At 37.0% G+C, this 72,089-nt stretch overlaps 1 long non-coding RNA gene, 1 other non-coding gene and 1 pseudogene across 2 annotated transcripts; 1 reads left to right on the top strand and 2 right to left on the bottom strand.

The window, feature by feature from the left end:
* Positions 1 to 11,651: 11,651 nt before the first annotated feature.
* LOC141640629 (uncharacterized) lies at positions 11,652 to 16,474 on the bottom strand. The gene is made up of 3 exons (XR_012543089.1): positions 16,368 to 16,474; positions 13,567 to 13,636; positions 11,652 to 11,975 (listed from the first exon to the last, which is right to left on the bottom strand). It is a non-coding gene; the product is annotated as an uncharacterized LOC141640629 (long non-coding RNA).
* A 2,448-nt stretch (positions 16,475 to 18,922) lies between these two features.
* LOC141640601 (uncharacterized) lies at positions 18,923 to 23,482 on the top strand (annotated as a pseudogene).
* Positions 23,483 to 28,204: 4,722 nt separating this feature from the next.
* Positions 28,205 to 28,311, bottom strand: LOC141640637 (small nucleolar RNA R71). The gene has a single exon (XR_012543097.1). It is a non-coding gene; the product is annotated as a small nucleolar RNA R71 (small nucleolar RNA).
* Positions 28,312 to 72,089: the final 43,778 nt, after the last annotated feature.

Below are 72,089 nucleotides of genomic sequence, written 5' to 3'. Positions count from 1 at the left end.
GAATTTAAATTAGAATAGCCACGGGTGCAACCCCTTATTACTTGGTATATGGAATGGAAGCGGTTCAACCAGTTGAGCTGGATGTATCGTCCCTAAGGATCCTACTAGAAAGTCAGGTTCCTGAAGCAGATTGGGTTTAAGAAAGATATGATTTAATAGACATGCTCGACGAGCGGCATTTAAATGCATTCTACCATGTCCAACTCTACCAGAAAAGGATAGAGAGAGCTTTCAACAAAAAGGTAAAACCGAGGGGAATTAGTGAGGGAGATCTGGTTCTCAAATCAGTTAGAGCTTTGTAACCAATTGACCCAAGGGGTAAGTTCAAGCCAAATTGGGCAGGCCCTTATTTGGTAAAGAAGATTTTGTCGGGAGGCATTGTTCGATTAACAGATTTGGATGGGAATAACTTCACAAATCCTACGAATTTGGACCAACTGAAGAAATACTATCCTTGACGACCTCATTCTCAAATGTTATAAAATAATTTTTGAATTGCAAATGTTTTTATGATAAGTTGTGAGTTGAACTCCTAGTTAAGAGTACAACCGAAACGTGTAAAACAAAAATGAAATTTTTGATGTAGAAACTGGGGATTTCTAATAAATAATAAAGTTTTTATTTATCCTAAATTCCGGGCGGAGCCCATTACAATATTTTATTCCGGGCGAAGCCCGTCACACACAGCCAAAAAAGGAAAGCACACAAAAAGTAATCGTAATAGTAGATAGTAATGTCGAAGACTACTCTTTGCTACCCTCAGCCGGGCCGCACGTCCCGTCACGATGAGACGAAGTCTCACCCATCATCACTCGGGCTCTTTTCTTTGGAGGAATCATCAAGTCTTCTCGAGGGCCCAGTCTGTCTTTCACACTAGGTCGAGGAACAAGTTTCACTGCAAGTGTCAACCCACTTTCGCTTCTCGGACCTAATATCTTCCATACATCTGAAACCAAAGAGTCAGTCCTAGGAGTCGAGTTAGTCTCTGTTTCGGGCCTAGATGAAATCGGGGTCGTCCCAGTAAAGAATTCTCGGTTCTTCTCCCCTCTCTTGTGGTATTTACAATCAACGACTTCATCCTCGTAAAGTTTTCTCCGAGCCTTGAAAGAAGGTTCAATAGTCCACTGCAAATAAGAGGGTGACACCCAAGTAGAAGCAAATGGCTCAGAAATATGCCAGATAGTCCTACGAGTCCAGGAATCTAACCATACATTGTACATCGCGAGGGTCATGAACTTGGCCGCGAACATGATCAATAGTGGGAATCCGTTGCCGACGACCGACCTGTCAAAGAACACGATCTGGATAGATATGGGTGGACCACTCTATACCTAAAAGATTAAGATGTCTGGTTCTATCGGTTTCAGACAAACCAGTAACTCCAGTAAGGCGAAGCCAGGGTAAAGCCCATGTAACATGTCACCCAACATTGGCAGAAAGCCGCTGCCGCCAGAAAGGCTCCTTCTTCCCAGTTGGAAATTCACAATCACGAGAAGTGAAGCTTCTCACTTCATATGATCCCGGAACCTTTGTTGGATCAACCAACTCTAGTCTCTCACGTAGCAAGATCTGTGAAAAGGACCGAAAGCGAATCAGGCAACAGGAAATGATTTCAAAACCCATTGAAAAGAAAGGACGTGGGCAAAAAGAAAAGAAAAGAAAAAGAAAAGGAAAAAAAAAGACGAAAAAAAAGAAAAAAAGAGGAAAGACGAAAAAAAATAAAAGAAAAAAACGAAAGAAAATAAAAAACGAAAAAGAAAAGACATACCTGTAGAAGACAGGTTGATCCAGTATAAGCAAGGTTCGGGTTGGCCATTCAAGCATCTAACCCAGCAATGATTTCAGCAAGGATGAGCCAAGCCAGGCTCCTACGTTGGTCCATTTGTTCAACAATACGAATGAACTTCGCTTTACCGTAACAAGTTGGTACCTCAATATGCCCTTCAAAAGCATAAAGATGAAGCATAATCAATCCAAAAGCCCTACGACAGAACGCAGCAGGAATCAATGGGTCGTCAGCACGACCAAACTTCTGAGCAAAAGCGAGTAAATTTACTCGTTCCCCATCAACAAAGGCACGGGCCTCATCCCGTGACAAACCAAGGAAATCACAGTACTTGTTAATCCATCCCCTCTGAAAGTCGGGAATGATGGGAGTCACCTCAGTCTTCCAACCTCCTAGAATAGCAATTTCTTCAGGAAAGGAACAAATCTCTCCTTCTGGAAAAGCAAAAACATGATGGGTAGGATCCCAAAGTTGTAAGCATTAATCAAGAAAGACAGTTTCGGGCAAGACCTGCCTTAACGGGACTAATTGTTTCAAACCTGTATCACCAAGTATTTGAGAATCCAATCCTTTCAAATCAGAAGCCTAAGATGACATGGTTTTTCGAAGAGAATTCATGCTTACCAAAAGTTTTGTGAAGAAAAGAAGAGAAGTTATGATTTACCTCCTATCATGATCTCCTTATATAGGAAAAACAAGGAGACAGTTCTAAGGTTTTAGGAAAGTCCTTGCTTGCTACACAAGCTGCTCGGCCGAAGCCTTGGGGCGCGGGCCTCTGGGTTTCCTTACACCTCCTTATTGCTTGTTGCACCAAAGTTCGTTGTCACGGGCTTTACTTATGTTTCGCGGGACAGAATGGCCAATCTACATTTCTTATCCCAAGTGAGTCCATACTCAAATTAAAAAAAAACATGTACAGTTACGGTTTTTTTATGTTTTACGGGTCGATCCCCGAGTCAGAAACTCGAAACATGTTTACTTATCATTTTCCAATGAAAAACCAAATGTCTCGGGTGAAACCCATCTTTAAAATGAAACTTTAGCTCCGGGCGAAGCCCACGTTCAAATTGAAATGATCTCGGGCAAAGCCCATCTTCAAAGTGAAACTCTACGTTTCGGGCAAGGCCCATTTTCAAATGTATGTTGCGGGCAAGGCCCATTTTCAAATGTTGCCGACGAGCCCATTTTCAAACGTATGTTCCGGGTGAAGCTCATTTTCAAAATGAAGTAATGATTCCGGGCGACGTCTTTTTCCACGTTCAAACCGGGTCAGAAACCCAATGTTTTAGTTCGGGCCTTGAGCCCCCCTATGTTTGAGCTATGATTTCCGAAAGTTTGGGATAACATTATATGATTTTTGTTAAGATATATGTCCAAGTTTAAGCAGGTACGCTTAAGTTAAGCACCCTAAAGTCAGAAACTTTAGACTCAATGCAACCGGGGGCTCTGTTCGCTTTCCAAGCTCCAGAGACCACCACAATGATGTACGGGGAAGTCTCCACCAAGTAAAAGTAATCCGTGTTGGGTTACTAAAGACGAAAATATTCCCCAGCGGAATACAACCACCGATTTTACAACAATACTGTTCAAAGTTGGGCACCAGGAATTACAGCTCAAGCAAGCTATGATAATGAAAACGGTTAACTCTAGTGGGTGACAGTATGGGAGAAGTATTTTCAAAGTATGACAGCAACCTCCTTTCGAAAAGTTCTGTTTTCGGTATAGTTAGCGGAATGCATACTAGCAGCATTTGGGTATCGTTAGTAGAACGCATACCAGCAGCATTTGGGTAAAGTTAGCGGAACGCATACCAGCAGTATTTTGGGTATAGTTAGCAGAGTGCCTACCAGCATCATTTGGGGTATAGTTAGCAGAATGCATACCAGCAGTATTTAAGTCGAGACAACAATGTTTGCCGAACTACGATGCGGGTTTGATTCCGTCACAACTGATAGGTAGGCACCTATGGATAACGCTCAATCCACAATATATGCAAGTTTACGGGTCGACAACCAATGATGTTGTAACACCCCCATACACCAAGTGCCTTACCAGGACCACCTAATGCATGGGAATGCTACCATCTCGGTTACCCGAGGCAATGAATATCAAATACACCATAAAGAAACGTACTTTAATAATTAAGTTTAAAGCGATACAAGGTCAAGTCCAAAACTGATAATGTAAAATACAACCATTCTTAAAAATGCTAAACCAAAAGAAATAAACTAGTTCATGACACAGCGGAAGACTATTAAACAGCTCGTGATGACTCAACCCAGCTTTCCCATGCGCATCAGCTCATACCTGCTCAATAACTGCTCACCATCCCCGAATGGATCACCACAGTTTTTAAAACAATTAAACAGGATCAGTACTGATTACACAAAACAAACAGCTACAATAAAACAATACTACAATCCAATCCAATCAACCAAAACTCCATCACATACCACACACCTGACTACACACTTTTAGTGTGTAGTCCTGCCAGAATACTCATTGCAACAAGTATTCCACACCGCCAGTGGGGGACCGCAACCATTACCACCTAAGCCCCGCTCATCTCATCCGAGCGATAAACCCAAGTTCGTAAATGTGCACATCCCTTCTGTGGCGAGTTCCACAGAAGGCGAATCAAGGGCGTGAAGCCACTCCCGCAAGTGATTCCACTCAGCCGAGGACGCACCTCGCAAACCACAGACAATTATAAAACGACCACATTATACTATCAACAATCATCAATTCAAAATCCAATTCAAATATGAAACACAACAACAACAAACAAACACTAATACATTATGTAATCAATAATGAGTAGGGAAACCGTAACTGGAAATAGCAATCACACGAGACCGTCTCAGTAGCTAATCAAAACCTTTCCTCTACGAATCCTCCTCTTATAACATATAATCATATAATTACCATCTAATCATCATAAAACACCCAAAACCCCCAAATCTACCCAATTAGGGTTTCAAACAAACTTACTAAATCACTATAAAAATGATACAAGAAGCTTACCCTTGATACGACGATCACAACGGTATAACAAACGAGACAATCCGGCGATCCTAGCCTTGGGATTTGCTAATAATGCGATAGATGCGATAAACGTAACTCTTGTTCTTACCTTGAAAGGTTTTAGAATGTTAAAGGTTATTAAGCAAAGTGACGGAATCCTTTTTATATTAATCTCGCATTATTAAAAAAAACCCGGCTATTAAACCCGTAAGATACACTTACTCGATCGAGTGCCCCTTACTCGATCGAGTGTCACACTTACTCGATAGAGAACCCATCAGGTCAGCTATTGTTTTGCGTAAAAAGATACTTACTCGACAGAGTAAGTCCCACTCGATAGAGTACCCACAGACATAGAAAACCGTAGTATTACAGATGATGATTTAACGCAACAGAAGCAAGAAGCAATCTCTAACAAAGTTTCAGGTATGATCTCTTCTTATAGCTGGCGAGCTTACATACGCAAGTCTAATGGACACTAAACGACCCGCGGAATCCTCAAGTCGAGAGGGACCTGGGGTATACTTTGACTTTTGCCTTGTCCAAGCCTTAGTCAAAGTGGGGACTCTGTAGATACCCGTATCCGTCGATATTGGGAATTTACAGAAATCCCGACAAAACACCCGATGATGATAGGACACATGTTTACTTACACCGCTCGTTAGAAGATTTTGTTTAGTGATGCGGGATAAGTTTTATATGACGGTTTTATAATTTAAATGAAATTTAATTTATTTTGAAATAAATGAAATATATTTCATCGGTTTTCATATTTCAAGCTTATTTAAAATATAAGATTTTATAATTTATATGAAAAATAAATTATCGTTCAAAGTTTTTATTTAAATTTATTTGAAATGAGATTGTGACGGTTTTTCGTGTTTTTATCGCTTTATTTAATTTGAAAAATTAGATTTTTCAAGCGGTTTTTAACTCGATTTCAAAACGGTTTTTAGCTCGATTTTTGGATGAATTTTGGCACGATTCTAGAGGCTTGCTTTGACCCATCCCCCATCTCCACACGTCTCGGGTTCGTACCATACTACAAACACCCATTCCCTTCCCTTTTTCCCTCCCAAACCCGACACCTTACCCGACCCCTTCCCCTGTTTTTGCCCGAGCCCAACACCATCCAAACACCACCCCAAATACCCACCCTTACCCATCCACCCAACACCATCACTTTACCCATTAATCCAACACTCAACCCAACCCATGCCCTCATCCAAACCCAGCCAAAACCCGCACCCATAACCCATACCCGTACCATGTTTTACCAGGGAAAACAAGGACTCCCCGAATCCCTTTTTGAGCCCTAGCCAAAACCTACTCCCTTCCCTATCTTTCCTGGTTTTTCCCCAAGCAAAGGAATATATTTTCCTTCCCATAACAGCTCACATTATCTCCCATAACCAATCGAAATCTCCCCCGTCTCTATCCTTTCCATAACCGAAAATATCCCCTTCCACCTTCCATATCTCAACCAAATTCCTTTTCCCTTCCACAAGCCAACTCCGTACCAGCTAAACAACCTAAACCTAGCTCCCCTACCCCATTTCCTATATAAACCAAGCCTCACACTCCAAAAAAACAGGACGAAAAAAAGAGAGCCACACACACAGTTTTGAGAGCTCGAAACCGTAAGAAAATCACCATTAACCTCACGTAAAAAGCAACCCCAAACTCTTATCCAACTCAGAAATAAAGCATAAGTTTCATACAAAGGATTAGACGAACATTAGAGCATCGATTTGTCTCTTGTTCGTGTCTTCCTGCGTTTTAGACAGCTAATGTTCTCGACCAATTTTATTTGTTTTAAAACCGTTTTCACTTCCAAGTCTTGCTAAAGTTTGAATATTTGTCCTTCAAGGACTCCAGAACATCTTTCAGATTTAAATTTGAGCAAGAAACGAAGTCACAATCTTCGTTTGAAAATCGTTGTACGAAGTACAACATAAATCGCGTTTTTTTAACTCGTGTGGACAACAGCTGTTTTCGTTCATTTTTAATCATTTAAAAGTGCTTTTTACTTCTATTTGCTAAATTTTGAATCCTTGGAGTTTAAGGGTACCAGAACATCTTTCGGATTCAGATTTGAGTAAGAAATAAAGTCACAATCTTCGTTTGAAAATCATTGCACGAAGTGCCTTTTTACGCGAGAAAGTTAGTTTATTTTTCGAAATTGTTTTCGTTAAATTGTTTCAAAGTTTCTTTTACAATCGTCGAAGACGCGCCTTCTAAGCAAAGCTTGCATACTGGATCCCGAGTTGAGGGTGCAAAAAATCTCGTCTCTCCTTTCTCCTTTACTCGTGTATGTCACGGTTTTTGTGTCAGCTTTTTTTTATCGTTTCATTAGTTAATGTTACATAATTATGATTCTTAATTATGGGTTAATTGCTATTAGAATAATTACATGTTTCATTTATAAAACGAAACAATTTGTTAATTGTATTACGATAACATGTTTTAAATCAATTAAAATAAAATTTTAATTAGTTTAATTCAATATCACATGTTTAATAATTTTTAATTACGAAGTCATTAGTTTTATTCACATGTTTAATGTTTTGGTTTATTTTATTTGAGAAATAGTTAGATTAATTGCATGTTTAGTTGGTTAATGATGCATGCATGTTATTTGTATCATTTATCGATTGTTAAATCTCAACTTGGCCTAATTAATAGAATGCATGTTAATTGAATTAGATATTCAGAGGTCATACATAGGATTTTAAAATGAATTTAATAAATTCATCTTTTCTTATGACGATTTCTCGCTAGTTGAATTGCGTATACTTAGCATCCGATTCATTGCACTTGATGACTAGAATAGTCAATTTTGACCTCCCCTTTGGCCGTGTGATGTCTCGGGCTTCGTGCCACTTTGGTTCGGTTCTTTGTCTTATTTAATTATTGCGGTTTTATTTCAATTGTTATTGTAATTTAAATCGTTATAATTATTGTAATTTATTTCAAAGCAATGTTATTTGTACTTTAAAATGTGGGTCAAGTTAGTCCTTTATTTTGAGTCAAAATGATTTTACAAAACCTTTGTTTTAATTGATTAAATTGAAGTATTTTGTCAATTAAATCGAAGTAAGTGCAACAAACAATGATAAGGCTAAGGACAAAGTCCTATGTGAGCCGTGGCCTCATCATTGGCACGGTTTTCGAGGAACCTGGATAGGCATGCCAAAAGTGAGTCAAGTGTCGTGTTTTAGCAATTGTATTTAGATCGAGTTGTATCTTTAATTCAATTGTTTGCAAATCGAGTCGACGAGAATCGTCTGGGTGTAATAGTTAGTTCTCCAACGGCTCCCCCATCCCATCTAAGCCATGTTTATGAATGCTTGTTAGTATAGTTCAAATCAATCTCACATGCTAAATCACTTGGACAAAGTAGATTAGATGCATTAAAAGATTAGAAACCAAACTCACATGTTAGGATCAAAATAGTGTTTTGCATTCTCTTACAACGAATCATAGTCTTGTCCAATTAGCCATCGTAGTCCTTAGTAGAGGCCGTTATTGTAACGGGCGGGGGTGGGTGGGTGTTTTATTAACGAACTTTCCATCATGTACTTTCCACAACGAACTCAAATCTCATTTATGGTTCCCAAATTTCCTTAATTTGGTGGCGACTCAAAACGATTTTCAAACCCGTGGATAATCCGAATCCCCACATCCACAATATAGTTGTAGAGGAGACGTAAGACGGTTGGGAGACCGTCTTGCGCTTTAGTGACCTCTTGGAGCTTCCCACTCCTAGAGGGATGTGCACATTGAGGACTTGAGTTTGGAGGGACTCGTGTGATTGACACACGGCATTTGCGAGGGGATCTAAGTCGCTCTCGGGCCCGGTACCACGGACGTGTTCCGAGTACCTTGTTGTGGTGCGGTGTCGTGGGCGTATCCCTGGCACCGGAGTGTTGGAGATGGATAATGGAGTTAGGTGTTTCATTGTTGTTACTTCTCAATTGCGTATTCATATAGTTAGTATGGTAGTAAAGAATTCATGAACGTTTGTATTGTTAAAGCTAACCTTAGGTTTTGAAATGTCTGTGGTGAACCATATGGTGATTTCCGCTCATATGCGGAGCAGTGATTTGACAGGTTAGCTTTGCTTAGATACAGAGTCCTGGGAGGGGCCTTCACTTTTGTTGTTATTTTTTTACTATTTAAACTCCACTTTTATTTTCGAAATGGTTGTATTAAATAGGATGGTATTTGCATCCCTTAGCATGTAACTAATTATCTAACTACAACTTATCTATTTAAATTATCGCCTTAAATCTCTCTTTACTTGTTTGTTCGCACTACAAGCTTAGGAAACCAAGTCTTATGGCACTCTCGTGTGTTGGGGTTGCCTTGAGGAAGGATCCCGACTTATGAGGGTGTTACAAATTAGGTGTCTGATTAAAGAGCATGCCAATACGTACCCTCACCTCTTACTCGGAACCTTTAGATAGTGGATGGCCTTCTCTAGGGCGTACGAGAGACATTATAGCGATAGGATGCTAAAAGAGGGACGAGTCCTTATCTTTAGTACTTATGCCAAGCACTGCTTAGTGCTTCGTTTGACCGATGTATGGATTTCGAACGGGTTCCAGATATCCCATAAGTGGTTGGTGGCGACTCCGAACACCTCTGCATCGTTTTCGAGACCATCATCGAGATGAAACCGACCGATCTAAAGCGATCTGGTCGAAAGGATTTCTATGTCCCCGAACGTGGCTTTCGGACTGCTACACGTCCACGGTTTGGCGTGTAGGTGGCCTATGTCCACAACATGGATCCATAAAAATTTCTTAGATTGGGTATGACAAGTCAAGAGGTGTTTGAGTACAAAGAATATGATGACAAGAAGCAGTTCAAGCTAGCAATTCTCAAACTTACAAAATACTGTTCTTTTTGGTATGAGAATTTAAAGAAACAAAGGAAGAAGGAAGGTAAAGAAAAGATTGAATCTTGGATTAAACTAAAGAAGCATCTCATGAAACGATTTTTCCTATGGGATTATGAGCAAGAAAACAATTTAAAGCTATAATCTTTGATGCAAGAATGTCTGTCCGTGACTGATTATATTAAAGAATTCGAGAAGATGTCTATTGTTTACGGTCTTGAGGAAAAGGAGGAGCTTCTGGTTGCAAGATTGTCAAGGGCCTAACACCCGCGCTTGTGACGAACGTTGAGATCCGGAACTATGACGATTTTAACGATGTATGCAGGTTAGCATTAAAATATGAAATGCATGATAAGGCACGAAAACCTTATGCTTATTCCAATGGGACAATTTCGGGAACAAGTTCTTTTTCCACGCCAGCGTGATGTGACTCATATTTGCACACTTTTAGTCCCCGAACAAGCCTCGTTCGTATGCTTTCTTGCATGCATTAGGGCCGTTTCTTATCTTTAGCTTCCTACTTTGCATATTCTTTGAGGTTTTGTGTCCTTGGTAGGAGAGGAATGCTAACCTTGCATATATGGAGCTAAATGGATCGCACCTAACGACCAAGCAACAAAGAGGAGACCAATACTGACGGCCTAGGTTAATAAAACAAGTATTTGGGAAATGATGAAGGACCTCTAAGGCTCCTCAACGATCCCCACGGATCTTGAAGCATCAAATTGAAGAAGAAGCCACACTGGCCTATGAGACGGGCGTCCCTAGCTCAGCCCGAGCGTCCTGATGATCAAGACAGGCGTCCCAAACACATAACCCGAGCATCACACAAGCAGGACGGGCGAAATCCTTACAGAATGGGCGTCCAACAGGGTTAGGTCGAGCGGCTCCTTAGGGACTTGCAAGGCTTTAATCTTCATCTTAGGGACTTAATCATCATTTAATTCCTTAGTTACCCTAATACTTGTACTTAGTATAAATACCCTATTGTATTAGGGGATTAATTGATAAGGTTATTTTAAGTCATTGGCCTATCAAAATAAATCCTAAATTACTACAAACTGGTAGCTAGTGGCAAGAAAGGCCGAATCCATAGGGAGGCGAGTTAATTGTTTTAGTTTGCTAATACTTAAGTTTGTCTTAATGGTAACAATTTTATGGGGTTTGATTGTTTGAGAAATTTATATTTTTGAAAGTCATATGATCGGTCGACTCTAATATGACTTTTTAGATCTTAACTTAACATGCAATCGCTATTATTTTGTCGGTCTAATTCATTTATCGTGGCCTATACTAGTCGTAACCAAGTCGGTGAAAATCCTAGTTTATGCAAGACTAATTAACCAATTCAGATCAGTAATTAATTAACTAGATGTAATACGATAATTAAACAACTAATCAAAAGCGATTTAACAATTAATTCATTAATAACCCCTTTTGTAAAAACCTAGATCCCCTTTCACTCTAGATTAAAGGCTTAGCTACTCATACTAAAGGAAAGAACAACAATAGCAATAATAAGAAACATGATGAGCAACAATAAAAGATGAATAACGATTGAATAATAATTATTGAAGAAAGATTAGAAACAATACCGTAATAATAATGAAGAACAAGCTTAGTTCCGGAAGTAAGAACAATAAACTAAACTAAACTAAACTAAGAGTTTTAGAGAGTTTTCTAGGGTAGCTATGCGTAACTATGTAAAATAAAGCGTCCATAAATTTAGGGTACGAATAGGGTATCATTATATCTATAAAAGAGGAATGATAAAAGGCTGAGGTGGCACCACCTCCTTTAAGAATTAAGGCAATGAAGCCCTCATATTCAACCTCACAAAATCAATTCTTTTTTAGCCAATCACGTTTGCAATATGGCCACATCAGCACAAAAAAAAAAACAAGGGCAATTAAATCTGACGTTTAATTACCAAAAAAAAAATCAAAAGGTCCAATTACATCTCAGTTCAATTCTGACGTTGAATTACCAAAAAAAAAGGTCCAATTAAATCTCACGTTCAATTACCCTAACCCTTTGTCATTCTCTATGCTATCTCACGTTCAATTACCCTAACCCTTTGTCATTCTCTATGCTACTTGAGAATGACAATGAACAATTAGAATTACAAATTCCCAAGAGACTCAATAAATTTTCCGGAACACAAGCCTATATTACTTTACAATTGCAAATGAAAATAGCCCAATTGTCTTCATACTGTCTTCATTTGCTAAACGTATACATCAGTTTTCATCACTTTCCAACCTGTACACAAAGTATAGATCAGTTTTCACCACTTTTCAATAATTTCAAGCAAATTTCTTCTATTTCTCAAATGGCAATTGCACCCCTTACTATTAGTCAACTCAAATATGGAGTAAGGCTTACGGAAATGAATGTTAGAGTGGTGCACAAGTGGTCAAGGCCGGAATTCATCAACAAAAACAAGAGTGAAGATAAGAAGAAAACCGAAGCCATTGAACCTTTGTTTGTTGATTCAAAGGTATGTCTAATTTTTTTTTCTAAGCAAATATTTCACATCAGATAAATACCCTTTATTATTAACTCCATTTGCAGCCAAATAATTCCCACAAACCCTAATTTATGATCCAATTTACTAATATTTGGCACTTGCAACACACTTGAAATTAGATGAATATATTTATGCAAAAAAAAAAAGTTGGCAGAACGATATTTAGTTCAAGTTTAGAAAAGAACGTAACTTTATATGTTAATTCAAAAATAAACAAATACCCAGATTAGAAAATGAGGAGATCTAATCAAATTAGATGAATATATTAATGCAAAAAAAAAGTTGGAAAATCAGTTGGCAGAACGATATTTAAAGTTAATTAAACAGTTTTATGTGTGATAAATATTTTTTTGGCAGAACGAAGTCATCCAAGCTACTGTTAGGAAACAACTAATTTCCTATTTTAGCTCTAAGCTCTCTGTGGGTGAAGTTTACACCATCCGTAACTTAACCGTAGACAACAACACCGGACTAGACAAGGCTACCCCTCATAGTTATCGTTTAAAGTTTGAGTTTTCAAGTAAAGTTCAAGCCACAACTGATTCATCTATTCCGATGCATGGGTTTCGTTTTGCTGATTTTAAGGATGTTATTGATGGTAGAGTTCCCGGTACCCATTACATAGGTATGACTCTTTCACATATCTAATGTTTCGTCACTGGTTAAATTTTTCTTGCAATTTCTTTTACTTAGAATTTTTTAAAATGTTCCACTTTTATGGCTATAAATGTTATTGGAAAAGTTTATGAGATTGGTCCAATCACTGAAACTACACACAAGCATAAGTGTTGTACCATTAAGCTAGAAGACCTTGAGTAAGTGCAAAGCGATTATCAGTTTGTCACTTCTTTCGCCTTTTTAATTGGCAAAACAAAATAAGGTACAATTTTGGGTTTGATGCAGGGGAAATCAACTATGTTGCACCTTATGGGAACCACACACGGTTGAACTCCCTGCTGCTCTATCTAAGCTACCTAATCCAGACCAGTCTAAAGTTATTGTCATACAATGTGTGCAGGCTAAAAGATTTGAGGATACTATTACTTTGTCACCTTATGATGAATTGTTGTTTAATATAAAAAATTAGTTTAAATATAAACTTATAAAATTATATTTTTAGGTGTTTGGCGTGTCCAGACAACTTTTAACGCAACTGTTTTTCATGTCAACCCCGATATACCTCAAGTGAAAGATTTTGAGCCAAGGTATCAATTTGTTTATACTGTTCTTCTTAGTATCATTTTGCACGCCCTATTTAATTATCAATTTTGAACATTCACAATTAAGCGAGAATAAACATAAAAACAAAATTGCACCACTTACCCCTACTTCTTCAATATATGTAGTCTTTCTACTCCGGCACCAAGTAACTCCTTGCAAATTATTGAATTTCCTAACGACGATGATTACATGTCAAGAGAAAATATGAGGAGTATTAGTGACCTAAAAGAGAATGAAAAGGTGATTATTCTTTGCTAAAATGCCTTTTGCTTGGCTACGTCAAAACAATTACAAATACTAAAGCAACTATTAATGCAGGTGGGTTATTTCTAAACATATGGAAAAATTGTTAACCTTGATTGCACGAACGGATGGTACTATGATAGTTGTAAGCTATGCTGGTCTAAGTGCATCAAAAGTAACAAAGGAAAATGGGTTTGTACACGTGAACAGTGTGATGGTTACATAAACCGTGTTACGACAAGTATTCCTAGGTAAAATTATTACACTTTATGCATTTTTTCCAATTGTGCCATATAATTTCATTAACCTTCTTTCCTACAGGTACCAAGTAAAGTTCGAGGTTACAGACCCGTCGGATGATTGCGTCCACTTTGTGGTTTTTGAAACTCAGATCAATCAATTCATCACTCCAACCCGGAGATGCTTGCAAAAATTGAAGAGGTTTTATAATATCTAAAGTTTACCTTTTACAATCAATTTTAAGGAAAATTCCCCCAATATTCAATCATGGTTAAAAATTACCGCCTTTAATATTCTATTTTATGTGTCATTTTTTTTGTCATAGCTTGATGGTGATAAAGAAGATATACCTCGCGAATTGGATGCGTTCATTGACAAGTCATTTCTTTTCAAGGTCTATGTACATGAAAAGTTTAACGTGAGTCAAGGCTCAACTTCATAAACGGTCTCCACTTTGTCTGACGACATAGACCTTGCTAACAAATGGCTTTCCAAGTACACTGAAATGTTCAAGGTCGGTTACAATTTTCTTTGTTTTCATACTTCCCTCTTAATGTGAGAATTAAACATATCTTCTTCTTGAGAATATTGTAACCGACCTTTCCTTTTCCAATTACAGGAGGAGTTTCGTTGTTTTAAATCGAGGACTAAGCCTTTGCTTATAAAGGAAAGTTCGAAGGCCTTAATTGACATCATTAACGCTGAGGTAAATAATCTGGGTAAAACAATAACTTTACCCAAATCGTGCCCCAAAAATAGTTTCTTATACTAACAACTTTTAAAACTTTAAAATTTAGGAAGAAGAAAAGTCTCAGACGAACAGCAGCAAAATCACTCCTCTCAAAAGGTCCCGCCCAACCGACGACTATTAGTCTGCTGATGGTGATGTTAGCTCCGCAACAAAGAATAACGTCATTGTTAAGAAAGAAAAGTGATCCATCTCCATTTTAGAATTGGGATTGGCATGAAGTATTTTGGAATGTTTGTCTTTGGAGTAGAAGTTTCTATTTTAATTCCTTAATGCATCGTTCATCTTTTGGAATGTAACCTAAACAAGATATTTTTGTTGTTTTTATCTTTGACGAAATGTTTTTTTTATTTCTCAATCTTCAGCTTTTAATTATTTTCTATGAAATGCAACCTACTACAACCTAAATTTGATTTTTCATGTCGGTTTAAACATGTTAGGCGACATAAAAAAACATACGAGCAAAAAATAAAATAAAAATAAAAATAAAAAAAAGGAAAAAGGAAAAAAAGGATTTTAGGTTTAATTTAGAATTTAATGAGGAAAATTGTGTTGGGTTGAGTTACCTGAAAATAAAATATGAAAAAGCTTAGTTAATTGATGACTTGAAAGCGAGCAGTGTAGATATAGTTTTGGTCAACATTATCGAAACTATGGTCAAACCAGGAAAAAAAAAATATGGCCACAGCAGGAAAAAAAAAAGGTCAAAAAAAAGGCGAAAAAATTCAATGCAACGTGACATTTGGGAAATTAAAAAAGGATAAGAAAAAATTCCATTCAACCGTGTCAAAAAACGTGTGCTTAATAATTTCATAACCAACCTCATTAATTAAACCCTTTGTCATTCTCAAGGTTACTCGAGAATGAGCCTCTTAGAACCTTCTAAAGCAGTCCCTTAGAATTCTAAAAAATCAACTACCTATACACATAATATTCAAAAAAATATGGCTACAGCAGCAGCAAAAAGAAAAAAATTAAAAAAATAAATAAATTCAAAGTGCACTGCAATTATAGCAAAACCTAATTAATCTAACCCTTTGTCATTCTCAACGTTACTCGAGAATGACAATTCACAGGAATGATATATATTTCTTAGCTGTTCCTTAATTCTCTTCCTCAACTTCAACTACCTATACATATAATACTCACACCATTCACTGTGACAGTCTTTGAATAAGAAAAGATAAACAATTCTACTTCTACTTTTCACCGATGTCTGGATCAAGTTCTGAACAACCACCAAGAAAGAGGAGTAGAAGAAAAAACAAAGAGGATGGAAAAGATTAGTTTTTGTTTTAACTGCAGATTTTTTTTACAACCACCCTTTACAATAATTTTCCTCTTTCACGCTTCTTTCTAGAAAACTCGGAATTTTCAAGAGCAACTCCTCAAACAATCCTTATACGTTCTTTAAACACCCCAAAATTAGGTATGTTATTTCATCTCAGATAAGAAGAAGGATGCCATTGAACTTCTATTTGTTGATTCAAATGTATGTCTATTTTTTTCCTTTTTATCTTTTATTATATATTGCAAATCAGAATTTGATTGTTAAAGGTAATGCAAGACTCAGTAGCAAATAACAAAAATGGAAAACCCAAAAACATAGCAATAGAAATTTTCTAGCAGAAATGAAAAATAGCAAAGAAGAAAAAGAATGGTTGAAACTCACAATCTCGCATTTGATTAAGGCCGCCGTTAGTATGAACAAGTAGATACCCCCTGGAGTCTGCTGGTGCTGCATATATACATCACATAACATAATAACATTAGTATTTCAAAGTTTCTGATAACTAAAATTAAGCAAAGGAAAGATTGATCTCTTAAGAGTATATGAATCATTAGGACTGATACAAGGCACGAAATCACGATGATTTGGAGGCATCTTCCATAATGATTTACTGGCACCAACCGTCAATTCTTACCAACCATTCTAATATAAAATTCAAATAATAGATCGAGCTGTGAGCCACAAATCGCTTACTAAAAGGACATGATTTATGTATGGAAACCCCACGCTCAATTTAACCCATGCAAATTAGATTAATATTAAGCTAAATGCAGTAACAATTTTTGTAATTGTTTTCTACACAAGTTTATTACCATGTTATTAGGGACTCCTACTTTACCTCTACAAGACTTGACAAACCAACAAATGCCAACACATGCTTCAAGTCAAACAAATAAGGGTAAAGCACCACTCTACCAGTCTCAATCTCAATCTCAATTTGGTACCTCTCTCAGTGTACGGTTTTACAAATATAAAACATGCATAAATTAATATTTCTAATACTTCCCATAGCTTTAATTATGTTACTACATATTTTATATTATTTTTGTTCTATATACGGTTTTTTAGTACTCTTAAATTCTTAAGTTGCTTTTACACTCTCAAATTGTTAAGTCAATAATATCTGAAAGTACCTTTAATTGACAATCTTTTAGGTAATCCATTTTTTCCGCTTAGTGGAATAACAACAAACTGTCATATTCAAAGTTACTCAACTACACAATCAAGGAAGGGTAAAGCAGCTCTTTACCAATCTAATTCAGGTATTTGTATCAATCTTCAGTTAACAATTTTAACTTTTTTCTACATAAGTTCATTACTATCTTAGTTTGTAACTTATGTATAATTAGCAACATTATTAGGTACTCCAACTCTACCTCTACACGACTTAACAAACACACAATTGCCAAGGCATGCCTCAATTAAACCTGATAAGGGTAAAGCACCACTTTACCAATCTCAACCAAAAAGTGGTAAGTCTCTCAATATACGGATAATTCAGTTCATATCATCTATGAACCAATATTTTAAATTCTTTCGTAACCTTTAATTATGTTACTCCCAATCTTATTACGCAACTAAAGTGAATGATTTTACACAATCATATCAATCACATGCAGATAATACTCCACAACTACAATTGGCTAATTTTATAAACAATTTCTGGAGAGGTAAAGATCTTTGAAAACTCTTTTTATAAAAATTAAGAATTACATATTGTATTTTTCTTTTAGCCTCTATTGTTTACACTTATTCGTCTAATAGATTATCAGTATGGGAAAAGTGTAAATGACTACTATATGGCACAAAACGCAAGGAAGCAACAAAAGCTAAGACTTTCCCAAAAGAGAACTAATGAAAATCCTGTAGTTGGTATGTCACATAACAATGTTTTATCCTAACGTCAACTGTATGCGAAATTAGCGAGACAAAAGAGGAAGCTTATCTTAAGTCAAGAAAGGATGGCTAGGAATTCTTCCATGTTGATGTCTACAACTCCATTGAGCACCATCACATTTGGTAATTATCATCGTTAATTTTTTAATAGGCAGTAAGAAACAAAAAATATTTTACTTATTATGTACTATTTGTGTTTGTTAAGTATGTCAACAATGTTAGTGTCCTCTCATAATCTAACCCTTATTTGGTAATTGTTTAGCTAATTGTGGAGTTCAACTCTCCGGAAATCAGTTTCTACCCACTAGCAGCACTTCCGTGCAAACTACGAATCATAGGCAAAACACAATCGAAGAATTGGCAAGGGATCTTTCAACAGCCTATGATGTGTTTGAAGCTACCAACCGTAGGTCAAATTCGGATGTTAACATTCAAGGTTAAATTAGTCTTAAATTTCAGTAAACTGCAATTTTTATTTTACGTGCACTTGGGTTTTTAAATTTGTCATTATATATTTTCTTCATATCTTTTCTTCCGATTGACCTTCTTAATTAATAACAGAAGGGTACCATGATATCGGAGACCCTACTTACACCTGCACAAAATGTGGAGCTCAGATGTGGTATAATGAAAGAGATCGTATGGATACCAAGCCCATAGTCCCCTCTTTTACCATGTGTTGCAAAAATGGAATAGTTGAACTGCCCTTTATTAAAAAACCTCCTAAGTTGTTACATGATCTTCTAATGCGAAAACATCCCAAAAGTAAACATTTCATGGAAAACATACGTTCATACAATAATATGTTTTCCTTTACATCTATGGGTGGTAAAATTGATCATTCAGTCAACTGAGGTAGAGGTCCTTACACATTCAGAATAGGTGGGAAAATACACATTTAATTGGAAATTTATTACCTAATCATGACGGACCACCTAAATTCTGTCAACTTTATATCTATGACACGGAAGAGGAGTTGAGGCATAAGAAGAATGCAGGAAGGCGAGCCTTAAATTTATTTTATTTTTTTTAATCTTAATATTGTTTGTTATTTTTTAATTTATTTTTTCAATTGTAATCGCAGTTCTACAAATCCAGGTCAATTTGATGATGGAGTAATCGATGATTTAAAAAAAATGGTCGATCGTTACAATGTTTTGGCAAAATCATTTAGAATGGCAAGAGATAGGCTTAACGAAGGTGCCGGTGGTGAGGTAAGGTTGAGGCTCATTAGCGGACGACAAACAGATGGGAGAACATATAATCTACCCACTGTGTCGAAGGTGGCTGCCCTCATTGTTGGAGATCTTGAGAACACGATTGATAGTCGGGACATTATTCTTGAGGAACGCAGCGGTAGACTACAACGTATATCAGAGCTACATGCTTCTTATTTAGCCTTGCAGTACCCTCTTCTTTTCCCACGTGGAGAAGATGGTCATAGGCTTGGTATCCCTCATAATCCACGTTCTTTAAGTAAATCAAGAAATAATCAGAGCTCTCGGGATAAGCTTACATTGAGGGAGTGGTTTGCTTTTCGCATCCAAGACCGATCAGCAGATAGGGAAGCTCCGACAATTTTGATGGGAGGTATAAGATTTGATGCCTAATTTATTATCTGGATAATTACCTTTCTTATGTTTTTTTCATAGTCCAAAGTTAATACAAAGCTAACTAAAATAGTTTCTTTTTTTTTTTAGTTTGAACGTTTTTTTTTAATGGCAGGTAAACTATTTCAACAAATCCTTGCTGACGGTTTGACAATGATAGAATCTCAACGGTTAAAGTATTTCCGTCTTAACCAACCAAAATTGCGATCGGAAAATTTCAAGAATCTCGCCAATGCTGCCGCTACAGGTCAAACTAACCCGTCTTCAGCTGGTGTTCGTTACATTGTACCGTCATCTTTTGTAGGTGGTAAAGGTTACATGAGGTAAATATATCAGGATATAATGACCATATGTAGGTGGTGTGGATATCCTGATTTGTTTATTACGTTCACATGCAATCCAAAATGGCCTGAAATAACTAGGTTTGTTCAAAAAAGAAATTTGCGGCCAGAGGACAGACCTGATATACTTACATGACTATTTAAGTTGAAACTCGAAGAGCTAATGAGGGACTTAAAAGAGCGACATCTTTTTGGACGGACAAGGGCAGGTGATGAACTATACATTTTCATTTTATTTTTATTTTCCATTTCCAATTTTTTTCCCAAGTTTTATTATTAACATCGACTATATAATATTACTTTGCTTGAAATTATCAGTTGTCTATACTATTGAGTTCCAAAAACGCGGCCTCCCTCATGCTCATATTTTGGTTTTTTTACACGAGAGGACAAGTTTCCCGAAGCCGCTGACGTGGACCGCATTATAAGTGCTGAAATCCCAGATCCTGCGGAAAGCCCAGCACTATATGAAGCAGTCAAAAATAGTATGATTCACGGTCCATGTGGAGATCTTAACCCAGATTGTCCATGCATGATTGACGGAAAATGTTCGAAAAAATTTCCAAAGAAGTTTAATGAAAGAACAACCATCGACGGTGATGGTTATCCTGTTTATAAGAGAGGAGAAAACGGACCGACAATTGAGAAAGATGGAAAAACAATTCATAACGGATATGTTGTTCCTTACAATGCAGATTTGTTGTTGAAATATTGGGCTCACATTAATGTTGAATGGTGCAATCAGGCAAGATCAATCAAATACTTATTCAAGTACATTAATAAAGGATATGACCGTGTTACCGTTAGTGCAACTCGCAACAACAATGGTTTAGTCAAATCCCTTCTTTTCTTATTTAACTCCTATTGTTCCATTCGTTTTTGTTTGAATGTTTTAATAACTTATGTTTTTTTGGAACGTAGGTAGTCAGGACCCAAATCAGATTGATCAAATACAACGAGTTTATAGTCACGTTACATTTCACCATGTGAAGTCAGTGTGGAGGATTTTTGCCTTTGACATTCACTACGGACACCGCCTGCTTTGTTTACGGATTACCATCTCCCCAATGATCAAAATTTTATTTTCCATGGTGATGACCCAATTGATGAAGTTGTCGAAAGATCTGCCGGATCCAGTACAAAATTCACTGCATGGTTGAAATATAACAAAAACCATTCCGATGGTAGAGATTTGACGTATTGTGAGTTCCCAAGTAAATATGTCTGGAATAAAGACACAAAGGCCTGGACTAAAAGAAAAAAGGGCTTTACTCTCGGCCGAATGTATCATATGTCTCCAAATGGTGGTGAGAGATTTTATTTGAGAACCCTACTGAACTTTGTTAAAGGACCAAAATCATATGAAGAGATTCGAACTGTAAATGAAATACCTCTCCCAACTTTCAAAGAAGCTTGATATGCTTTAGGCTTACTTGGTGATGATAAAGAGTATATCGATGCCATTAAAGAAGCGAGTGAATGGGGATCTGGATATTATCTTAGGAATCTGTTTGCTACCCTTCTGTTGGCAAACAGCTTAGTCAAGCCAGAATTAATGTGGGAGGAGACTTGACCACTATTATCAGATGATATCCTATACCGCAGGAGAAGAGAACTACGCAATTTAGGTACTTTCTTAATTGTTTAAAACTCTTAAACTAATACCTTCGTTATCGTTTTATTTTTTGCCTTTCCTTTTTACTCAACTTTAAATTTTCCATGTTTGCGTTTCCATAGATCTTCAGCTGTCTGACGAGCAATTGAAAAATTACGCGTTATCTAAGATTGAAGCTTTGTTGCAAAGAAATGGTAGTTCATTGCGTAAATTTGACAACATGCCATTCCCAGATTCTGACATTCATGCGATGAATTCGAATAAGCTGTAGGAAGATGAATTATCCTATGACAAGGAAGCTTTGAAGAAGGAACATGAAGTACTCACTTCTTCCATGACTGATGAACAAAAAAGTGTTTATAGAAAAATAATGTGCTCTGTTCAAAGTGGTCAAGGTGGTGTATTTTTTGTTTATGGTTACGGTGGTACCGGTAAAACTTTTCTCTGGAGAACTTTGTGCCCTACAATAAGGTGTAAAGGTGATATCGTTATCGCTGTTGCTTCAAGTGGCATTGCCGCTATCCTTCTTCCAGGTGGACGAACAGCCCACGCAAGACTTAGCATACCGATAAACGTAGACGAAAACTCCACCTGCCCTGGTATAAGATCAGGAACTGATTTCGCAGAGCTATTAATGAGGGCAAAGCTCATCATATGGGATGAGGCACCTATGGTTAATCGTTATTGTATTGAAGCTCTTGATAGAAGTTTGAGAGATATCATGCGATTTTCATCAGAAGGAGATCCTGATAAACCTTTTGGAGGGAAAGTAGTTGTGTTTGGCGGTGATTTTCGACAGATTTTGCCAGTTGTACCTAAAGGAAGCAGGCAAGATATCGTTGGCGCCGCTATCAGTTCCTCTCCTTTGTGGAGATATTGCAAGGTTAGAAAGTTTTTTTTGTATTTTGTGTGTTCTTTTGTATGTTTTAGAAGTCCTTATTTTAAATTTAGTAATGAAATTTAGAACCTTTAATTTTTTTCTTCTTTGTTTGTTTTTTTAGGTTCTAAAGCTCACGAAAAATATGAGACTTCAAGTTGGAAGTTCAGAGTCAGACATCAATGAAATCAGACAATTTTCAGAGTGGATTCTCGAGGTTGGAGATGGACTAGCAGGTGGCCCAAATGATGGTGTAGCTAGCTTTCAATTGCCCGAAGATATTCTTCTTTATCCTGGTCCAAATCAAATAGCTACCATTGTGGAGAGCACTTATCCATCTGTAAAAGAACACTTAGGTGACCCTCAATACTTCACGGAAAGAGTTGTCCTTGCTCCTACTCACGATATCGTGGAGTTGGTAAACGAGTTTGTATTGGATCAAATTGATAGGGAAGAGAAAGAATACCTAAGCTCGGATGAAATAAGTAAAGAAGAGACAAACGTGGTGTTCGGGAACTCTATTCCACTGAATTTCTAAACATTATTAGATGCTCTGGTCTCCCAAATCACAACCTAAAGCTTAAAGTTGGAGCTATAGTCATGCTTCTTAGAAACATTGACCAAGCTAATGGTTTGTGCAATGGCACCCGACTAGAGGTAACTCATTTAGGAAAATGAGTTATAGGTGCAACTGTTATTTCTAGAAGTCATATTGGCAGGAAAGTGTATATTCCCCGCATCACCTTGACCCTTTCAGACACCACTCGATTCCCAATTAAGTTTGAAAGGAGACAATTTCCTTTGGCAGTTTGCTTTGCAATGACTATTAACAAGAGCCAAGGGCAATCTCTATCCCGTGTTGGTCTTTATCTTCCTAGACCAGTCTTTACCCATGGACAGTTGTACGTTGCTCTCTCGCGGGTTACAAGTAAGAAAGGTCTGAAAGTCCTTATTTTAGATGAAGACAAAGGCATGACTTCTACAACAACTAATGTTGTTTACAAGGAGATTTTCGAGAAATTATGAGATTGTGCAGGACTATCCTAATATCATATTTTACTCTATTGTAGATTGTATTTGAATTTCTTCTAATTTATTAATGTTTGACATTTGTTATCTTTTACTCTTTTCAAAATGGCTATCCTTTTTGAAAATTAAGTTGGTGATGCATGTGAACTCTCTACAAAACATTTACATTTCATGAGAATAAAGAAAATAAACATTTTTAAACGAATACAAGAACCTATGTATTTTTAACATTTATAAATTAATGCACTATTTAATTCTCAATTTATAGCATTCACAATTAAGGAATTCTAAACATAAACTTTAAATTTTACGAGGCTAATTTTTAAGAAACTAAACATTTTTAAGTTGATGCAAGATTAAGAATTAAGAAAAAATTTTCCTAGACTTTTAAGTTGATGCAAGATTAAGATTTAAGAAAATTCTAAACATCTGTAATTAACGTATAATTAATAGTATGAAAAAAAAACTATCGATTTTTTTACAGATAACAATATAAATTTCAAACAACAAAAGTTTGTGAATTTAGCGAAATAGATGTAAAGGAAACTTATCTTTTATCACCTAAGGATGGCTACAAAATCTTCAAAGATAAATGCTTCAACACCTTTTGAAGTCTCATTCGTTACTTAACATCATCACCTCAAATTATTCACAGGAAAGAAAAAAAATTAGTCAACCTGTACAATTACTTAACATATTCTCAATCATAACTGTAAATCAAAGTTTAACGTGCTAAATAGAGAAGCTTAGGTTTCACCACTAGCTAGGGTGAGTTAGCTAAATAGAGAAGGCCGCAGAAGTGTATACCAGTTGTATTCCAGTACACAAACATAACAATCTTATGGGAATAGATTTACCTTGATTCATTCCAATAGGCTGCAACCTCAAATTTAGGAAGCACAAGAGTGGCATTAAGCAAACGCGCAATGCCGACACCATCACAGAACTGCACTCAACATGAACAGGAGAGAATCAATACAGTAAGAATGATTGAGCTCGCTTCAAACTAATACAAACACTGAATTTAGCAAAGAAGTGAAAGCATCACTCACATCTCTCCTCATTTGATTGAGGCCGCCATAACAATCCACACATATATATCCATTGGTCTTTGCAGGTAGTGCTACAACATATCATCGGACAAGGTTCACAAATCAAAATCAATTCATGGCCATACTCAAAAACTAAATCACGTCAACCCACCCAAACTAGATCCAAAACAACAAACATTTATAATTTCTCCATACTGCATTTAATCATCGAAACAGCTAAATGACAGTCAACATCCTAAATAAAATTAATCTGATTACTCCGTATTATTTCCTCCGTACCAAACATTTGTCTACCTTTTATATTCTTTGAAAACGGTATTTTAATCGGAGGTAAACCTTTCAAATACGAGGTTATCAAATAGTCAATACTCAAACTTGCGCTATACAAGCTCTCAAAGGACTGAATACAAATATCTGCATACTTCCTATTTCCCTTTAATCCCCTGAAAAATCATCCCTCCTTAATGCCAAAATTAACATTCATTGGTCAAATAATCAAGTTTCCAGTCCTACATACATCTAGAAATCCACAATTTCCATCACAATTTTGGAAACATAATGGCATCACTCTAGATGTTTAGAGAGCGATACACAGACTACGTCGTCCCCATTTCCCATGATAAAGTCTCAACTAGAAACGAACTGAAGCTTTGTTTCAGTAAACAACAGGCCTTAAACAAAAACCTGCAACTCACCTTATCAACACTGTCTTCTTTCACTCTCTCAGCTTCACTCTGCCACGAAAAAGCATTTACAGTTCGATTCTAAATTTCTTCCCTCTTTAAGTGCATCAAATGGTAACATGCAATCATAAAAAAAGTGTAAATCACAAATTGCCATTATAGAAGTAATTAGAAAAAGGAAAAAAATTCGAAAAAATTGACTTAATGATCACCTTTTCATTGCATGTACCCAATCTCCAGTTTTTCGAACCAATCTTCGGAAAAATCTCCTTCATCTTCAATTTTTTGCTACGAATCTACCAATTTTCGCAATTTTGATCTGAAAATTGCTTTTCTGTTAATTGAAATTTGTATTAAAATCATTGTAAAAAAGAACGAGGACGAAATGAAGAGAGAAGAAGGGAAATGGAAGAACGAAATGACGGTGATGGAGATAAAATGGCGATGAAATTTTGATGAAATGGCGTGATTAATTTGGTGAGGGAGATATGAGGAGAGAGGTTAAATAAGATAAGGTTGGTTCATTTTTTTTTTTAAAGTAAATTTAAATTAACTATACCTACTTTACGCAACAATTTTGTGAAAAAATCAGTTTTATTAATTTTACTTACGTCAATAATTTTTCATATCCTAAATATTTCAGTTCTAACTTATATAATTTTCTTACTTAAATCTTCATAAACGTTTCATGTTTACTATAGAATTACGGGTATTCCCGCTATTCACATTTTCATTTTTTTACCTTATTCTTTATTGTCAACAATATTTTAAAATGTCCTTATATATTTATCGATTTTTATTTTTATTTATAAAAATTTGTACATTTTCATAAAATTACATAATCGATTTTCTAACAATTATAATATAACGTCTCCTTTAAAAAAAAAAGGTATACAACCCTGTGAATTTTCACGGGTGTTACACTAGTTTATAGTAAAACATAACCGACTTAAGGAAATTGCGGAAAATAATGGGAAAAAGTGGTTCCTCGATCGAGCCTATGTGCACTCGATCGAGTAACCAACTTCCTCGATCGAGCCTAGGCGTAGTTGATCGAGGAACCATCCTTGTTCAGCTCTTTTCATCATGTTTTCTTCTCAACTTCTATTCCTTTATTCTTATGGATTCTCGTGCCATGCTTCGTGTATTCCTCCATGCCCACTCCGCGATGCCCATTTTATTCCTTTGTTTCTCAAATGCATTATTCCTGCATTAAACATCAAATAACGGATGTAACAACATTCTAACATAAAAGGCATGTATTTAATATAAATTAGCACGAAAACCATATCAAAAGTAATTAAGGGGAGGCATAAATATACATATAATTATGACTCATCATTAATCATCAAGTTTTAGTAGAAGCTTTAATCAATTCTTAATAAAGTTTTATTAGTATTAATCAAGTTATATTAGACAACTCAATCTTAATCAAATATTAATCTTTCCTTAATCATTAAGTGTTCTTAGATTTAGTTGGGTAATTTGAAGACTATTTGGGTTTATTGGAGAATTGACAACTCTTCATCATTCATCATGTTTTCTTCTATTATTCTGTACTTATTTTTTGGATCATCCTAAGTTGGTACAATTCCTTTTATCCTTTGCTTAATTATTGTTTATTGCTTTACTAATCCATCATGTTTAGCTTTGTTAATATGATTGACACCCTTATTAGCATGTTTACCATGATCATAAGTGAGTAATCTCCTAACTAGGGTTAATGGGGGATTAGGAGAATTAATGATGGGGTAGATCTTAACTTAATAAGTTCATATGATTGCTTGCTTGTTGTAGTTTCAACTTATGAACATGTTATGCTTCATGAAATGCTTGATTGACAACTTAGCATGAATCTCTTATCCATTCAACAAGACTTGTAAGATATAAACCAAGTCAAGGCTTGTTAGACCATACATATAGTTGAATAGGAATAAATTAAGTCGACTTGTAGGTGTTGTAAAGTCTTGACCGACTCGGCTCCAAGACCCAAACCTTCCTAGGAATTGTAAGATATAAACTAACTTGATTCCACTACAACAGTAATTTGCTTGTATCTATGAAACTTATTTATCAGATTTCACCATGATTTCCTTATGAACCCATGACACCCTAGTGCCTTAATCAATTATTTACAAACCCTATTTACTTGATTTACTTTAATTTCATTTGCTTACATTTCCTTTGTTAAGTAGTTTAGATTTCAAACCTCAAACTCAACCTAAATTGTGACACCCTAAGACATAACTCTCTACAACCGATAAATCAATACAATACCCGTCCCTTGGGATCCGCCTTTTACTTGCCACTCTATTAAGAGTAGTTATTTGAGATTATAAATATTGTTTTGAATTGTAAGCTTAGACGACAAAGTTTGAACCGAATCAAAAATGGCGCCGTTGTCGGGGACGGTGTTCAATTGAATTTTTATCATTTGTTGTTTTTAGTTGTGTCTTTCTTAACCTTGGGGAAGTAAAACTACTCAAGGTAGTTTAATTGTTTTCTAGTTGTTTTATTTTTGCATGTCTAGGAGATCACAAAGCGGTCTTTTGCCTATTGATCCCGAGATTGAGAGAACCTTGACCAATATTAGAAGAACCGTTAGAGAGACTTCAACAATTGTGGGTATTGGAGAACTTGTGGACATTGGTATCATCTATTCGGATAGTGTTGAGTTTACCAACCCTTTTGCAAGACAAGGAGAGGAAAACCCAATTCAAAACCAACCAAAAAATCAACCTACAATGCCTAAATTTTCATCTCATTCCGTACCAACCGAGGAGAACCTACCAAATGGTACTTCAACACCACCCCACTTGACCGGTAATTTCATTGCAAAATCCGCATTCATACAATTAGTTGAGAGAAGTCAATTTGGAGGGATGCCTAGTGAAGATCCTCACCTACACATGGAGACTTTTGTGACTATTGTGATGCAATTTCCCAAACGGGGGTAACTAAACACCAAATTCGATGGGTATCTTTTCCTTTTTCCTTGATCGGAGCCGCAAAGCAATGGTAAAAGAGCCTAGACAAGCCCACTCTTGGAATTGATTCATGGAAGAAGTTAGGACTTGCCTTTTACAAGAAGTTCTATCCTCCAGAAAAGACCAACATGTTAAGAGGCTAAATCACCGGGTTCAAGCAAAGAGATGAAGAGTCTCTATATGAGGCTTGGGAGAGATTCAAAGATACATGTTGCTCTTATCCTCATCATGGACTAAGCGTATGGTTTCAAGTTCAACAATTTTGGAATGGGTTGTATGAAGACTCAAGGAATGTGCTCAACATGGGTTCTAATGGAAGATTCAGCGAGGTAGATAACAACCAAACTTGGTCAAAGACAGAGGAGATGGCTGTTCAAAACTCTTAATATAGTAGGCCAAGAAAAGCTACTAGGGGAGCGAGACATTAAGTTGACTCCGTCACACAATTGAGTGTCGATTTGGGTACTCAACTGAGGTCCCATATTGACACAATGAACTTGAAATTTGAGAAAGCCATAGCCAAGATGAATGAAGCTTCTCAATCATCCAAGCAACATGTCAATACCATGGTGGCAACATCTTCTATTCCAAATGGATTATATGAGAATTGTGGAACTTTGGGACATGATCAACAAGAGTGTAAGGGCACAAGTGAGCAAGTGAATGCTTTTTGAGCATACAATAATGCCACCCCTTACTCCAACTATTACAATGAAAACATCAAATTTCACCCAAACTTCTCATACAAAAGCCAAAATGTTCAAAATCCTCAATCAACATACACCCCACCTTCAATGAGAAATCCTACTCAAAGACCATACTTCAACCAAAACCAACTCTCTTACAATCAATCCAATGACCAAGCTTTTGATGTTCAAAAAGCGGTCCTTCAAATGCAAAAGAGCCAACAAGATTTCTTTGCTCAAATGGAAAGAGATAGCCAAGCCAAGACACTACCATCATCAATAACCTTGCTCATACCAAGATGTTGGAAACACAATTGTCCCAATTGGCCACTTCAAGTTGCCAAAGACAAAAAGGACAATTACCAACTCAAGGTAATCCTCCTACAAGACATGAAACCATCAACACCATTCACTTGAGGAGTGGTACAAGATATGAGGGACCTAAGATGCTAATTGAAGAGGATGTTATTGAGGAAAGTGTCAAGCAAAGTTATGTGATTGAACCATTGAGAAGAAATCCTAAGGTAGTAGAACCAACTACCAATGACTCATTGAAGAAGAGAAATGAAAAGAAGGCCAAAGAGGTTGAAAAAGAACCTATTATGATTAGACTTCCATTTCCAAGTCGCAAAGCCAAGCCCAAGCTTGATGAGCAACTTGGAAAGTTTATGAAGATTGTGAAGAACCTAGAGGTCTCTATACCATTCATGGAGTTGATCAACCATATTCCGGCCTATGCAAAATACATGAAAGACATCCTTACCAAGAAGAAGTCCATAAGGAAGTTGGAAACCATCGCCTTCACAAAGATAAGTAGTTTAATTCTTCAAGGGAATTCCCCAACTAAGCTCAAGGATCCGGGAAGTTTCTCCCTTCCATGTACCATTGGTGACACCAAAATCAACAAGGCACTATATGATCTAGGTGCAAGTGTGAGTGTCATGCCATATTCTGTATGTGAAAGACTTGGAGTGGGAGAGCTCAAGTGCACTAACATGACCTTACAAATGGTGGACCGAACAACAAAGAAAGCACTAGGGGTATGGGAAGATGTACCCGTGAGGATTGGAAAGTTTTTCATACCGGTGGACTTTGTTATTTTTTATATGGAGGAAGATTCCAACATTCCAATCATTCTAGGAATACCATTCCTACACACCGCCGGAGCGGTGATTGATGTAAAGCACGGGATGCTCACACTTGAAGTTGGTGATGAAACAATAACCTTTAATATTGATAAGACTATGAGAGCTCCCAACTTGCTTGAGCCATGCTTTATGGTTGATCACTATAGCCGGGAAGGTGATAAGAAGAAAGTGGAATCTCCATTCAAATGACAACTGAAAGATGGAAATCTCAAAGAGAAGGGCAAAGACACACCGCCCAATTAGAAGAAAGATATTGATGATGTTGAAGTGGCTCTATTCGGAGAGCATGAAATTTTTCAAAACAAGAATGAGAGCTTGCAAAGCTCACCCATGAAAAGTATTAATAGAGGCCTTATTAGCCATGTTAACAATGAAGAAGAGTTGCTATAGCCAACTCATGATCCTCCTAACATAGAGAAAGAAGCAAGGGAAATATGTGGTCTATGGGATGGCCAAATTGAAGGATTTGTTAACCCTTACATTGGAACTGCTATGACTGTCACCTCTTTGACTTGGGCTACTACATGAATGAAGACAACAATGTGCCACGGTCTATGCAAGACCTTTATCATGACAATGAACAAGCATTTAACTACTTCTTCAAGGCGTTGAGCCACATTAACAATGCCTTTGTTCTACCCCCTTGACACCTCTCAAGAGAAGAAGAGTTTGGTGGAGTCCTCCCTAAACCACCATTTGTAAATATTCTAACCTCTTAACTTGCATTTCATTTAACTTGTACATTACTCGACTTTTGCGATGCATTTTATATACCTTGTTGTATAATTTTTGTAACAAGAGAGCAAGTGAGGGAGGGATTTTAATATGTTTTGAATGTGTAGTGTTTGATGATCAAGTGTGGGGAAGTAATTGCCTAGGCTAGCCAAGCCTTTGTAGAGCAACCTCGTGACAAAGAAATAGGAAATGAAGAAACAAAGATTGTGGGAAAGGGATCCCCATGGGCAGACCTGAGCTTGTGGGGGCTGAAGCAAGGAAGAAAGAAAAAAAATGAACTGCTGTAGAATCCGCCCGAGCTGTCTTCAGGACAGGCGTCCCAGTGTATGATCCGCTCGAGCTGAGCTCAAGACGGGCATCCCCACATCTTCAGCAAAATTTCGGAATCAAAAACCGCCCGTCCCCATATGAGGTCGGGCGTCCCTGGTTGATATAAGAATAAAAACACGGGACTCCCTTCCTCGTTCTTCATTTCTATCCTTCTTCAAACAGAAACACAACACATTCCCTCACTACAACCATCAACCCCATCATCCAAAAACACTTATTTCTCAACCAAATTCATCCAAATCAGTTGCAAACTTGCTCATAATCAAAATAAATCACTCCTTTGTCAACAAAAAGACCTTCAAACATCAAAATCTTCATAAAATCAACCAAAATTTCTAGGGTTAGGGTGAAATCCAAAAACTCCCAAATTAAGTGCAAATTTGATTGAAATTGGAAGACTAAGGGAGCATTCAAGCATACTCAATGTTAGTTGACACAAATTTGAAGGAGAAATCAACAATGGCAAGGACAAAGGATAACACCAAAGCACCCAAAGCCCCAAATTTATCCAAGAGGCAAAAAGTTCTAGCATCTAATGCTTTAGTAGTGGTTGAGCAACCAAGGGTACAATTGTGATCAATTATAACGAACGAGACAATCCGGCGATCCTAGCCTTGGGATTTGCTAATAATGCGATAGATGCGATAAACGTAACTCTTGTTCTTATCTTGAAAGGTTTTAGAATGTTAAAGGTTATTAAACAAAGTGACGGAATCTTTTTATATTAATCTCGCATTATTAAAAAAACCCGGCTATTAAACCCGTAAGATACACTTACTCGATCGAGTGCCCCTTACTCGATCGAGTGTCACACTTACTCGATAGAGTACCCATCAGGTTAGCTATTATTTTGCGTAAAAAGATACTTACTCGACGGAGTAAGTCTCACTCGATAGAGTACCCACATACATAGAAAACCGTAGTATTACAGATGATGATTTAATGCAACAGAAGCAAGAAGCAATCTCTAACAAAGTTTCAGGTATGATCTCTTCTTATGGTTGGCGAGCTTATATACGCAAGTCTAATGGACTCTAAACGACCCGCGGAATCCTCATGTCGAGAGGGACCTGGGGTATACTTTGACTTTTGCCTTGTCCAAGCCTTAGTCAAAGTGGGGACTCTGTAGATACTCGTATCCGTCGATATTGGGAATTTACAGAAATCCCGACAAAACACCCGATGATGATAGGACACATGTTTACTTACACCGCTCGTTAGAAGATTTCGTTTAGTGATGCGGGATAAGTTTTATATGACGGTTTTTATAATTTAAATGAAATTTAAATTATTTTGAAATAAATGAAATTTATTTCATCGGTTTTCATATTTTCAAGCTTATTTAAATTTAAGATTTTATAATTTATATGAAAAATAAATTATCGTTCAATGTTTTTATTTAAATTTATTTGAAATGATATTGTGACGGTTTTTCGTGTTTTTATCGCTTTATTTAATTTGAAAAATTAGATTTTTCAAGCGGTTTTTAACTCGATTTCGAAACGGTTTTTAGCTCGATTTTTGGACGAATTTTGGCACGATTCTAGAGGCTTGCTTTGACCCATCCCCCATCTCCACATGTCTCGGGTTCGTACCACACTACAAATACCCATTCCCTTCCCTTTTTCCTTCCCAAACCCGACACCTTACCCGACCCCTTCCCTTGTTTTTGCCCGAGCCCAACACCATCCAAACACCACCCCAAATACCCACCCTTACCCATCCACCAAACACCATCACCTTACCCATTAATCCAACACTCAACCCAACCCATGCCCTCGTCCAAACCCAGCCAAAACCCGCACCCATAACCCATACCCGTACCATGTTTTGCCAAGCAAAACAAGGACTCCCCGAATCTCTTTTTGAGCCCTAGCCAAAACCTACTCCCTTCCGTATCTTTCCTAGTTTTTCCGCAAGCAAAGGAATATATTTTCCTTCCCATACCAACTCACATTATCTCCCATAACCAATCGAAATCTCCCCCCGTCTCTATCCTTTCCATAACCAAAAATATCCCCTTCCACCTTCCACATCTCAACCAAATTTCTTTTCCCTTCCACAAGCCAACTCCCTACCAGCTAAACAACCTAAACCTAGCTCCCCTACCCCATTTCCTATATAAACCAAGCCTCACACTCCAAAAAAACAGACGAAAAAAAGAGAGCCACACACACAGTTTTGAGAGCTCGAAACCGTAAGCAAATCACTATTAACCTCATGTAAAAAGCAACCCCAAACTCTTATACAACCCAGAAATAAATCATAAGTTTCATACAAAGGATTAGACGAACATTAGAGCATCGATTTGCTCTCTTGTTCGTGTCTTCCTGCGTTTTGGACAGCTAATGTTCTCGACCAATTTTATTTGTTTTAAAACCGTTTTCACTTCTAAGTATTGCTAAATTTTGAATATTTGTCCTTCAAGGACTCCATAACATCTTTCAGATTTAAATTTGAGCAAGAAATGAAGTCACAATCTTCGTTTGAAAATCGTTGTACGAAGTACAACATAAATCGCGTTTTTTTTAACTCGTGTGGACAGCAGCTGTTTTCGTTCATTTTTAATCATTTCAAATTGCTTTTTACTTCTATTTTTTTGCTAAATTTTGAATCCTTGGAGTTTAAGGATACCATAACATCTTTCGGATTCAGATTTGAGTAAGAAATAAAGTCACAATCTTCGTTTGAAAATCGTTGCACGAAGTGCCTTTTTACGCGAGAAAGTTAATTTATTTTTCGAAATTGTTTTCGTTTAATTGTTTCAAAGTTTCTTTTACAATCGTCGAAGACGCGCCTTCTAAGCAAAGCTTGCATACTGGATCCCGAGTGGTGTCCAAGTCTACATGTAAGTTGAGGGTGCAAAAAATCTCGTCTCTCCTTTCTCCTTTACTCGTGTATGTCACGGTTTTTGTGTCGGCTTTTTTTTATTGTTTTTAAATTATCGTTTCATTAGTTAATGTTACATAATTATGATTCTTAATTACGTGTTAATTGTTGTTAGAATAATAGTATGTTAATCATGTTTGTTTGATTTTACGACGATAACACGTTTATTAGAATAATTACATGTTTCGTTTATAAAACGAATTAATTTGTTAATTGTATGACGATAACATGTTTTAAATCAATTAAAATAAAATTTTAATTAGTTTAATTCAATATCACATGTTTAATAATTTTTAATTACGAAGTCATTAGTTTTATTCACATGTTTAATGTTTTGGTTTATTTTAGTTGAGAAATAGTTAGATTAATCGCATGTTTAGTTGGTTAATGATGCATGTATGTTATTTGTATCATTTATCGATTGTTAAATCTCAACTTGGCCTAATTAATAGAATGCATGTTAATTGAATTAGATATTCATAGGTCATACAAAACTCGACATAGGATTTTAAAATGAATTTAATAAATTCATTTTTTCTTATGACGATTTCTCGCTAGTTGAATTGCGTATACTTAGCATCCGATTCATTGCACTTGATGACTTGAATAGTCAATTTTGACCTCCCCTTTGGCTGTGTGATGTCTCGGGCTTCGTGCCACTTTGGTTCGGTTCTTTGTCTTATTTAATTATTGCGGTTTTATTTCAATTGTTATTGTAATTTAAATCGTTATAATTATTGTAATTTATTTCAAAGCAATGTTATTTGTACTTTAAAATGTGGGTCAAGTTAGTCCTTTATTTTGAGTCAAAATGATTTTACAAAACCTTTGTTTTAATTGATTAAATTGAAGTATTTTGTCAATTAAATCGAAGTAAGTGCAACAAACAATGATAAGGCTAAGGACAAAGTCCTATGTGAGCCGTGGCCTCATCATTGGCACGGTTTTCGAGGCACCTAGATAGGCATGCCAAAAGTGAGTCAAGTGTCGTGTTTTAGCAATTGTATTTAGATCGAGTTGTATCTTTAATTCAATTGTTTGCAAATCGAGTCGACGAGAATCGTCTGGGTGTAATAGTTAGTTCTCCAACGGCTCCCCCATCCCATCTGAGCCATGTTTGTGAATACTTGTTAGTATAGTTCAAATCAATCTCACATGCTAAATCACTTGGACAAAGTAGATTAGATGCATTACAAGATTAGAAACCAAACTCACATGTTAGGATCAAAATAGTGTTTTGCATTCTCTTACAACGAATCATAGTCTTGTCCAATTAGCCATCGTAGTCCTTAGTAGAGGTCGTTATTATAACGGGCGGGGGTGGGTGGGAGTTTTATTAACGAACTTCCCATCACGTACTTTCGACAACGAACTCAAATCTCATTTATGGTTCCCAAATTTCCTTAATTTGGTGGCGACTCCAAACGATTTTCAAACCCGTGGATAATCCGAATCCCCACATCCACAATATAGTTGTAGTGGAGATGTAAGACGGTTGGGAGACCGTCCTGCGCTTGAGTGACCTCTTGGAGCTTCCCACTCCTAGAGGGATGTGCACATTGAGGACTTGAGTTTGGACGGACTCGTGTGGTTGACACACGGCGTTTGCGAGGGGATCTGAGTCACTCTCGGGCCCGGTACCACGGACGTGTTCCGAGTACCTTGTTGTGGTGCGGTGTCGTGGGCGTATCCCTGGCACCAGAGTGTTGGAGATGGATAATGGAGTTGGGTGTTTCATTGTTGTTACTTCTCAATTGCATATTCATATAGTTAGTATGGTAGTAAAGAATTCATGAACGTTTGTATTATTAAAGCTAACCTTGGGTTTTGAAATGTCTGTGCTGAACCATATGGTGATTTCCGCTCATATGCGGAGCAGTGATTTGACAGGTTAGCTTTGCTTAGATACAGAGTCCTGGGAGGGGCCTTCACTTTTGTTGTTAGTTTTTTACTATTTATGTAACACCCCCATACTCCGAGTGCCTTACCAGGACCACTCAGGTATGAAGACATCACCATCTCGGTCGCCCGAGGTATGATAATCAAATAGACAAAACAGAAACAACATTTATTGTAAATAGTTTAATGAATAAATACAATCCTCGAAACCAAACCGAAAGTGCAATACATTATTCCAAACTATCTTTCTCAATCGAAATGTAAATAAATGCTAAACTACGAAATGCGGAAGACTCTATCGTCATGTCGTGGCCATCCCAGCTATCCCGGTACTCATCTCTATACCTGTTCAATATCTCGCTCACCATCCCCGAATGGATCACCGGTTTTTACAAAACAACACCGGGTCAGTACTAATCACACAATCAATATAGATAACAACAATAAGACAAACAGACAAATGAACCACACACACACACACACCACCAACTCCCATCATCTCAATCTTGGATCCCCCACCCACCACCCGCCATGGGGGACCGCAGCCGTTCCCACCTAAGCCCCGCTCATCGTACGAGCGATAACCCTGACCATTAATGTGCACATCCCCTTCCGTGGCGGGTTCCACGAAGGGCGAAACTAGGGCGTGAGATCACTCCCGCAAGTGACCCCACTCAGCCGAGAACGCATCTCGAGAACCATCAACAAACACAACCACAATCACAATCACAATCACAATCATCATATCAAACAACTAACTACAGCACATCACCAATATCCCATTATGGGACTAATACTGAGTAGGAAATCCTACCTGGAAAGCACAACACGCAGACGGTATCTACAAATTTGTATCAAAACGGCTCCTCTACGAATTCTCCTCCTATCATACAACACATAGATGCTACCATTCAAATACTACTCATAAAAACCCCCAATTCCTAAATTAGGGTTTCATCAATCTTATCAAAACATTATAGAAATTATATTAAAAGCTTACCCTCGACGCAAGGAATCCAACGACACGAACTACGATGCAAACCGACCGTCCGAACTCCGGGAATTGTCAAGAACGCGATTAGGAAGAAGACTAGTTGCTTTCTCTCTTAAACAGGTTTTAGGTTTTGTAAAAAGTGATTTAGAACAATTACGAATATGTTTAAATACCTTAATCGCGTAATTAACAAAACCCGAGAAAACTCCCCCGTAAAACCGGACACTCGATCGAACACCCAAGGTACTCGATCGAGTACCCCCCTACTCGATCGAGTGCCCCAGCTACTCGATCGAGTGCCCAACAGTCGAAACTATTTTGCTTCGCCACTTACCCTTACTCGACAGAGTAAGGCCTACTCGATAGAGTACCCCCAAGACTATAAATACGGAGTATTACAGTCTTCCCTCCTTAAAAGGAACTTCGTCCCCGAAGTTCAAACCACTACTAAAACAATGGTACTCCAAAACATTCCCGACTCAACAACCAAAACAAAACTCAATCTAAAACACGCTACTTACCCAACTCATCCCGACAACCTACCGACGCAACATATAAAAAGGTGTATAAAACTCTTAGAAACTGCTCGCGATCATCTCCTACCCCCCTAAAAGAAACAAGGTTACGTCCCCGTAACCATACATACCTGATCAAAAAGGAAGGGGTAACGCTCTTTCATAATATCCTCTCGCTCCCATGTAGCTTCCTCGGTCTCGTGGTTAGACCAAAGGATCTTGAGCAAAACTGTCTCACCACTCCTGGTCTTCCTAACCTTTCGGTCTAGGATCTGCTTAGGCACCTCAAGGTATGATAAAGACTCATCCAGCTCTAAGCTCTCTGCCTCCAACACATGTGACGGGTCACTCACATACTTCGCAATGCGATACATGAAACACATTATGTACTCTCTCTAACGCAATGGTAAAGCCAGACGATAAGCAACTTCCCCAACTCGCTCTAAGATCTCATAAGGCCCTATAAACTTCTGGCTTAGCTTGCCTTTCTTCCCAAACCTCATAACCCCACGCATAGGAGACACTTTCAGAAGAACCTTGTCCCCAACCTGAAACTCTATGTCCCGACGGTGTAGATCTGCATAACTCTTCTGTCGATCCTGGGCTGCTCTCATCCGTTCCCTGATCATCTTAATCTGTTCCACCATCTCATGTACCATCTCTGGTCCTAAAACCACTGCCTCAGCACTATCGTCCCAACAGATCGGACTCCTACATCTCCTCCCATACAAAGCCTCAAACGGTGCCATACCAATACTGGTGTGATAGCTGTTGTTGTAAGAAAACTCTATCAAGTCCAACCTCTTGCTCCCACTACCACCAAAATCCATCACACAAGCTCGCAACATATCCTCAAGAGTCTTCATTGTTCTCTCGATCTGCCCGTCTGTCGCAGGATGAAATGCTTTGTACTTCTTCAGATTTGTCCCCCAACGATTCCGGCAACTCCCCTAAAACCTCGATATAAACCTCGCATCTCTGTCAGACACTATGTCCTTAGGGACTCCATGTAACTTAAGCACGTTCTTTCGATAGGCCATAGCCAATTGTGCCTTAGTCCATGTATCTTTCATTGGAACAAAGTGAGCTGACTTGGTCAGACGATCCACTATCACCCAAATCATATTGTTACCTTGTTGACTCTTAGGCAAACCCACAATGAAATCCATGGAAATGGATTCCCACTTCCACTCAGGCACCTCCAAAGACTGAACCTTACCTTGTGGTCTTCTCTGTTCCCCTTTAACTCTCTGGCATGTCAAACAACGGGACACAAACTCAGCTGTCTCTTTCTTCATCCCAGGCCACCAAAACGTTTTCTTCAAATCTTTGTAAAGCTTGTCTCCACCCGGATGCACTGAATATGGTGTGCAATGTGCCTCTGTCATGATAGTCTTTTTCAACTCCTCATCATTAGGAACACACCACCTACCATCAAACCTCAAACTACCATCTCGTATGAATGGAAAACCGGACACTGTCCCTTTCTCTACCCCACTCTCCACTCCACTATCTTAGGATCCAAAGCCTCGCTTATCCCGAATATCATCATAAAACTCAAGTCAGTCTTTGTCATATCACCCATGGCATCTCCTTTCTGCATCATATGTATCCCGAACCTCGCTACCTCATCTCTCAAATCATCAAAGATAGAGCGTACACAAAGAATGTACACTCTTCCTACTCAAAGCATCAGCTACAACATTGGCCTTTCCTTCATGGTAGATGATTTCCATGTCATAATCGCCAATCAACTCCATCCACCTCCTCTGCCTCATGTTCAACTCCTTCTGCGTGAAGATGTACTTGAGACTCTTATGATCAGAAAATACCTTAAAGATTGCTCCATAAAGGTAATGTCTCCAAATCTTGAGAGCAAACACCACTGCACCCAACTCCAGATCATGAGTAGGGTAATTCTCCTCATAAGGCTTCAATCGCCTAGAAGCATAGGCAATCACTTTACCATTCTGCATCAACACACAACCTAGCCCATTCTTCGAAGCATCGGTATAAACCTCAAAATTCTCGCTCCCTTCAGTAATGCGAGGACAGGGGCTGGGTCAAACGCTCCTTTAAGGTTTGGAACGTCGTCTCACAACTCTCATCCCAACGAAACCTGTTCTCTTTCCTCATCAACGCTGTCATCGGTCTAGCTATCTTGGAGAAATCTTTCACGAACCACCCGTAGTATCCAGCTAAACCCAAGAAACTCCTAACCTCAAAGAACATTCTTCGGTGCTTCCCATTTTGTCACGCCTCAATCTTCGCCGATCCACACTACCCCATCTTTAGAGATTACATGCCCCAGAAAAGCAACTTTCTCCAACCAGAACTCACACTTGGACAACTTAGCATACAACTCATGATCCCTCAAAGTCTGCAACACGATCCTCAGATGCTCCTCATGCTCCTCCTTAGTCTTAGAGTAGACTAAGATGTCATCGATAAACACCACCACAAACTGGTCCAAGAACTGTACAAGATCCTATTCATCAAATCCATAAACACTGCCGGCGCATTAGACAACCCAAATGGCATCACCACATACTCATAATGGCCATACCTCGACGTGAAAGCTGTCTTCGGTATGTCCACATCTCTAATCTTCACCTGATGGTACCCCGACCTCAAATCGATCTTAGAAAAGACCGTTGCACCACTCAACCGATCAAACAGGTCATCTATCCTTGGCAAAGGATACTTGTTCTTTATCGTCACACGGTTCGACTCCCCAGAATCTATGCACACCTCAAGCTCCCATCTTTCTTCTTCACAAACAAAGATCGGTGCTCCCCAAGGCGATACACTTGGTCTAATGTATCCCTTCTCTATCAAATCATCCAACTGCTTCCTAAGCTCCTCCATCTCCTTAGGACCCATACGGTACGGTGCCTTAGAGATTGGTCCCGTCCCTGGCTTCAACTCAACGGTGAAATCTATCTCCCTCTTTGGTGGCAACCCCGGAATCTCCTCCGGAAAAACATCTGCAAACTCTCCCACCACTGGTATCTCGTCAACCGCCGGGCTCTCTATCCGGTCATCTCTCACATGGCACAAAATCGGAGGACATCCCTTCCTCGGATACGACTTCAAGGTGACAGCTGCAATCAACTTAACTTTGGGTTTGACTAGAAACCCACGGTAAGACACACTAACACCCTTAGTACCTCTTAGGGACACTTTCTTTTGATGACAGTCTATCTTAGCTTTATACTTTCCTAACCAATCCATCCCAACTATCATCTCAAAACCATTAAAAGGAAACTCTAGCAAGTCTACCGGGAAATCGACTTGCCCAACTATCAAAGATACATCTCTAAACAACCTCCCACACGATACAGACTCACCCGAAGGTATGAAAACTTGCTCCCTAACAGACTCATATACTCTCAAACCCAACTGTTTTACATGACTCGAAGACACAAACGACTGAGAAGCCCCCGAATCAAACAAAACAAACGTAGGGATACCATTAACAAGGAATGTACTGGTGATAACGTGCGCATCTTCCTCAGCTGCCTTCTTGTCCATCATGAACAACTTGCCATCGGTCTTCCGCCCACCTCCCGGACAAGATCTTGGCGATGCGGTCGGCTTAGCACCCGACCCTTGATTGTTGTTGTTGTTGTTCGTCGGTGTCTTCGATAAGAATTACCGCCGTTGCGGTTGCCTCCACTCAGCTCGACCTCCCGGTTTGGCCATGATCCACCGTGGTCCATTGCTCGCAAAGCTCTATGCGGTCTCTAAAAGATCCGGTGCACTCGTGCACTCATGTCTCTTGTGGCCTACGCCACCACAACCAAAGCGAGTCACTCCCCGGCTATTGCTCACACTCCCACGGCCTCGCCCAAAGGAAGTTCCAAAGACTAAACCCGGACCCGGAAGAAAATCCCTTAGATTGATTGTGGTTGCCTTTCTTGAAATTAGATTGGCCACCACCCTCGCTCTCGACTTCCTCTTTTCTCCACCTGACCTCTCCCGAGCCATCTCCACTAGTCTCTCGGCTCTCCCGGCCTCTCATACGCTTCCTTTACATCGCAAGGACTCCCACGGGTAACTTATCCATAATTTTCGTGGTTAGCCCTCTCTCAAACCTCAAAGCCGATTCTCCTCACTCAAACCCATATCCTCAAGATATCTAGATTTCTCATTGAACTGCTGTAGTACTCGGCCCACGACATCTCAAATAGTCATCTTAAACTTATCGAACTCCTCTCTCAACTTACTCCTCACATGTTCTGGTACGAACTCCTTCCTCACAGCCCTACGAAACTCCTCCCAAGGTATAGCAGGTAACCCTTGGTTGGTATATATCTCCTTGGCACTCACTTTCACGGAATCCCACCACTTGCCACCGCCTCCCTCGGATAGAATGCGGCTGATCCACTCTCATCTCATCGGACAAACTAAATCTAGTATGTTCTCCATCTCCCTCAGCCAACTATCAAGATGGTTAGGCTCCTCAACTCCCTTGTACTCCTTCGGGTTAAACCTCGCAATATAGAGGCTGACTTTAGCATGGTCAACCTCCTTCTCCTTACTCTTATCCTTGTCCTCATTCACTCTCTTCGGGGTCTCGAAGAGCGTCCTGGTGTTCCAACATCTTAACGATGTCATCCGTGGTCATAAGCTCTGCTCTCGCGTACAAAGCATTTCTCTTTGGCGGCATCTTGAAACTATACATATATGAGAAAAGGTAGATATGAACATACGTACTAAACTTCAAAACACGAAAACACGCTGCCCAGAACCTACTCGATCGAGTATCCAAACCCACTCGATCGAGTAACGGGCTACTCGATCGAGTGCCCCCATGTACTCGATCGAGTACCCAAACTCCAGAACCAAACAGACCTTCTGATCTCTAACCCACTCGATCGAGTATCTAGGCTACTCGATCGAGTGACCCCCTACTCGATCGAGTACCCCTTGTTACTCGATCGAGTGCCCCAAAACGCGATTCTGGACTCAAAATCGCCATAAACCTACCCGATCGAGTCAGCCTCACTCGATAAAGTACCACCAATACGTAAGAGCTACCCGCATATTACGTCACATACTAACATTGCTAACTTTATAAATCACATTATATCATAACATTCATGCTATTAATTGCCACGTTGTAAAACATTCCATCATGCTATCATTTCATCAACAATGTCTATATATATAACATCACTTTTCTTTCATCTCATCAACTTCCAATTCGAACATCCAACCATCAACACATTCCATCACATTGTTACGCAAGTTACTAAGCACACACATGACTCAACACACATTTTCCCCATGTGACCGGTTCAAAGTTGTAGGGCGATCCCCGCGACTTTAGGACGTCTCCCAAGCCTTTGCACTAGCTCCTACAACTTTTACCCCGGTTCATTTTAATTGACTCCCTATGTTCATTAAGTTCATTGGTTACGGTTTCAGAACCTGGCTCGATACCATTTGTAACACCCCCATACTCCGAGTGCCTTACCAGGACCACTCGGGTATGAAGACATCACCATCTCGGCCGCCCGAGGTATGATAATCAAATAGACAAAACAGAAACAACATTTATTATAAATAGTTTAATGAATAAATACAATCCTCGAAACCAAACTCGAAAGTGCAATACATTATTCCAAACTATATGTTCTCAATCGAAATGTAAATAAATGCTAAACTACAAATGGAAGACTCTATCGTCATGTCGTGGCCATCCCAGCTATCCCAAAGACTCATCTCTATACCTGTTCAATATCTGCTCACCATCCCCGAATGGATCACCGCAGTTTTACAAAACAACACCGGGTCGACTAATCACACAATCAATATAGATAACAACAATAAGACAAACAGACAAATTGAATCACACACACACACACACCACCAACTCCCATCATCTCAATATCGATCGTCCACTGGACCACCACCGATGGGGGACCGCAGCCGTTCCCACCTAAGCCCCGCTCATCGTACGAGCGATAACCCCGTCCATTAATGTGCACATCCCCTTCCGTGGCGGGTTCCACGAAGGGCGAAACTAGGGCGTGAGATCACTCCCGTAAGTGACCCTACTCACCGAGAACGCATCTCGAGAACCATCAACAAACACAACCACAATCACAATCACAATCACAATCATCATATCAAACAACTAACTACAAAGACATCACCAATATCCCATTATGGGACTAATACTGAGTAGGAAATCCTACCTGAAAGCACAACACGCAGACGGTATCTACAAATTTGTATCAAAACGGCTCCTCTACGAATTCTCCTCCTATCATACAACACATAGATGCTACCATTCAAATACTACTCATAAAAACCCCAATTCCTAAATTAGGGTTTCATCAATCTTATCAAAACATTATAGAAATTATATTAAAAGCTTACCCTCGACGCAAGGAATCCAACGACACGAACTACGATACTTAACCGACCGTCGAACTCCGGAATTGTCAAGAACGCGATTAGGAAGAAGACTAGTTGCTTTCTCTCTTAAACAAGTTTTAGGTTTTGTAAAAAGTGATTTAGAACAATTACGAATATGTTTAAATACCTTAATCGCGTAATTAACAAAACCCGAGAAAACTCCCCGTAAAACCTGACACTCGATCGAGTACCCAAGGTACTCGATCGAGTACCCCCCTACTCGATCGAGTGCCCCAGCTACTCGATCGAGTGCCCAACAGGTCAGAAACTATTTTGCTTCGCCACTTACCCTTACTCGACAGAGTAAGGCCTACTCGATAGAGTACCCCCAAGACTATAAATACGGAGTATTACAATTTAAACTCCACTTTTATTTTCTAAATGGTTGTATTAAATAGGATGGTATTTGCATCCCTTAGCATGTAACTAATTATCTAACTACAACTTATCTATTTAAATTATCGCCTTAAATCTCTCTTTACGTGTTTGTTCGCACTAAAAGCTTAGAAAACCAAGTCTTGTGGCACTCTCGTGTATTGGGGTTGCCTTGAGGAAGGATCCCGACTTATAGGGGTGCTACAAATTAGGTGTTTGATTAAAGAGCATGCCAATATGTACCCTCACCTCTTACTCGGAACCTTTTGATAGTGGATGGCCTTCTCGAGGGCGTACTAAAGACATTCTAGCGATAGGATGCTAAAAGAGGGACGAGTCCTTATCTTTAGTACCTATGTCAAGCACTGCTTAGTGCTTCGTTTGACCGATGTATGGATTTCGAACGGGTTCCAGATATCCCATAAGTGGTTGGTGGCGACTCCGAACACCTCTGCATCGTTTTCGAGACCATCATGGAGATGAAACCGACCGATCTAAAGCGATCCGGTCGAAAGGATTTCTACGTCCCCGAACGTGGCTTTCGGACCGCTACACGTCCACGGTTTGGCGTGTAGGTGGCCTATGTCCACAACATGGATCCATAAAAATTTCTTAGATTGTGTACGACAAGTCGAGAGGTGTTTGAGTACAAAGAATATGATGATAAGAAGCAGTTCAAGCTAGCAATTCTCAAACTTACTAAATACTGTTCTTTGTGGTATGAGAATTTAAAGAAACAAAGGAAGAAGGAAGGTAAAGAAAAGATTGAATCTTGGATTAAACTAAAGAAGCATCTCATGAAATGATTTTTGCTAAGGGATTATGAGCAAGAAAACTATTTAAAGCTACAATCTTTGACGCAAGAACATCTGTCCGTGACTGATTATATTAAAGAATTCGAGAAGATGTCTATTATTTACGGTCTAGAGGAAAAGGAGGAGCTTCTAGTTGCGAGATTGTCAAGGGCCTAACACCCGCGCTTGTGACGAACGTTGAGATCCGGAACTATGACGATTTTAACGATGTATGCAGGTTAGCATTAAAATATGAAAAGCATGATAAGGCACGAAAACCTTATGCTTATTCCAATGGGACAAGTTCGGGACCAAGTTCTTTTTTCCAGGCCAGCATGATGCGACTCATATTTGCACACTTTTAGTCCCCGAACTAGCCTCGTTCATATGCTTTCTTGCATGCATTAGGGTCGATTCTTATCTTTAGATTCCTACTTTGCATATTCTTTGAGGTTTTGTGTCCTTGGTAGGAGAGGAATGCTAACCTTGCATATATGGAGCTAAATGGATCGCATCTAACGACCAAGCAACAAAGAGGAGACCAATACTGAAAGCCTAGGTCAATAAAACAAGTATTTGGGCAATGATGAAGGACCTCTAAGGCTCCTCAACGATCCCCACGGATCTTGAAGCATCAAATTGAAGAAGCAGACACATTGGCCTATGAGACGGGCGTCCCTAGCTCAGCCCGAGCGTCCTGATGATCAAGACGGGTGTCCCAAACACACAACCCGAGCATCACACAAGCAGAACGGGCGAAATCCTTACAGAACGGGCGTCCAACAGGGTTAGGTCTAGCGGCTCCTTAGGGACTTGCAAGGCGTTAATCTTCATCTTAGGGACTTAATCGTCATTTAATTCCTTAGTTACCCTCATACTTGTACTTAGTATAAATACCCCATTGTATTAGGGGATTAATTGATAAGGTTATTTTAAGTCGTTGGCCTATCAAAATAAGTCCTAAATTACTACAAACTGGTAGCTAGCGGCAAGAAAGGGCTGAATCCATAGGGAGGCGAGTTAATTGTTTTAGTTTGCTAATATTTAAGTTTGTCTTAATGGTAACAATTTTATGGGGTTTGATTGTTTGATTTATAAACTAATTGCAAGGTAAATAAGATGATATCAAATATATTTAAAGAGTCTAGGGATCGGGTTCACTAGGTAATCATCCAAGGGTAAGGTTTAATTCATTGATTGAGAAATTTATATTGTTGAAAGTCATATGATCGGTCGACTCTAATATGACTTTTTAGATCTTAACTTAGCATGCAATCGCTATTATTTTGTCGGTCTAATTCAATTATCGTGGCTTGTACTAGTCGTAACCAAGTCGGTGAAAATCCTAGTTTATGCAAGACTAATTAACCAATTCAGATCAGTAATTAATTAACTAGATGTAATACGATAATTAAACAACTAATCAAAAACAATTTAACAATCAATTCATTAATAACCCCTTTTGTAACAACCTAGATCCCCTTTCTCTCTAGATTAAAGGCTTAGCTACTCATACTAAAGGAAAGAACCACAATAGCAATAATAAGAAACATGATGAGCAACAATAAAAGATGAATAACGATTGAATAATAATTATTGAAGAAATATTAGAAACAATACCGTAATAATAAGGAAAAACAAGCTTAGTTGCGGAAGTAAGAACAATAAACTAAACTAAACTAACAGTTTTAGAGAGTTTTCTAGGGTAGCTATTTGTAACTATGTAAAATAAAGCGTCCATAAATTTAGGGTACGAATTGGGTATTTATAGTAAAACATAACCGACTTAAGGAAATTGCGGAAAATAATGGGAACAAGTGGTTCCTCGATCGAGCCTATGTGCACTCGATCGAGTAACCAACTTCCTCGATCGAGCCTAGGCGTAGTTGATCGAGGAACCATCCTTGTTCGGCTCCTTTCATCGTGTTTTCTTCTCGACTTCTATTCCTTTATTCTTATGGATTCTCGTGCCATGCTTCGTGTATTCCTCCATGCCCACTCCGCGATGCCCATTTTATTCCTTTGCTCCTCAAATGCATTATTCATGCATTAAACATCAAATAACGGATGTAACAACATTCTAACATAAAAGGCATGTATTTAATATAAATTAGCACGAAAACCATATCAAAAGTAATTAAGGGGAGGCATAAATATACATATAATTATGACTCATCATTAATCATCAAGTTTTAGTAGAAGCTTTAATTAATTCTTAATCAAGTTCTATTAGTATTAATCAAGTTATATTAGACAATTAAATCTTAATCAAATCTTAATCTTTCCTTAATCATTAAGTGTTCTTAGATTTAGTTGGGTAATTTGAAGACTATTTGGGTTTATTGGAGAATTGACAACTCTTCATCATTCATCATGTTTTCTTCTATTATTCTGTGCTTATTTTTTTGGATCATCCTAAGTTGGTACAATTCCTTTTATCCTTTGCTTAATTATTATTTATTGCTTTACTAATCCATCATGTTTAGCTTTGTTAATATGATTGACACCCTTATTAGCATGTTTACCATGATCATGAGTGAGTAGTCTCCTAACTAGGGTTAATGGGGGATTAGGAGAATTAATGATGGGGTAGATCATAACTTAATAAGTTCATATGATTGCTTGCTTGTTGTAGTTACAACTTATGCACATGTTATGCTTGATGAAATGCTTGATTGACAACCTAACATGAATCTCTAATCCATTCAACAAGACTTGTAAGATAGAAACCAGTTTAAGGCTTGTTAGACCATGCATATAGTTGAATAGGAATAAATTAAGTCGACTTGTAGGTGTTGTAAAGTCTTGACCGACTCGGCTCCAAGACCCAAACCTTCCTAGGAATTGTAAGATATAAACTAACTTGATTCCACTACAACAGTAATTTGCTTGTATCTATGAAACTTATTTATCAGATTTCACCATGATTTCCTTATGAACCCATGACACCCTAGTGCCTTAATCAATTGTTTAAAAACCTTATTTAATTGCTTTACTTTACTTTCATTTTATTACATTTCCTTTGTTAAGTAGTTTAGATTGCAAACCTCAAACTCAACCTAAATTGTGACACCCTAAGACATAACTCTCTACAACCGATAAATAAATACAATACCCGTCCCTTGGGATCCGAATTTTACTTGCCACTATATTAAGAGTAGTTATTTGAGATTATAAATATTGTTTTGAATTGTAAGCTTAGACGACAAAGTTTGAACCGAATAAAAAATGGAGCCGTTGTCGGGGACGGTGTTCAATTGAATTTTTATCATTTGTTGTTTTTAGCTGTGTCTTTCTTAACCTTGGGGAAGTAAAAATCCTCAAGGTAGTTTAATTGTTTTCTAGTTGTTTGATTTTTGCATGTCTAGGAGATCACAAAGCGGTCTTTTGCCTAATGATCCCGAGATTGAGAGAACCTTGACCAATATTAGAAGAACTGTTAGAGAGACTTCAACAATTGTGGGTATTGGATAACTTGTGGACATTGGTATCATCTATTCGGATAGTGTTGAGTTTACCGACCCTTTTGCAAGACAAGGAGAGGAAAGCCCATTTCAAAACTAACCAAAAAATCAACCTACAATACCTAAATTTTCATCTCATTCCGTACCAACCGAGAAGAACCTACCAAATGGTACTTCAACACCACCCCACTTAACCGGTAATTTCATTGCAAAATCCGCATTCATACAATTAATTGAGAGAAGTCAATTTGGAGGGATGCCTAGTGAAGATCCTCACCTACACATGGAGTCTTTTTGTGACTATTGTGATGCAATTTCCCAAACGGGGGTAACTAAACACCAAATTCGATGGGTATCTTTTCCTTTTTCCTTGATTGGAGCCGCAAAGCAATGGTAAAAGAGCCTAGACAAGGCCACTCTTGGAATTGATTCATGGAAGAAGTTAGGACTTGCCTTTTACAAGAAGTTCTATCCTCCGGAAAAGACCAACATGTTAAGAGCCCAAATCACCGGGTTCAAGCAAAGAGATAAAGAGTCTCTATATGAGGCTTGGGAGAGATTCAAATATACATGTTGTTCTTGTCCTCATCATGGACTAAGCGTATGGTTTCTTGTTCAATAATTTTGGAATGGGTTGTATGAAGACTCAAGGAATGTGCTCAACATGGGTTCTAATGGAAGATTCACCGAGGTAGATAACAACCAAACTTGGGCAAAGACAGAGGAGATGGCGGTTCACAACTCTCAATATAGTAGGCCAATAAAATCTACTAGGGGAGCGAGACATGAAGTTGACTCCGTCACACAATTGAGTGTCGATTAACTAAGGTCCCATATTGACACAATGAACTTGAAATTTGAGAAAGCCATAGCCAAGATGAATGAAGCTTCTCAATCATCCAAGCAACATGTCAATACCATGGTGGCAACATCTTCTATTCCAAATGGATTATGTGAGAATTGTGGAACTTTGGGACATGATCAACAAGAGTGTAAGGGCACAAGTGAGCAAGTGAATTCTTTCCAAGCATACAATAATGGCACCCCTTACTCCAACTATTACAATGAAAACATCAAATTTCACCCAAACTTCTCATACAAAAGCCAAAATGTTCAAAATCCTCAACCAACATACACCTCACATTCAATGAGAAATCCTACTCAAAGGCCATACTTCAACCAAAACCAACTCTCTTACAATCAATCCAATGACCAAGCTTTTGATGTTCAAAAAGCGGTCCTTCAAATGCAAAAGAGCCAACAAGATTTATTTGCTCAAATGGAAAGAGATAGCCAAGCCAAGACACTACCATCAACAATATCCTTGCTCATACCAAGATGTTGGAAACACAATTGTCCCAATTGGCCACTTCAAGTTGCCAAAGACAAAAAGTACAATTACCAACTCAAGGTAATCCTTCTACAAGACATGAAACCATCAACGCAATTCACTTGAGGAGTGATACAAGATATGAGGGACCTAAGATGCCAATTGAAGAGGATGTTATTGAGGAAAGTGTCAAGCAAAGTTATGTGATTGAACCATTGAGAAGAAATCCTAAGGTAGTAGAACCAACTACCAATGACTCATTGAAGAAGAGAAATGAAAAGAAGGCCAAAGAGGTTGAAAAAGAACCTATTATGATTAGACTTCTGTTTCCAAGTCGCAAAGCCAAGCCCAAGCTTGATGAGCAACTTGGAAAGTTCATGGAGATTGTGAAGAACCTAGAGGTCTCTATACCATTCACGGAGTTGATCAACCATATTCCGGCCTATGCAAAATACATGAAAGACATCCTTACCAAGAAGAAGTCCAGAAGGAAGTTGGAAACCATCGCCTTCAAAAAGATAAGTAGTTTAATTCTTCAAGGGAATTCCCCAACTAAGCTCAAGGATCCGGGAAGTTTCTCCCTTCCATGTACCATTGGTGACACCAAAATCAACAAGGCACTATATGATCTAGGTGCAAGTGTGAGTGTCATGCCATATTCTGTATGTGAAAGACTTGGAGTGGGAGAGCTCAAGTGCACTAACATGACTTTACAAATGGCGGACCGAAGAACAAAGAAAGCACTAGGGGTATGGGAAGATGTACCCGTGAGGATTGGAAAGTTTTTCATACCGGTGGACTTTGTTATTTTTGATATGGAGGAAGATTCCAAAATTCCAATCATTCTAGGAATACCATTCCTACACACCGCCGGAGCGGTGATTGATGTAAAGCACGGGATGCTCACACTTGAAGTTTGTGATGAAATAATCACCTTTAATATTGATAAGACTATGAGAGCTCCCAACTTGCTTGAGCCATGCTTTATGGTTGATCACTATAGCCGGGAAGGTGATAAGAAGAAAGTGGAATCTCCATTCAAAGGACATGTGAAAGATGGAAATCTCAAAGAGAAGGGCAAAGACACACCGCCCAATTAGAAGAAAGATATTGATGATGTTAAAGTGGCTCTATTCGGAGAGCATGAAAATTTTCAAAACAAGAATGAGAGCTTGCAAAGCTCACCCATGACAAGTATTAATGGAGGCCTTATTAGCCATGTTAACAATGAAGAAGAGTTGCTATAGCCAACTCATGATCCTCCCAACATAGAGAAAGAAGCAAGGGAAGTATGTGGTCTATGGGATGGCCAAATTGAAGGATTTGTTAACCCTTACATTTGAACTGCTATGACTGTCACCTCTTTGACTCGGGCTACTCCATGAATGAAGACAACAATGTGCCAAGGTCTATGCAAGACCTCTATCATGACAATGAACAAGCATTTGACTACTTCTTCAAGGCGTTGAGCTACATCAACAATGCCCTTGCTCTACCCCCTTGACACATCTCAAGAGAAGAAGAGTTTGGTGGAGTCCTCCCTAAACCGTCATTTGTAAATATTCAAACCTCTTAACTTGCATTTCATTTAACTTGTACATTACTCGACTTTTGCGATGCGTTTTATATACCTTGTTGTATAATTTTTGTAACATGAGAGCAAGTGAGGGAGGGATTTTAATATGTTTTGAATGTGTAGTGTTTGATGATCAAGTGTGGGGAAGTAATTGTTGGAATAAGTGTCCTCCGACAATAATGCGATCACAACTGTCGATCATAATGATCACATGTTTAAATCTCATTTTAAGAATACATGTGGGATGTAATATTTTACAGTCAACTGGTCCACACATATCGGTAATGATTGGCTGACTAGAGTTTGACATTACTGTCGTGCGACGGTGGTCATCAGTTGATCCCCTTAGGTCATACCTATAGGGTGACGCTCTTAATTGATTATTTAATTAATCGTATGTCGATACGGGTTAATTAAATTGCTTAAAATTGACGGATGATTTTGTGAGTAAAATTAACGTGACTCATTATAATTCGATTTAATGAGTTACCGTCTAAGTAATCAAATTGTTTTATTACTTAGATTAAATTATTGTTTACGAAACAATTGAATCGGAATGAATAATTTATTATAAATGCAAGTTGTTGTAGTTTATAAATAGATGACCCATTTTGGTACAAGTAATTATGAATTACTAGTTATTTTTGTATGTGACATATTTTATTAATGTAATGATTTTTAATATGTTAAAAATGCATTATAATGTAACATGTCAAGTAACATGTCACATATGTCACAATTGACAAATGACAAAAATAAAATGGACCTTCCTTTATGTGGATAAACCGGTTTTATGGAGGGAGTATTAGGTTAGTGTTATCTTATTTATTTATTCATAGGAAACACCATGATGACCTATTTTCATAGCCATGCAAACCTATTTCTTTTGGGAAGAAAACTAGCTCATGCATTGGCTCCCCCTTGCCCATCCCACCGGTTTTTCCCACTAAGAGGAACCAAAATGGATTCCAAAATATATTATTCACTACTTACTATTTTTCTTAGTGTAAGAAAAATCATTACTACTCTCTACAATTTGTGAGACATTTTAGAAAAAGAAAAACCACAAAAATTCTCTCCTCTAAACCGAAATAGAGGACAACAAAATAAATATTTTGGGTCAATTTTTAAGTTAGATTAATAATATTACTAGTTCATAATATTATTAATTATTAAGAGTAACACCTTGGGTATATGCTTTTGGAAGAGGTTCTAATTTGAACCTTGTTCATCCATTGTTGGAAAGCTCAAGAACTAACAAGAAGGAGATCTTGTTGGTGCCCAAATGGCCGACAATAAGATGGTGAGAAATCGACTTTTCTATCTCTTTTATTAAGTTTGCACGCATAAGATCTAGTATTTATTTTATGACCAAATAAATTATTTCATATATGAATATGTAAACTAATGAGATTATGAATTTCTAACAAGCGGTATCATGAGCCTTAGGTTGTTTGCATGCAAATCGGTTTATAGTTTTTCCGAGTTATAAGATTAACATACAAAACTAATTAATTTGGATTTATGAAGATAAACCTATAAATAACTTTGCATGTTAAAATTTTCTGGTCCTAAGTGATTTTTAGGACATTTTGGTTTATTTATGGATTTTATTGTTCATTTTATATATTATTGGCATTAAAATGTGATTTTTATGATAAAAATGTCATTTTTGGACGAAAAATAGCTAAACTTCGAATTTTTCAGTGGTTTTTGGATATGTTTTCACATATATTATCTACTGATGCCTGTAAATTTTCATGTTAAAATAAGTTGTTTTGCTCGAAATATGAATTTTATGAGTTAAAATCGTATTTAAATGGGTAAATATGTTAATATGAGTTATATTTCGAATCTGGTCATGAAAATTTAGTATTTTGTCACATGCAATTTTACAAGATGTGTGTAAAATATTTGGCTATAATGAAGTCTTTTTGCATGATTTATGAATTTTTGATGAAAAATCACATAAATAGTGACTATAATTAGTAATAGTGCTAAAACATACTTCATGACTAAAGGAAAAACGTAACATGTTGCATTTTATCATATATTTCAGATCTAAAAGTGAAAAGTTAATGAAAATATTTTTTCTCATATTTTAATGGTCATATTTGTTAAAACCGATAAACTGCAACATTGTTTTTCTCGATAAATTTTCGAAATTTTTAACCTAAGTTTTGAACATTATGAGTGTCATGTTATTTTTCCAGAATGTTCAAAGAGTTTAAATTTCAAATTTTGAAATTATTTGAAATTTTTATAATTTAATTTGAAGTTTATAGCATAAATTTGTATTTTTGGGTCCATGATGAATAATATTAAGAAATCAAGTTTAATTATTGTCAAAATGTTAGTGGAGACTAATTTTGAGTCCTAAGTGAGTTAGGTTAATTAACTTGTACATAAATATGAATTTATGTAATTATTGTGATTTTAATAAGTTAAATCACGCAAATCCATAAAAACATATAAAATAAACGATATTGGCTCTTAAAAGGCGATTTAGCATAAAATTGAGCATGTTCATACATATTATAATGCTGCATTTTTATTTATGAATGTCATAATTTTATTTTATGTAATTTTGAATTATGTAATTTTACTTAGTATGGCCTTAGTTTTAATTGGTATTACCCGAAATGTATGGGAATATCGATTCGGTTGTAATTATTGTGATCTCGTATCACCGTTTTGTAATTTAATAGATTTAAATTTTAATTACAATTGTATAATAGGAAATTATGTAATTCATTTTGTAATTTAATTATTCCGGAGTTCCTTGAAGACGGTGCCATTCGAGAAGACGGTCCATCAAAGACGTGTTGGAATATGTGTCCTCCGACAATAATGCGATCACAACTGTTGATCATGATGATCACATGTTTAAGTCTCATTTTAAAGAATACAATTGGGAAGTAATTTTTACTGTCAACTGGTCCACACATATCGGTAATGATTGGCTGACTAGAGTTTGACATTACTGTCGTACGACGGTGGTGATCAGTTGATCCCCTTAAGTCATACCTAAAGGGTAACACACTTAATTGATCATTTAATTGATCGTATGAGGATACGGGTTAATTAAATTACTTAAAATTGACAGACGATTTTGGAAGTAGTATTTACGTGTCTCATTGTAATTTGATTAAATAAGATACGGTCTAAGTAATCGAATTTTTTTGATTACTTAGATGAAATTATTGTTTAAGGAAACAATTGTATTTGAATGAATAATTATTAGAAATACAAGATGTTGTAATTTATAATTGGTAAAATATTTTGGTACACGTAATTATAAATTACTAAGTCGATTTTTGTATATGACGTATTTTGTTAATACGTTGATTTTTAATATGTTAAAAATACATAACAATTTTATGTGACATATGACATGTGACATATGACAAATTGACAAATTTGACAAAGATAAAATGAAGTCCGTTTTATCCACGTATACCGAAATTAAGGGGAAGATTAGGCATATATTGTGTTGATTATGTTAGTGGTAAACATAATCATTTCCTACTAAACTAGCCATGCAAAACCTAGTGGTCATTGTGAAGACAAACTTGTGCATGCATTGGCTCCCTCTTTCCCCCTCTTCCACCGGTTTTGAGAAGAAAAAACACTTGGTTTTTCTTCTTATTTTTACCTAATATACACTACTAAATACACTAGTGTATCATTCATTCATTATTCATCTAAAATTAGAGTTTTAGAAAGATAAAATTCTTCCTTCTCTTCCTTCTCTCTAAACCGAAATAATAGAGAGTCCAATAATATTTTTTGGGTCAATTTTAATACAAAATTAGTATTATTCTAGTAATAATAATATTAATTTTATTAAGTTGTTATCTTGGGTATAATACTTTTGGGAGGAATTCTCTTCTTGAATCCTTGTTCATCCACTAAGGAAAGCTCAAGAACAAGAGAGTAGGAGAACTCGCTTGTGCCCATATAAACCGAAATATCAATGTGAGATGATGATTTCTTCTTTATTTATCTTGTAGTTTGCATGCATAAGATCACCTTTTAATTTTATGACTAAACTAAAATTATAACATATATGAATATGTTGAGTATAGAGATCTAGATTTCTAACAAGTGGTATCAGAGCCTTGGTTGTTTGCATGCAAATCGGTTATAGTTTTTCCGAGTTATACGATTAACATATAAAACTTGTTAAATTTGTGTTATTATGATATATCACGAAAATAATTATGCATGTTAAATTTTCTGGTCCTAAAATGTTTTTAGGATATTTTGGTTAATTTATGGATTTGTATTGTTCATCCTATATAATAATGGCATTAAAAATGTGATTTTATGATTAAAAATGTCATTTTCGGACTAAAATTAGCTAAACTTCGAATTTTCCGGTGATTTTGGGATATGTTATTACATATATTATTTTGAGATTACCTGTAAATTTTCATAATTTTTGGAGTCCTTATGCTCGAAATATGGATTTTTCATGTTTAAAATCGGATTTAGAAGAAAAATAGGTTAATATGAGATAAATTTGGAATATGGTCATAGAAATTTAGTATGTTGTCACATGCAATTTTACAAGATGTGTGTAAAATAATAGGCTATATGGAAGTCTTTATGCATGATTTATGAATTTTTGAAAAAAAATAGCATAAATAGTGACTTAATTAGTGAATAATTACTAAAACATACTCCATGACTAAGGAAAAACGTCACATGTTGCATTTTATTATCCTTTTCAGATCTAAAATTGAAAAGTTGATGAATATAATTTTTCTCACGTTTTTATGATTATTGTTGATAAATCCAATAAACCGCAACATAGTTTTTCCGATAATGTTACGAAATTTTAACCTAAGTTTTTGAACATTATGAGTGTCATGGTATTTTTCCAGAATGTTCATAAGTTTAAATTTTGAATTTTGAATTTATTTGGATTTTTGTGATTTATTTGAAGTTTATAGCATTTTTATTGTATTTTTAGGTCCATTAATGAACAATTTTAAGAAATATGAGTTAATTATAGTCAAATAGTTAGTGAAGACTAATATTGAGTCCTAAAAGGTTAGGGTAATTAACATGTGCATAAATATGAATTTATGTAATTTTTGGTGATTATAAAACGTTGTATCACGCAAATCCGTAAAAACCGTGTAATATACGATATTGGCTACTTAAAGGCGATTTAGCATAAAATTGGGCATGTTCATACATATTATAATGCTGCATTTTTATTTATGATTGTCATAATTTTATTTTATGTAATTTTGAATTATGTAATTTTACTTAGTATGGCCTTAGTTTTAAATTGGTATTACCCGAAATGTATGGGAATATTGATTCGGTTGTAATTTATTGTGATCTCGTATCACCGTTTTGTAATTTAATAGATTTATTTTATTTTAATTACAATTGTATAATAGGAAATTATGTAATTTGTTATGTAATTTATTTATTCCGGAGATACTTGAAGACGGTGTCACTCAAGAAGGCGATACATAAAGACGGTGTTACCTCGAGATACGTGCAATAACCGAAGTTCAAGGGACCAATGGAGTTGGTTTCCGAATATGTAATAGTTAATTAGATTTTCTATTTTAGGAAGGCCATACTAGGATTTATTTTTATGCTTTGCATTTTATTTATATGTTGCATGCATCACTAAATCGCCATAACAAAAACATGCATTATCATTTAATCGAGTAGATCGACCGTGTCAATTAGAATTATCGTAGTTCACCGCTTTAGTTCACTTAAAACGTGATAGATAATAAATTGACATGACCTCTCGCTAAAACAATCAATTGAGACATAGCCTTACCAAATAGTAGAAACCATGAAAACCTATTTCGCGAGGGAGTGCACTCAGCCACCCCGAGGTACAAACCTTGTTACGTAGGGGAAGTGGGTGATAAATGTCTATCCACCGAATTTATGTTGATGAAGGTTTCATCGGCTAGCCCGTGCCCAAGTTAATGTAAATTTGGATCATGAACACATTTATTCGAAATTTGGATTGAACTCAACAAAAGTTTTTGATAAGGGTTTCATCGGCTACCCCGTGCCCTTGTCGGATGTGTTTTGTGCTAAAGATAAGTATTAGAGTAATTTTATCGACCAAGAGTTCTAGAAGTAGAATCGATTAAAAGGTTAATCCACCAAGTTATATTGATAAGGGTTTCATCGGCTACCCCGTGCCTAAGTTGATATGAATTTGGGTCTTGGAATCATTTATCTAGTTGGGTAGAGGTCACAAGAAAAATGCAAATAAACTTGTTTAAATTAAAATTTTTACGAGTATTATTATTAAAACGACTTTTGTTTTACTCCTTCTATTTTGTTTTGTAGACCACTCTTATTTCTCCTAACAAATGGCAAAACCAAACACCAACGCTACGCCTCTCACTAATACTTCATGGCTCCGATCGTTGATGGATGGATGTAAACTTGAAAATAATGGGTCAAATTTCTCCGATTGGGATGCCCAACTCAAACTAGCCGCCCAAGGTGACGACAAGCTTCGTTACCTCACCGAGGTCTCTCCACCCGAACCTAATGCTAGGTCGAGTGCCGCAACTAGGGAAGCATATGAGGCTTACCATAAGGAGTCCGCCGCAATGAAAAACGTGTTGATCTTTGCGATGGAGGCGGATCTCCAAAGGAGAGCCTTTAAAATGGGCACCGCTAATGAGATCTACTCAAAGCTTGTGACTATGTTTTCACAAACTCCGCGGATCGTCCAATATGAGGCGGCCGCGGCATTCTTTGATCTCGACTTCAAAGAGGGCCAAAAGGTTAGCCCTCATGTTCTCAAATTAATGGAGCTAGTCGAGACCTTGAAGATTCAAAAGGTTGAAATCCCCAAAGAACTCATTGTAGATAGGATTCTACACTCCTTATCCAAAGTCAAGGCATATATTCAATTCCGTGTGAATTTTAACATGCAAGACAAGGACGTGTCTCTTGAAGAGTTGCACAAGTTACTTGTGCAAGCCGAAAGGGACATGGGGTTAAATGTGAACCCACCTAAGGATGTGCTTAACATTAGCACCAAAAGCAAGGGGAAGTTCAAGAAGAATGGGAAGAAGGGTAAGAAGCAAGCTCCCACTTTCACCAAAGCTAAGACTTATGAAGCTAGCACTTCCAAAATCAAGAAGGGTCCTCTTGATAAATGTCATTATTGTAATGGTGTTGGACATTGGAAAAGAAATTGTTCCAAATACCTTGGTGATATTAAGGCTGGAAAGATCACTCCAGTAGGTAAATGACTATCCTTTCTTTTGTGTTTCTAATTCAACTATGGTATTGTGATACAAAGTTGTGATAATGTATCCCCTTTTTATTGTAAATAGGGTCTCCACCAAGCAAGGACAAGGGAAAAGAAAAGCAAGCTTGAGAAACCATCGAGAAGCTAGGAATAACTTCCATGAAGCTTCGCTTTTTATTGTCTTATTTTAATTATGTTTTGGATTTTAGAACCTTTTGATTTCCGTGTTCGACATGGAAATGTATTTTGGATAATTGGTTGTATTTTGGATAATGGTGGCTTGGTTTGCAACCCAAGTCACCCGTTTTATCATTTTTATCCTTGTTCTAAAATTCGTCTATACATGCTTGCTCATAGAAACATATGATTATTCACTTAAAGTGATCTAATTAACAACTATAATGATGGGATTCATTATATGACCACAAGCTAAAGACTTGTGTATGATCATTTACAAAGTGAGATTGAGGAAAGTTAATCACCAAGTACACTTATAAAATCTAAAACAATTAGTCAACCTATGAGATAGTCCTTCTTATACTTCAAAAATCAATATTTGTGTCTCATATGCTATCTTTGAATCTCTAGTGTATTTATTCTAAAGATAGAGTGGGAGAAAATGAGGACACAACATCATTAAAAATTTGTGTACTTGTGTAAATGAGATCTATGCAAGGGATAATGATTTGAATTAAGGTATATCTATTTATATAGTATACCCAATAGATGAGATCTATGTTCTCGAATAGATCTACATGATTTCAAGAGACCAAGTGAAGTAATCAAAGAATATTTTCTCAAGATAACTACACGAGGAGACCAAAAGAAAGTTTTGGAAGAAAAATGACTAATATAAAGTCTTAACGGGAGTTTTGACTAGTTTATGATAAATTTTGACCAATAGTTTCAACATTGATATTTACTTAAGAGCCTAAATGAATCAAATTAACATTCTAGAAAATAAACAAGATTTATGACTAGAGGTTGCAAGGATTGATATACCGATATCCTCAATAGCTAAGTTAAGTAGTATTAACCACGCAAATGTCAATACTTAACCTATTATGAAAATGAAATGGTTAAACCTCCTTCCGAAAAGGGTATTTTTGAAGGACGTGTATTAGATATTATTTATATTTAAATAATGACATTGCTACGCATCATTATGATATGAATGAGTTAGAGATTAAAATCTCTTTCCATAAGGTTAAGATGAGGCCACTTCAAAATGGGTATTTTGAAAGGATATGATGGGAACATATATGGTTTTATCTCAATAACTTAGCAAAGCAATAAATTTCAATTCTTGAAATATCTCAATTGAGTAGTCAATTGCGGATCATGTGGAATTAAGTGGGAGTTGGAAGTTATCATGTGAAGACATGGAATTTAGTGGGAGCAATCATCTTGTAAAATTTATAACTCATCACTCATTGAAGAATGACGAGCTAATACCTTCCTTCACAAAGGAGTATTTGAGTTTTCAATTCTGGATGAAAATGGACTATGATGAATCCAATCACATCATGAGATGTTGGATAAGTATAGAGACATACACATCGAATCAACTAGTAACGTAGGTTATTCATGTAAATGAAAATGGAAAGGCCATTAGCAGTCATGGGCGTTCCTTGAACCTAAGAATAGTTGATGACATGATTAAAGGTTACTAATGTTTCCGCCATTAGAATAATCATGCACATGTCCAAAATTATATCATATGCATAAGAGCATGATGGATCGTTGGCAAGCCATACATGAAACGTCATGAATTCTCGAGGAGAATTTGATGAGCGATTTCAGTGTTTGACAAGAAGACTCTGTTGTGTGTCAAGAAGTTGCACATATTGCAGTTCGAACACATGTAAGGATTTATGAAAATCCAAGCTCTTAAGCTAAAAGGAGAAATAGGAAGTTTGGAAAGATACTTAGTTGAATAAGAAGTTACTCAAAACTAGTTTTTCCTATAATGCTAGGACTTGTGAGAAGTGCTAGGCTAATAATCTTGACAATTGTTGCAAGATTCTACAAAACATATACCTAGTGCATTGTGTGTGGGTAGAGTACTTGATCAGTACAAGTTATATCATTCACCACAAATTCGTTTGTTATGTGATAATCGACAAGGAAGTTCTTTCAAGATAAAGAGCCAAAACCGAGGTTGGGAACCTAGATGTGTACTTGGTAAGATTCATGCGATGAGAAGATAACATGAACATAAAGGAAAATGCGATAATAAGAAGTTTAAACACATGGACACATGGTATGTTAAACTTCTATTGCAATCAAACAAGTGTTTACACACTCACGATATGCATCACAAGGTTGTAATATGGTATTGACTACCGAAATGTGATGTCGACATTCGTCATTTGAGTTATTATTAACTCATCTTATACTTTGTTATATCCAACGGGTTGTAGAGACAATTGAACCCCGCTAAAGTGAACACGGATTAGCATTGTATTTGCAATAGTTATTTACATGAGGTGACGTCTCGAAGTGACTAGAGTGTGATGCGATTGATGGAAAGTTCAAGTGCCATAGAGTCATATGAGAATGACTAGTCGATCACATAGGCAGACTGTTAGGAACATTTTGTCGGGCCTTATGTCCGCTTATAGAGTTCTGGCAAATTTATATAGCCTGGTCGTGGCGAGAGCTACTATAGTATTCGAATGAGTCGATTCTTTTGACTAAAGACTATTCGCCTAAGATGGCACAGTTTCAGATTAACTTTGATTTGTGTTACTACGACCTTCGTAAATGGGGTCAAATGGGCATATTTTGGGTTATGATGGTTGTGGCTAGTCGAAGGGAATGAGTGCGATAGGAATTCTCCACCCCTAGTCAGGGTTATAACAATATCTCAGGGCCACTCGAGGAGTAATGAACTGGAAATGCGTGGCTACGCTCGGAATGTATCCATGGTGGATAAATCCGGTCAATCAGTTATTCTCCAAATCGAGGAAACCACTCTCGATATGATCACTTGCAAGTTCGACCTGAAAGACACCTTGCATTGAGTGGGAGATAATAATAGGACAAGAGAATTGGTGACGCACACTTGTCAAGGACAAGTGGGAGATTGTTGGAATATGTGTCCTCCGACAATAATGCGATCACAACTGTTGATCATGATGATCACATGTTTATGTCTCATTTTAAAGAATACAATTGGGAAGTAATTTTTACTGTCAACTGGTCCACACATATCGGTAATGATTGGCTGACTAGAGTTTGACATTACTGTCGTGCGACGGTGGTGATCAGTTGATCCCCTTAGGTCATACCTAAAGGGTAACACACTTAATTGATCATTTAATTGATCGTATGACGATACGGGTTAATTAAATTACTTAAAATTGACGGACGATTTTGGAAGTAATATTTACGTGTCTCATTGTAATTTGATTATGTAAGATACGGTCTAAGTAATCGAATTGTTTTGATTACTTAGATGAAATTATTGTTTAAGGAAACAATTGTATTTGAATGAATAATTATTATAAATACAAGTTGTTGTAATTGATAATTGGTAAAATATTTTGGTACACGTAATTATGAATTACTAAGTCGATTTTTGTATATGACGTATTTTGTTAATACGTTGATTTTTAATATGTTAAAAATACATAACAATTTTATGTGACATGTGACATGTGACATATGACAAATTGACAAATTTGACAAAGATAAAATGAAGTCCCTTTTATCCATGTATACCGAAATTAAGGGGAAGATTAGGCATATATTGTGTTGATTATGTTAGTGGTAAACATAATCATTTCCTACTAAACTAGCCAAGCAAAACCTAGTGGTCATTGTGAAGACAAACTTGTGCATGCATTGGCTCCCTCTTTTCCCCTCTTCCACCCGGTTTTTGAGAAGAAAAACACCTTGGTTTTTCTTCTTATTTTTACCTAATATACACTACTAAATACACTAGTGTATCATTCATTCATTATTCATCTAAAATTAGAGTTTTTGAAAGATAAAATTCTTCCTTCTCTTCCTTCTCTCTAAACCGAAATAATAGAGAGCCCAATAATATTTTTTGGGTCAATTTTAATACAAAATTAGTATTATTCTAGTAATAATAATATTAATTTTATTAAGTTGTTATCTTGGGTATAATACTTTTGGGAGGGATTCTCTTCTTGAATCCTTGTTCATCCACTAAGGAAAGCTCAAGAACAAGAGAGTAGGAGAACTCTCTTGTGCCCATATAAACCGAAATATCAATGTGAGATGATGATTTCTTCTTTATTTATCTTGTAGTTTGCATGCATAAGATCACCTTTTAATTTTATGACTAAACTAAAATTATAACATATATGAATATGTTGAGTATAGAGATCTAGATTTCTAACAAGACGGTGTTACCTTGAGGTTCGTGTCAAAACCGAAGTTCAAGGGACCAAAGGAGTTGGATTCCGAATTTGTAAAATAGTTTATTAGATTTACTATTTTTAGGAACGCCATACTAGGACTTTATATTTTTATGCTTTGCATTTTATTTATATGTTGCATGCATCATTAAATCGCCATAACTAAACATGCATTTTAAATCGAGTTTATCGACCGTGTCAATTACAATTATCGTAGTTCACCGCTTTAATTCACTTAAAACGTGATAGATAATAAATTGACATGACCTCTCGCTAAAATAAACAATTGAGACTTAGCCTTACCAAAAAGTAGAAACCATGAAAACCTATTTCGTGAGGAAGTGCGCTCGGCCACACCGGGGTACAAACCTTGTTACGTAGGGGAAGTGGGTGATAAATGTCTATCCACCGAATTTATATTGATAAGCGATGAATCGGCCACACCGTGCCCAAGTTAATATGAATTTGGATCATGGACACATTTATTCGAAATTTGGATTGAGCTCAACGGAAGTATTCGTGATCGTAGTGGCATGTGTTCCGGGCTATAGATAAATATTAGAGTAATTTTATCGACTAAGAGTTCTAAAAGTAGAATCGATTAAATAGTTAATCCACCGAGTTATATTGATAAGGGATGAATCGGCCACACCGTGCCCAAGTTAATATGAATTTGGATCTTGGAATCATTTATAATAGTTGGGTAGAGGTCACTATATAAATGCTCATATCTTGTTAAATTATTTACAAGTATTATTATAACGATAAATGTTTTGTTTTCATTATTCCGTTATCACATTGTTCTATTTCTTTACCTCAATTTATACGATACCATTTCGATTTTAATTCAAATCTCCATTAAAACATCGTAACTAAAGACAAATATGAATTTTTCTTCTAAAACCTCGTGTTATCCTACTTACAATGAATTATTTCTCATATACTTAATTGAGTTAAGTACTTTGAAACATTAAATCATTTTGGTGACTAGATTTGTTAGAAATCGTAATTGACCAAAATACCGCAACCACTTCAATGAAAGTTTTAAAACTAAACGAATGAAGAGTAGTCTTCATGATTTTCAATTTTGTTTCTCTAAGCAAAGACTCATTGAAATGAGTGGGAGCATTCTCTTAAACCGTTAAGAAAAGGATGAGGTTCAAAGAAGTAAAATTAGAATGGAATTGATACAAGGTAATGTTAAAAGTAAAGTTATTGAGAATAACGATACTAAACCTATCAATCCCGACCGATAAAGTTTCCATTGTCTTAAATGTTGGACGCTAGAAAGGAAACTACCCCAAATTATTGAAGAATCAACAAGTTAGTTGTGGGACATCAAATGAGACTTTCTTCTATAAGTGTTTATTTGATTGACATAAATTTTGCTAGTACTACTTCGTCATTATTAGAAACCGATGGTGGTTTTCATCATTGTATTTAATACATAGGATGATTAGAATATGACAAATAGCAACAAATGATGTCGAGAGATAGAGTCATTGTGTACTCAATTTAGTTTTGGGTTTATATTTATACCTTAATTATGACTATTAAGTGAATAAACTCTAAATAAGAATATAAACTTGGTAAGATACAAAAGAGGTTTCAGTTTTGTGACCCTATACACCATGATTTGATGTATGGCTAGCCCATTATCAAGGTGATTATATTCTAAACCAAACTAGAATGATAAATCATGTAGATGATGTAAGACTCAAATTGGTAACCCAAGATTAAACCTTAAATCCTGGAATGATGAACGCAAGAGTTATCGAGTACTCTTGAAACCATTAGATTGTTAATCTTATGGTATATGCGTATCTTGTATTCAAAGCAAGATGTCTCGTGCCTTTTGGTTTAAAAGGAGATCGAGGTTGTAAATCATTGATCCAAAATAGGTTGATCATTTTCTTTTACCAACGATTTAAGTTCACGCTAATGTGTTCACTTAATAAGGTAAATAGAGAAATCTTTGAAGAAGTTCAAAGAGTTCCAGAAATTACGATTTAGTCGTGATGGGATTATCAAAGTGAAGACTTTGATATAAGCCAAAGGAAATGTGATATAGTATCACAAATTAATATCTCTTAGCACGCATCATGGGATAATGTGTGGTTGGATAAAGAAATCAAACGCTATTCGATATGGTTTGGACTTCAATCAAGTTACTTTGAGTTAGTTGATCCTTTTGGGGATTTTATCATATTGTCTAAATTATTTTACCACTAAATCTAAACGATTCACATGAGATATGAAATGGTAGAGTACCATGCTTGTAAGTTTTCAAAAGAAACAAATGCTGATTTTTCCTTACTATAATCACGAGTACAACAGGTTTGTGGCTCGTGAAGCTGTCTTCCTAGAATACAAGTTTATTTCTAGAAGACAGAGTGAGAGAAAATATTCAAGAGCCACAAAAGAAGTTATATGTCGCAAGAAACTGGTCTTTCTTGGCTACATGAGACGTTTTGTGTAAAACGTTGTTTCTTCGAAACCTAGGAGGTTGAACTCGTCACTTGTTGAAGATGATGAATTCATGTTACTTTTAAGAAAGTAAAGAGCTTAGGTCTTACAAAGAAATTGTTTGATTCAAGTTACTTCTGGAAAGTAATGAATATATGACTTACATGAGAGTGTTTAAGTCACAACTCAATACAAGGCTTAGAGCCATGAAAATCCGAAATAAATTCCAAGTGAATTGTTAGATATCAAAGCTTGATTGGTGGCAAAGGGTTTTTGCACTAGTTGAAATGCTTAAGTCTATTTGGATCTTCTTAGGGATTGTGTTTCTTTATGATGATATACATATAACGAGTGAATCTAAAACCCACTTCTTCAGTTAGAAGGAATGTATTCATTACATGTCATGAGTTTTGTAGATTCTTGCAATCCTAAGATAATATGAAACTTAAGAGAGGGTCTTAAGTAGGACATCAATGAGTTGGAATCAATGTTTTGATCATGTTATAAAAATTTTCTCGATAAGTTGAGAAGTTGTGTTTATACATAGAGTTTAGTGGGAGTTACGGTAATTTTTTAATTAGTCTAATATGTGGATTAAGACTTTTGGAGTAATTTAATACATCTTTAATATCTAGATTTATGGAGATAAATCCAAATGATATTAGCGTCAAATAAGAAGTCTTATGTTGATAAGATTCATGATTAGTTCAAATCGAGTTGAACATATTTGATTGATTCCATTTGCTTCCGCTGCCAGATCAATTAAATGAGTAATGATGTTTAACACTTCATATACTTTGAGTATGATGAATTGTTTCAAATCGAATTTAAGTAATAGTTACCTAGTAGCCATATAGATTATCCTTAAGTGCTTGAGGAAGCATTAAGGATGTAAGGTTAAGTGTTTTTGATGCAATTCACAAATTTGTGTAAGGGCTTACACTAATGACTGTTGAGATTGCATAAGGTTTCGGACAAAAACCGTATTCAAAACACCTAAAGATGGTTAAGGAACCATTGTGGCTATGTCATTTAAGAAATAGATTTGCTAGAATCGTTCTAGGCAATAAAGAACAATGAGAGATATTTACAACGGAAATTGAGTACACTTGCAATCATGAGATGTGCAAGAAGGATGAGTCCCGCACACTGTGAAAACAGTGGGAGTTGTTCTATAACTAGAGAGCTTATGTCTAAATTGGATCTAGACACGTACTCAGAAAGTTTTGTAATGCAAATGTATACATTACAAAGGAAAACAAGTATGTAGAGAGGTTGAGTAAGGTGCAAGGAGTTGATAAAACCTACTAACCAAAGCCTTCTCATAGGCTTAACATGACGAGTCATATGTCATTTCAATTGGATTGAGATGAACAACTACGTACAAAGATCAAATTGGATTATAAGAATATGAAGTAGTAATCAGGTATTGACTATTCATATGTAATAATCACATTTGTCGTTCGAGTTTTTAAATCTAAAAACTCCTTTTATACTTTGTTACATCCAAACGGGTTGTGGAGACAATATTAAACCCTGTTAAAGTGAACCCGGATTAACATGGTATTTACCCATAGTCACTTGTATGAGGTGACGTCTCGAAGTGACTAGAGTGTGATGCGATTGATGGCAAGTTCAAGTGCCATAGACTCATATGAGATGACTAGTCGATCACATAGGCAGACTATTATGAACACTTTGTCGGGCCTTATGACCGCTTATAGAGTTCTGGCAAATTTATATAGCCTGGTCATGGCGAGAGCTACTATAGTATTCTAATGAGTCGATTCTTTTGACTAAAGACTGTTCGCCTAAGGTGGCACAGTTTCAGATTAACTTTGATTTATGTTACTACGACCTTCGTAAATGGGGTCAAATGGGCATATTTTGGGTTATGATGGATGTGGCTAGTCGAAGGGAATAATGTGATAGGAATTGTCCACCCCCTTGTCAGGGTTAAAACAACATCTCAGGGCCACTCGAGGAGTAATGAACTGGAAATGCGTGGCCACGCTCAGAAGGTATCTATGGTAGATAACTCCGGTCAATCAGTTATTCTCCAGATCGAGGAAACCACTCTCGATATGATCACTTGCAAGTACGACCTGAAAGACACCTTGCATTGAGTGGGAGATAGTAATTGGACAAGAGAATTGGTGACGCACACTTGTCGAGGACAAGTGGGAGTTTGTTGGAATAAGTGTCCTCCGATAATAATGCGATCACAACTGTCGATCAAAATGATCACATGTTTAAATCTCATTTTAAGAATACATGTGGGATGTAATATTTTACAGTCAACTGGTCCACACATATCGGTAATGATTGGCTGACTAGAGTTTGACATTACTGTCGTGCGACGGTGGTGATCAGTTGATCCCCTTAGGTCATACCTATAGGGTGATGCTGTTAATTGATTATTTAATTAATCGTATGTCGATACGGGTTAATTAAATTGCTTAAAATTGACGGATGATTTTGTGAGTAAAATTAACGTGACTCATTGTAATTCGATTAAATGAGTTACGGTCTAAGTAATCAAATTGTTTTATTACTTAGATTAAATTATTGTTTACGAAACAATTGAATCGGAATGAATAATTTATTATAAATGCAAGTTGTTGTAGTTTATAATTAGATGACCCATTTTGGTACAAGTAATTATGAATTACTAGTTATTTTTGTATGTGACATATTTTATTAATGTAATGATTTTTAATATGTTAAAAATGCATTATAATGTAACATGTCAAGTAACATGTCACATATGTCACAATTGACAAATGACAAAAATAAAATGGACCTTCCTTTATGTGGATAAACCGGTTTTATGGAGGGAGTATTAGGTTAGTGTTATCTTATTTATTTATTCATAGGAAACACCATGATGACCTATTCTCATAGTCATGCAAGCCTATTTCTCTTGGGAAGAAAACTAGCTCATGCATTGGCTCCCCCTTACCCATCCCACCGGTTTTTCCCACTAAGAGGAACCAAAATGGATTCCAAAATATATTATTCACTACTTACTATTTTTCTTAGTGTAAGAAAAATCATTACTACTCTCTACAATTTGTGAGACATTTTAGGGAAAGAAAAACCACAAAAATTCTCTCCTCTAAACCGAAATAGAGGAGAACAAAATAAATATTTTGGGTCAATTTTTAAGTTAGATTAATAATATTACTAGTTCATAATATTATTAATTATTAAGAGTAACACCTTGGGTATATGCTTTTGGGAGAGGTTCTAATTTGAACTTTGTTCATCCATTGTTGGAAAGCTCAAGAACTAACAAGAAGGACATCTTGTTGGTGCCCAAATGGCCGAAAATAAGATGGTGAGAAATCGATTTTTCTATCTCTTTTATTAAGTTTGCATGCATAAGATCTAGTATTTATTTTATGACCAAATAAATTATTTCATATATGAATATGTAAACTAATGAGATTATGAATTTCTAACAGTAATTGCCTAGGCTAGCCAAGCCTTTGTAGAGCAACCTCATGACAAAGAAATAGGAAATGAAGAAGCAAAGATTGCGGGAAAGTGATCCCCATGGACAGACCTGAGCTTGTGGGGGCTGAAGCAAGGAAGAAAGAAAAAAATGAACTGCTATAGAATCCGCCCAAGCTGTCTTCAAGACGGGCGTCCCAGTGCATGATCCGCTCGAGCTGAGCTCAGGACGGGCATCCCCAGATCTTCAGCAAAATTTCTGAATCAAAAACCGTCCGTCCCCATATGAGGTCGGGTGTCCCTGGTTGATATAAGAATAAAAACACGGGACTCCCTTCCTCGTTCTTCATTTCTATCCTTCTTAAAACACAAACACAACACATTCCCTCACTACAACCATCAACCCCATCATCCAAAAACACTAATTTCTCAACCAAATTCATGCAAATCAATTGCAAACTTGCTCATAATCAAAATAAATCACTCCTTTGTCAACAAAAAGACCTTCAAACATCAAAATCTTCATAAAATCAACCAAAATTTCTAGGGTTAGGGTGAAATCCAAAAACCCCCAAATTGAGTGAAAATTTGATTGAAATTGGAAGACAGAGGGAGCATTCAAGCATACTCAAGGTTAGTTGACACAAATTTGAAGGAGAAATCAACAATGGCAAGGACAAAGGACAACACCAAAGCACCCAAAGCCCCAAATTTATCCAAGAGGCAAAAAGTTCTAGCATCTAATGTTTTAGTAGTGGTTGAGCAACCAAGGGTACAAGCAAGGGAAGTCGTTGAGGCCGTGGAAGAAGTTACTACCACTTTACCGGAGATTGAGCAACTAAAAGATTATCTGGATGTGACTTTTATTTCCAATGATCATAGAAAAGCTTTTGAATCCCTTGTTAGGAAGAAAATTATTGCCACTAAGTTTGTATGCCAAGACACCTTGGGGAAATTAGGAGTGCTAGACCAAACAAGAGCATTTTTCAAGTCCATGGATTGTCTATCTCGTTCGAAATGAATGAACTAACTTACCCTTCCCTCACATTGGAGTTCATAAGCTCTTTGAAGGAGTATAAGGTAGAGACTCGGAAATATGTCGAATTCCGGCTTGAGAACAAGAGTAGGAGGATGTTTAAGGGTGAGTTCAGAAATGTTTTTGGAATTGAGGATCTTTGGGATTTCGACAAGAAACCCCACAACTTTGATGCCAAGCCACTTTGGAAGGCGATTTCCGGGAGGAAGTTGACTACATTTAGAGAGTTTAATGCCTTGTATATCCATCACACGGGTATACGGTATTAGCATAGGTCCATTTCCAACACCTTGATTGCTAGGAAAGAAGCTACCCATATGACCGAACTCTACCTCACCTACTTAGATTCCAAGATGAATGCCCAAGGGAAATCAAATAATGAATACAAAATCCTTTAATTGTTGATTAAGAGATGGTTAGACTTCAAGGAAGGAAAAGAGAAAGCGGCTTTCATTGTGAATGGAGGCTTGATAACAAGATTGGCAAAGCACTTTAACCCACAATTCAATGAAGACAAAACCTACAAACCGTTTAAAGGTAGCGACCTCCTTGACATGTACATTTTGATCCATAAGTTTCATTGGGTAAAACATGACAACTCCACCCAAGGATATGAGTGGGTGATCAAGGATGCCAATTCAATTATCTTGCCCTAAAAGGTTTGTCGTCTCAACACTCGCTGTTATAACTACCTTCTTACCGTCTCAAAGAATGCCAAGAACATCATCAAAGAGCAACAATGTCCAAATAAAGAAGCCTCCTCCTTAGTGGTACCTCCTTACCCCTTTGCCTACCAAGAGTTCACAACAAATGATCCTAGTGTTGTGATGGGCAATGATTACTTGGTACAATTCATGAAACATATCCATAAAGAAGCCCACAATGATCGGATGAATGCTTATTATGCCCAATTGTAGATACCCAGTATCTGTTGAGTCTCCAACAAACACCCGATGATTATTGGACTACAACATGCTTAGGAATCGCAGCGTTTAATTGACAGTTTGTGTACAACTATACGTAGGAAAACTTAAAATGATTTCGAAAATAAAACTTTTCAAAAGTACATGGAATGTTTAATGCATGACGACGGAATCGCAATGACACTAATTAGAGTCAAAACCGACACCGGACCAACAACCGACTCAAAATTCAAATCCCGACTCCAACAACGTGTCAAACCGAGTCAAGCACAAAAAACAAACTTTCAAATACTTCCATGTTAAGGTTTCCCGGAATCCTAAATGGTCAAGTACAAATCAAGTTCTTCCAAATCCTAGGATAGAACAAATCATGATTACACTTGTGTGATAGTGACAAGACAACCGAAGACGCGCGAAATGGCTCGCGCCTCTTTGAGCAGCCCATGCGGCCACGTCGCTCAAAACACACACAACCACCCATTTTATTATAAATACCCCTCAAATGCCACCATTTGAGAGTTACGCGAGTGTTCGCCCCCATTTCTCCCTTGAAATTCTAGACTCGACTTCTTAAGTCACCAACCGACAAGTGTTTACGATCTACCGATCGTAAACACAAGCCTTACACATTGTTTGGTACCGTCATCATGCATTAAACCACTTGACCGACCATCTCGACTACTACACCATCACTAAACTTAAAAAAAAAACACTCTTTTACTTGCTAAAACGGTTTTCAAACCGAGTTTTCCGGCCAAACAGGTTGATACACTTTCGTCGATTTCTCGTCTCAAGCCTAGCATGTAAGTATGAGGGTGTAAAAATCTTCTTTTATCATGTTTTTCATTCGTTTCATGACTATAACATGCTAAATCATGCATAACATGGTCCAAACATGGGATGAATGAGCCAAAACCAGATTTTTTGGTTGAGGCAGGGGCTGCTTATGTAGCAGATAGGCTCGCGCCTAAAGCCCCCCCTCACCTTAAATCCAAACCATGTTTGGTCTCTTCTTCTCTTTTATTTTCATTTCATATTTGTAATCGGTTTTTTTCATTTCAAATATTTTAAATCATTTTTATGACAAGTTTTAACCATAAAACATTTTTCACCCTTGGTTCCTAATACCATGGCGGTTTAATCCGTGTTTCGGTGATAATATTTGGTTAATTACATTATAAAAGGTATTTTAAAACCTTTTATTTCATTTCTTACATTTTGAAGGGTATTTTAAAGCCTTTCTCATTTCTTTACATTTTAAAAACAAATGTATTAGTCACCAACACAAAGTCATCCTTGGTTCTACATACCATGTC

Source organism: Silene latifolia, unplaced genomic scaffold (assembly GCF_048544455.1).
Source record: "Silene latifolia isolate original U9 population unplaced genomic scaffold, ASM4854445v1 scaffold_95, whole genome shotgun sequence".
Lineage (NCBI taxonomy): Eukaryota > Viridiplantae > Streptophyta > Magnoliopsida > Caryophyllales > Caryophyllaceae > Silene > Silene latifolia.
This window is presented reverse-complemented; position numbering and strand designations above follow the sequence as displayed.